Genomic DNA, 72,089 nt, shown 5'->3' with positions numbered 1-72,089 from the left:
AAACATATTAGAATGCTGTAGATACATTAGAATATGGCTTTAATTTCTAAAAGGTTGGGGTATTTGGTTTTTCTCCATTTATCTCATCATCACAATAATGGAAATAGCACTCTAATCTTAGTCAAAAGTTTGCATGACCAGTATTTCTTATGAGATCGAAACAAATCAGAAGACAAGTTTGCCCATTACTCATCCAAATACTTCAGCTGTTCTGAACCAAACTCCTGAGCTAAATCTGTAAACTTGTGAGATTTCCTTTTCTTCATCAATGCACAGTATGAAACAAGCATCTTTGAATATATTTGTTTGAAACTGACACCTAGAGAATATTAATATATCTACATCTAGATTAAAGGTATGATAATTCATCATCTGTAATCACTGTTTGGATCTTCACAGCTACAGAGCAAGGAAACATTAACCCCTAGAATTACTTTGGCAAAAAGATGGTCATTGCAAAATCTATGTGCACACCTGTGAGCCAAGGATTTGCATGTTTCTTTATTATCTAGCACGTGCAGCTTCCAGATTCTTTAATCAGCAACTCACCACAGAAGAGGAAAAGATATCACCTGAGTCACAAATACATTTCTGAAATGGATAGAACACTAATCTTCCTAAGTTGTCCTGCACCACACTTTTCTAGAACTATATTGCTGACACCATCATGAGATATTGGCATATTAAGTGAAGTCTGAGGACTTCAAAAGGCTTCCAAAGAAAGAAACCCCAGGACTTTCTACAAATGGATCTCTGCCTGGACACGATGTGTAATGAATCTGTAGTAATTTCATTTAGAGAGCAGCACAGAAAAAGGTCACTTCAAACATGGGAAATTAGGCAATGTGATTCTATGAGAAATTGTGTTGAAAGGATTCATTTCTTCAAAAAGTAAAATAAAAGAACAGCTAAAAATATTAATCTTGTTCCTCCAGTGTTTGATAAAACAGAGCACATGAAAGGAGCAGCCAGCCTGCAGCAGATACCCTGCCACATCCAGCCTGTAATTCAACCAGACAAAGAGAATGCATACACACAGGCTGCTTTTTTCTCCAGCTATTGCCTCCCTTCTAGAGGACATTTCAAGCTGGTAAATCCTGCAGCTCTCCAGTGCCTCGCTGAAGGCAACACCCTGGGCTTCCACTGCTGGAAATTGTATCAAAATAGATGAAGGTGCTGTGGCATTGCCTTGCCATGTTTTCCTGCAGAACAGAGTGAGGAAACAGCATACCAAAAGCTCCCACCACATCGCACATGCAAAGATTTGATTTTTGGAAATGTCTTTAGCCAGCAGGACGGCAGCTGAGGGTGTTTCTAAAATCCACATTTTACTAGATCATCCCCTTTAATCAATAGCAGTTTTAGCCTGATTTCAGGCTGCATGTCCTCAGTAGCTGGCCTCTCCTGTGATAAAACATCACATTTTCTATCTATTAGCTACACTCCACCCTAAAAGGTTGTCATCTGTGCACTGAACGTACTGGACATTTATCCACAGTAATAGCTATTGATATTTTTGTCTTAAAATATTAGCAAAGTAGAAAGCATATAATTGTTGTACTTGGTCTAAAAGCAGAAATAATATCCCATCTGAGTTGAATTGGACCCCAGGCAGTGACACAACCAAGAGGGTCTGTGTGCTTGACAGTGCACTTGATTTATTGCCTCAGACTGTACGCAGTAAAAGGCGGTGTCAGAACTTATTTTCAGGTGACAAAACACATAAAAAGGTTATTACAAGGACTCCAACAAGCTTCTACATGCCTGATAGGGAAGAAGATAGCACTGTGAGGTGTTACAGAGGAAAGAAGTAGAAACACAGGAGATGGAGAATCACTGCCCAACAAGGTGCTTCCTGGCATGCTGCCGAGGGCCATAATACCCAGAGCTGTACATACCCAAAACATAGATTCTCAAAGCTTCTATCTCATCCTGAGGCATTTCAGCATCTAAGAACAAAGTCTCCAAGGCATTCAATATTTTGCTTCTAGGCAAAAAAAGACTGTGATCTGGAATGAAGAGCTCAGCACCAAGCTGCCACCAAATTCCCATTTCCGACCCACCATGAGCCTGACAAGGTCATGCAGCCTGACAGCACATACCCTGAGAACAGCATCTTGCACACCAATCAAAACATTCACATATGCTGTCGCAGGGAACAAGCTCAGGGAAGGACCTCCAGCATCCCATTCTAGGATCCTCAGAGGAAAGCCACTGGCAATCAAAGTCAATGGCAAAATCTCAGGAGGGTCACAAGTTTCGCATTAGTCTCTTTTACTCTCTTAGTGGGCCACTAAAAAAACACAGTTTGTCAGTCAGGGTGGCTTTCACCTTGCCTAATTTCAGCTGCCTGAAGGTTAAGTGCCTGCTCAAGGGGATGCTGTCAACACAATGAGAGAGATGCTCACAGGGGACCATATATCCCTTGCAGGCAGGATCAGACAACTCACTGTCTCCTTCTCTAAGTGATGTCTGTACTGCAGTACATTTTCTTCTGCTGATCTGGGGTTTGTCTGTACTGCAGGACAGACCCCAAGAAAGCTGGGGCTCCTGGGGCTCTGTTCCAGCACAGATCCTTCTGTAGGAACAGCTAATGCATGCAAACAGACAGCAAAAATCCAATTTCACCCTGAGGGGAGATTCCGGCCAGATATTGGAAAAAAATTCTTCTCCATAAGAGCGGTGATGCATTGGCTGCCCAGGAAGGTGGTGTAGTCCCTTTCCCTGGAAGTGATCAAGAAACATGGAGATGCAGCACTGAGAGACGTGGTTAGTGGGTATGGTAGAGATGGGTTGGTGGTTGGACCAGGTGATCTTAGTGGTCTTTTCCAAGTTTAATGATCCTATGACTCCATGTTGTAATACAAATGTAGCCTGGATTAATAGCTTAGGTGATGGTCCTTTAAGCCAGATCAGTAGGGAAGAAAAGCTCAGAATGTAATGATACCCAATTTAATGATACTTTCAATGGCAGTTATGAAACAATACCTCCAAATATCACCAGGATAAACTTTGAGCACACTCTTTCCCTAACTTTCAATCTGAACTCATGGTAATAGAAAGCATGTATTAATGGACGATTACGTGGGTCGTTCTTTTTTTACTTAGTATATTTAATTAGCTTCTTCACAAATATAGAGCTTAAAATGACTTTGTTGCATAGAAAAGAAAAAAGAAAAAAGAAAAAAAAGAGAGGTATGGGAAAGAACGGAAATGCCACCACTACAGTGTAGTGGAAATGCAAAGTCGTGGCCTGAACCAGTGACTGAGCACCTGGTGGGAAAGCAGGGCCAACCCAGGGGAGCTCAGGTGCATGCAGCACATCTGAGAGACTGGAACAGGTGGAGCCAGGATCCATCCCTTCCTAGACCTCATTTAAGAGCTGTCAGTGGAAGCAAGAGCATTTGGCTGGAGTTCTCTGTGCACCTGAGATTTCTGAAGGGAAGCTGCTTTTTTCTTTTGTTTCTGTGTCCCTGGCTGTTGCATTTGAGTAAGTCTTCATTTACTGTAGCCTAGGACTTTGTTACTCCGCTGTCACTGCTGTGCTTTCCATTGCATTACAGTGTTACATACAGCGAACATTTTCTGAGTTCCAAGATGCTTCTCAGATTTCAGCATATTTCTTATTACAACTTATTTATCTATTTTAATTCATATTCATTACATAGGGAACTTAACATAGAGAATAAGAAAGTTGGTCATATATGTATTTTTTTCCCAACTAAAGTCACCAAAATCAGAGAAGAAAGGGAATTCATTTCTCATTTTGTTTCAATCTCTTCTAAAACTTCAATCTTAAGTGGCATTGCTTTTCAGAAATGCTGCATGGAACTATGTCAGAACTAGAAGCAAGCACCTGCTGCTTTCAAATACATAACATGAAAAAGGTAGCATTTAATATTACAGCACTGGGGTACTTTTATTAGTGTTTGCCAAGATTAAACCCTGAACGCTATTCTGCCCTACCACTTTTTAGGGATTCTACATAAAACAACTGGTATTTTGTGTATCTTTACTGTGTATGACAAAGTCTCACTGATTGCTCAGTCATCTCGAGTAATTTACATGGTTAGGCATGGAGCTATCTGCATGATATAGGGTTAGTGGGAGAGATGCACGGTCAAAAAGTATGTGTTCACTTGCAAACACTTGCTAAGGAGGATTCTTCAAAAGCAATAACTACTCTGTTGTAAAACTGAAATTTAACTAATGTGTTTTGTTTTATAAACGTATAAATTAAAAATAATGAATGTCTGACATACAACAATGAAATATGGGCTGAAAACCAACTATTCTAGGCAAATACAAAACATTCTCCTGGTGCTGTCTTCTGCCAGTTTAGCAAACCAATTCATCTTAGTAAGGAGAGTTGGAGTAATGGCCTTTTGCCTAATCTTTGCCTGATATAAAACTCACACAGGAATTAGCCAAGAGAATGAGTTACCTTTTCCTGTTTTTCCATTACTACCAAAGTTTGCCTTTTGAGGAAGGCTGGGAAGCAGCAGCAGACTTCCCCGTATTTCTACCCTTTCCTTCATTGTTTGGAGGCTGGATTAAAATCTTGATGAGCCTTTTCTCCAGGCCATACCCATTGTAGAGGTGTTGGTCTGGCAGCACTTTCTAACTGTGTGGTCTCCTCCTCTCCATTTGCTGCTCCCAGCAAATTGGACTGTTATTGCTCTTGGCAGAAAAAGAACAGTTTGAAAAAGTACTTTGCCAATTTAGTCATCATGGAAGTGTGGCTTTTCCAGAGTAAGTGCAAATTTCTTGTATATGGGTTGACTCTACAGTGCCTATATAGAGCTCAACAACATTTGGGTTTGTTCTTTATATCCTCCATCTTCACTACTTTGAACATTATGTGCAAGTGCTATACATACTTGGGTTACAGTATTACCATCCTCAGCACATCAACAGATGTAAAACCTCTCTCACAGACATAATCACTGTGTGTGTTACTTGGCATGTATTCATATATCTTTGCCTAGGAGAAAAGTAGAAGCATTACCCAGAGTCATAGAATCATTAAGTTTGGAAAGACCACTTGGATCATCTAGTCCAAACATCAGCCCCTCACCACACTACCAGTAAGCATATCATTCAGTGTGATATCTACCCTTTTTCTGGAGGCCTCCAGAGACAGTGACTCCTCCACCTCCCTAAGGCAGCCTGTTACAATACTTCACCATTCCCTGAGAAGTAACTTTTCCTAAACTCAAACCTGAAACTCCCCCAGTGCAACTTGAGGCCATGACCACTTGTGCTATGGAGCTGAGCCCTTAAGAAAATTTTGGCTATGAAATAGTTCCAATAGGAAGGTAGTTTGTTCTACCACTTAGGGAAATAAGCAAAATAGATGCATATGCTGCCTTTACAACTTGAAGAGCATGTTTCCCCATCTGGAGATGTAAACAGCAAGGAGTACTGCAGGCCTGCCCTGGACTGGACCTGCTGTCAGTTAATATCTTTGAACCTTTGTCTGGCAGATGCTGTATGAAAAAAATAGGGTTGTACCGTCTACCTACAGCATGTTCCATCATGGGTTCACTGGAGCGGGTCTGATTTACTGTGTCTGGTCAGTGAAGGGAGCACAGAGCAAGGCGAGCCCTTGCAGGCACGCAGGAAGCGGGACAGGCAGGAACCCAGTGAGGCAGATCGTTGTCAACAATAGGCTGTAATGCAGAATGAAGTGGCAGAAACAGTACATTATGGATATTATCATCATTATCTCTTGCTACCTCTAATAGGTTTTTATATCATTTTGCTCATTTTTATAGCTTGCTGGCTCAGAACAGACATTCTTCGTAATTCACTGGAAGAAATGCTTGGTTTCAGCTACTCTTGTTCTAACCATCCATTGAATGGATGAAATAGAGATGTGACTGCTGGGGTAGAACAACCTTTTCTTGCATGGTTCAAACTAAGCCATTTCTAAGGCATGATATTTTTTTTATATACACAAAGGGACAAAAGATGCTTCCTTTTATGTTTCTTTTGGAATACTTCCCCCCCACCCCCCCTTTCTTTATGTCAATGAAAAACTACAGGAAGACATAATCTGCCCAAAGCCTGATCCTCATGGAGCTGCAAGGACAGATTCAGCAGCAAAAAAAAATATCTCAAAAGACTATGTAAAATAGTTACGTGAGCCCCTGAATCAATATGTGTAGGATTTTCCCAGAAGAGAGCTGATAGTCTGCCTCTTGCAAACTGCCTCGGGAACTGAAACAGAATGATATCTCATTATGGAAATATTATAAATTGTTCTAGCATTTTTTTTATCATCTGAAAATGAAACCTCTTCTACGCAAAGGCTCACAACAGGTTAGCAATCTGCATTATGATATAAACCCTACTGCAAATAGAAAATAATTCAGTTGATATAAGCAGTGCCCTGGGTTCCTGTGTGCTCTGCAGGGACATACAACTGAGAAGAGTGCACAAGGTGAGGGGAAGGAAAGAGGGCTCCAGTTGAGGATGTAGAGGAAATGGGGAGGATGGAGGGCAGGTGGGTGGGCAGGGGATAGTGTCCTGGGCTGCATCAGAAGAGGTACAGCCAGCAGGGGAAGGAGGTGATTCCAGCCACCAATACACATTATTGGTCACCTGCAGCGTGGGACACTAATGGACACTGCTTGCTAAATAAAATGAAATTTAGCTATTGAGTGTCACAACAGAGAGAGGCAATTCCAGGTGTCACATCAGCTGCTGTTTCACACTGTTAAGTTCTTATTAACCTGCCCACACATTTGCCTTGCCTACCCCACTCATACCGCTATTTCTGTTTTCTGCTGTCCCTGTTCTTATTATATTCAATAAGCATTTTTCAAAATGGAGAGTGTTTTCTCTGCTGTGGGAAGGGAACAAGAATCACTGGGGAATGCAGGAGAGTTTTCCACCTCAGTTGCTCTGTATTCTTTTCTAGACTATCCATTATTCTCCTGATGTCTTTTCTTAGATTTTAAATTAAGTAAAGTCAATTCCTCACAATCTCTCTTCTTTAGAGATTTGTCAGTGCTGTCTATTGCTCACATTCCCTTTGCTCACCCCCTCCAGCCATGCTTCCTGCTGGGCTGAGCCACGCTTGCTCCAGCTGTTCCAGATGAGGTCCAAGCAGAAGCGCCCAGGGCGACATGACGGATGGCAGCCGCACACCATTTGCTCTCTCACTCCATCCCCTGAAGTGCTGTACACACAGACGTGTGCATGTGTGCAGTGTAGGAGTTTATACATCATCTCAAAATGTTATTATGCCACTTAGACAAGTAGAAAGACTTGTACTCAAGGAGAAGATAGTTGGCTCGGGATTATCCTCATTTCCTGTGGGTGTTCAGACTAATCTTAGACAGAATGTCAAGAAATCTCTGTTTCCAATACAGGCAAATGTAACCTTTATCTGTAGAAAGTTCTGTTATGCCAGAGACATAGAATCCTTGAGCTCAGCTGTTATCACAAAGCCTTAGCTACACCATATATATAAGCTGAATCCCAACTCTTGGATGTCTGCAGGTCCAAAACCCTGATTTTCATTTGAAGCTCAGAGGGTCGGTTTGGAGAAGAGAAAAGCTATAGGCCAAGTGGGTTTGTATTGCTGTGGCAATATGCTTGGTTTTAGTGCTTGCTGGAGCACCCAGAGTGCCAAGCCTTCCCACAGAGGCTTACAGGAAGGTTATTACCTGCATGAAAATGGATTCTCTGGGAATGGGTTGATGGTTTTCAGGCTCAGCTAGTGTCCTCAGGATAAAGGGAGGTGGTAGGAAGCATTACATACTACTTTGCTGCTCTGCAACAGCTTGTTTGAAGCATCTATTGTCTGCTGTTGGATGTGTCTGCTATCTGTTGTCTAACCACCTTCAGTGGCTGCAAATGTAAGTTAAACAAGGTAGGAAAGAGAACTGATCCTTCAGGGACTCCAGAAGAATGCAATGGGGAAAACTGTCAGGTCCCACATACTCCTCAGAGCTTATGCTGTTGAATACTGTTCACAATACAGGTTCACACTCTGTTGCTTTTTAAGGAGGACTGAAAAGCACGCAGTTTGTTATTCCTCTTTGTTGGTGTCACTGCAATGCACTCTGCTCACTTATCAGAGATAACATCCTGCTACATAGTGCTGCACTCATTCTGGAGTGACCATCAGCACCAAGGAAGTAACAGATACAACAGTCAAATACTGTTTTCTTCTCCAAGTTTTACAAAAACTTGTACTGGTAAACATACACTGAGATAATCATTACCTTGAAGTCTTTTATTTAATTTGAGAACTACGAGCATACGTGAGAATTTCTATGTCAAATTTGTGTTTGACTCTAGTATTACTTTTCCTGCATGCGTTCATGTTTTGCAAAATGATATCGTGAAGAACCTCAGCTTTTCTCTTCAGGTTTTCCCTACTGAAGTGGGTGTGATTAAATCAATCAGCTGTAATTTTCAGCCTCAATAGTGGTACAGTGTGATAGATACAAGACATTGCCAATCCAATTTCTTGATCACGGTTGACTGTCTCAGACAATGCTGTGAGTGGTAAGAAAACAAAGCATTTCTATTTCATAGTAATGCCATGGTACTTTAATGACAGTAAGAGTTGTTGCTGAGAATCCTGCATTTAAAGCTGACTTCATACAGTTCCATCCAAGGATACCTTTTTCACATTATAATTATCTAATCATGCATTCATTCAACATGAACTTTGCCTTCACATGAAAAGATAAAATATTATATGGTTTAAAATAAAGGGTGGAACTGCAACCGTGTATTTTAGTCTTGCTCACAATACTCGAATAAACGCAGTCATGCTAGCTCTTGAGAGGAAGCACAAATTAAAACCCGTGTGTTACGAAATGCATTTCATGTGAATAGATGTCAGAATGGCACAGTTTCACCCTCTGACTAAACCAAACTCATTTAAATGAAACTACATAGATTACAACGGAGAACATATTAGCAGAGTATCAAATTCAGATTATTACCTGCCGTCCTACAGAGACTGTCTAAAAATGAAGGCTTCCATTTTCTTGTTTTTCTATTTCAACCAACCATTCATTCTGTTCACTTTTAGGAATCGTGTAGTTTGAGAAAGCTGCATTGGGGTGGTGAGTATAGCTCACAGATGCCTATGGGTGAGCTAGCAATGCGGAGCTGTTAAATCAAGAGAGCAGATCTTAAGAGCAACACTGCGCATTACAACCTCTGCATTACACAGACTATGCTGTGACTGCAGGGAAACTGCAGGGTGAGAGCATACCAGAGGTACAGCCCTATTTACAAGCCCTTTGCAGTACTTTGCCACTATAAAATATGGTTAGATTGTAAGGAAGAAAAGAAAATATATATTACCCACTACCATATTAAGAAAATTTCCAACAGCAATGTGTTTTTCCAAGGGTTAGCATACTCGGAAATCTGCAGTGCTTTTTAAAGGTAAGAGGAGGCAGCTGAGGTTTTGCAACAGGTAGCTATTTTGGAGATCTGTTCCCCCTTTTCCTACCCTTATCTGGGAAAGCCAAACAGCAGTTCTCACAGTAGAAGTCCCACTTTATAAGCTTTTTCTCTGCCAAAAGGAAGCACATCACACTATCTACCTCTGTATGACCCTGAGTCCTGTTGTATCTGCTAGGTAAGAGAACAAAGGGTTAAACAGCAACACTTTCTGAAGCCTCAGGTGCTCAACTTGCTCAAGGGCGATATGGGAGAAACTATCTCGCCAATGGCCATTTATGCCTTCCTCCTCATCTACTTACTGAAATGTTTTTTCCCTGCTGCTAGAGGCAGTTAGGCATGATTTTCCATGCACCTGCTTTGGGGACTTGCACAACTCTACAGCCGGTCCAGCTGCACAGAGGAAAGCTGTAAGGAACTTGGGTTGCATTGTTTACATTTTTAAAGTGTTTATTGGGATAGGTGAGATCAGATCATAAGAGTGAGTGAGCCCAAATAATGGCTGATAAAAGCCAGGAGCATTTAGGAAGGAACTGACTTCCTTACAAGGAGGAAACGATGGAGACAGACACTGCTTTCTGCAGGGAAAAAATGTGCCACATATGCAAAACTGGAAGATGCCTAGGGGAAAAGACAAAGTTGATATCAGTGTGAGTGGCATCTTGGGGAAAACCCCAGCTGACAGAAGGAGGCTGCATAGAGGGACAAGTGCTGGGAACTACTAGACAACTGACTGGCACATATGTGGTTTCTGGTGATTAAAATAAGCCATTTAAAAACAGACCTGCTTGAAAAGCAAAAAAAGTAAATGACATTATAGCGGATGGAACAGCTACCAGATGGTCCAGTTAGCAGCAGCTACTAGATTTTGTTTTTGTTTTTTTTAAATACACACATGTACTCACACGAGCAAACGCTCATGGGCCAAACCGGACTGTAAAAGCCATCTGGCACTGCCTGCACACGTTTACTATCCTACAAAACCTCATTCTCTCTGACATTATGTGTGGTTAGAGGACTAATTCTAGTTTCAGCCAGGCAACTAGGCTGCAATCTGGAGTAGGAGAATCAGAGGGCAGGGAAACAAAGCAGAGAGCCGTGCTTTCAGGAGGAAAATGAACTTTACATTCTCTGTTTCTAACATGAGCGATAAGATGGTAAAAAGATAATTCCATTCATTCTCTGCTCTAAATCAAAATGATTAAAAGTCCCCACCAACATCTTTTACACAGAGCTTCAAAATCCTTTCCCAGCTATGATATTTTTTTTTCAGTTACCCATTACTTTCTTGTCTTCTCCAACATCTGCCCATCTTAGGACTTCCTAACACTTCATGACTTCCTACTTTCCAGTCCTCATCTACTCCCAGTTCCATTCCACTTGCACTTTAAGTGGGCTGAGAGCACCTAAAAAAAGAGACAGTATCTGTCATCCCGCAAAAATGGCATTTGACATGTCATCACAAAGCATTAATAAAATACACTCCAATTACAACATCTAACACATATCCTTTTCTTAAAGGGGGTGTTTAATGACATATACTTCTAAAGGAGATCATTCTGGGCATTGTTTTCATAAAACAGCCAAAGCAGTAAAAAAATGCTGAAAACCTACATGACCCTGTTCTAGAGAAAATACCCTTGCCCTGGGGTCTAATCTGGCAAGTGACTCCAAGCGACTTAATTCAGTTTCATTAGGTAGACTCCTTAGCTGCAGTGCAGAATTGGGTGTTTATGGTTTGGATGTGGTTTTTTGAAGTTTTTTGTTTGGTTGGTGGTTGTTGTTGTGTTTGTTGGTTGGTTTTTGTTGTTGTTGTTGTTGTTGTTGTGGTTGGGTTGTTGTTTTGTTTTTTTTTTTTAGTAAAGAATTTAAAAAAGAAGAACGAGCAAACTAGAAACTTCAGGCCAATCTGTAAAGAACTAATTTCAATCAAGCTCTATGTCTGCATGAAATGTTACGTGCCTATGCTCTCGCAGATGAGACTTCAAGATGAAAAAGCTGTGCTCCAGCACTGTTGCTCTACCAAAGCCCTAGCCCCAAATGGAGACATAACACAGTACAGAGCCTAAAGCAATGCTTAGCCCACTTTTACCTTGCACTCCCTGAAATTCACTGCCAAAGCTTTGAAGATGTGACACTGAGGTACGCAGTTTAGTGGGCATGGTGGCGATGGGTGAACAGTTGGACTAGATGATCTTAGAGGTCTTTTCCAATCTTAATGATTCTATGTCTCTATTTTAACTGCATGAGCATGAACTGGGTCTGATCTGCAGGGCACCTTGACAAAGCTCGGATCACTGCCATTAACGTCCAGGGTATAGCATTGTCATACAGACCACCTCCGAGGGCAGAGAGCCTCAAATTTCTGGAATTTATCTACAGAATTGTCCTTGTACTCCATCAATAAAACTCAAGTCGCTTAAATTGTGGCTGAGGGCATTTACACAGAGGTGGCATGTGGCTCAGTTTGTTTTCAATGTTATGAAATGGCAATGTTGAACTCTGAATTAGGAGGTTATGAAATCTCTGAGTCTTCAAGATAAGAATAAAAAAGCTCTTAAAGGAGATAGTGGAATCAGCAAGTTCTCCTTTAAAAAGCTGCTAACAATCTGTAACGTACTCAACCCAGAATGTTCCTGGGAGAGTACCACATCAGGTGAAGTGTTATAAAGGGCAAATTATCACCATATATACCATTGTAAAATTAATTCATATTACAAATAAAACCCAGAAATGCTCTGATCCCACTCAGGGAAAACACTCAGGAAAAGCAAACCAAATAAGCTAACGTGAAATCTAGGATGGCACACTGGGATTTTCATAATCCCTGCTCCTCTCCGTCCCATGTTAGACGTGCTTTTTTGTGCTTGAAAACATTTGGTGAGGAGGCTGATCCACAGAGCCTCAGCCCACATCCCTCCAGAGGTCAGGGACAATGGTTCAGCCCCACCTCTTGCTATATGTTTGACCATAGAAATAGTGGTATTTTGCATGATTGCTGCTTGAATGATTGTAATCAGGCTGATAGTTTCAGTTTGTAGCAACAGCAACACTAAGCTTCTAGCACAGTAATTCTGTGTGTTTTACAGACATGCATCCATACTCAAAGGCCTGGGTATTAAGCTACCAAATTTTAGAGTAGAGTTCTGAATTCTAGAGGACAATCCAAAACTCACAACCCCTTCACACTTACTTACAATGCCTTTGATGGAATTTCACTCATGGAAGACAGCTCTTCAAAACTTCTCATAATAGGATGAGAAGATGACAAATATATTTCTCTGCCCTAATTCCCAAGCAGCTGTACACAAACATGCTCATTAGTCAGGCTGGAATTTTCTAGCACTTTTTCAATCCCACTGTAATCAAAAAACAGGCTGGATATTTCACTTCTTGAAATTGTAACAACAGTTCTGCTTAAAAACAGTGCCTCTAAAAACACATTATGTATCAAATTTGATGTGTTTTAATGATCTCTGTTCATTGGGACTCACACACACAAAAAGACATTTGCTGACATTACTGTTTCAGGTAGCTGGTCATATGAATTAACAGCCTTCCTTTGGATTTGTAAGTTTTGAACAAAACTGACCATTGGGCTGTACTGTTAGTTGTAAATATTAGCAAGCCCAATGAAAAATACGAGATCTATGAGATTCATCCTAAGGATGATACAATCAGACACACCATAGCATTTCATGTGCTGTTCTTTCACTCCTGAATTTCAGGCTACCCCCTATGCCACCTCCCACTGGCCTCCAGATGCCCTCCCTAAAAAAAGACATACACATCCACAGCTACCCCAACACTTATGCAGGTACCTGTCTTGCCTTTTCTGCTTGCAGTGACAAGAGGCTCTTAAAGAGGGAGGAAGGGGTTAAAAGGAAAACAAACAGAATCTCCACACACACATTTGTCACCTTCCCCAAAGCTGGAGAGTATGAGCAGAATATGCCATTTGCCTCTGAGACAGGTTGATCCATTTATTATTCACCCATTTAACAAAAATACTGTGTCTCCATGCTAAGAACAAAGCAAAATCCCCAACAACACTGGTTCTCTTTAAATCATATTCATAATCTCAGACAATTTGTCTTCAAATTCAGGTTTATTTTTGAACTCCAAGTTAGAGGCAGGAAACCTATTTCTTTCAATTTTGCATTGTTGCCTCTAGCCACATCTGTGGAATGTTTTCTGGGTTTTGCAAAATTATTAGCATTTCATTACCTGCTTCTGCAACAGCCATGTATCTACATTGAAAAGGTCACCCAAAAGTTAATGTACCTGACACTTAGCCAAACTGCTCCTCTTCTGTGATACAGGAATATTCGCAAACCTCTGCAAGGCTCATCTTGCAACATTTCCTGAACGTGCTCCAAAAAAGAGAGTGCATAGTAGCCACTGAGCAAATCTGCTCTCTCTTCCCAGGTAACTGACTCTACTAAGCCTTCTGCAAAAACACCGATCTCCAGTTCCCAATGGCAGCATTTCTAAAGGAAACCTACCGCAGTGTTTTGAACCAGCCACAGAAGCACTGAGACTGCGTAGCACAGTACAGAAAAATTATATTCCCTTCTTGTCTCCAATTCTTCTCAAGAATTCCCTGCCTCCACTGAAAACACCTCTTATGGTGCACAACATATTATTTTACTCACAGATTCATCATCTTTAGAACAGACTCACGGTCCATTCGGACATTTTTCAACAATAAAAACCTTGGATACAGAAGAATTACACAATGTTGCAGTTTGGTCTGTGGGATTTCATCCCATTCCTCTTACTCCAGTCCTCATTTCCATATTATATCCTAGACTTTTTCTCTATGAAAGGAGCCACCACCCAACTCTGGTCAAACAGCATGTTCCACTGCGCTTCAGTGAAAGTATTAGTGGAGGTATGAAATAGGAAAATCCCTGTGAATACTATTTAATTCTCCCTCCCTCCCTCCTGAGACTGTTGCCACCTTCCAGATCCTTCAGTTACCCTCTGCTCTAGAACTTTCACTTTGGTGCCATGCCAAATGTTTGCTCTTATCAAGGAAGGACATCAGAGAAGTCCTGGAAAATCTACTCTTAGTGAGCCTGCTTTATTTTACCCCACTTTGCCATTCATAGGTCTGAGTATCAGAGAAAAAATCCACGGCCATTTATTGCACATTTAGTTGGAGCTCTCAATTTCCTGAAATGCCTTTGTGGAACCTGACACTGACTTGAATGTAAAATACTACAGTTAGATTTTAAGTCTGATCTACTACCTAGACAGAATAACTGGACAAATTGCTGGAAAAGGATGGTTAGAGGATTATTGTTATTTTTATTTATATTATATCTTTATTTTATTTTTTTAAAGGGAATGTTCTTGCACCAAACAGTACATTTAAAAGGAAAGGAAAAAAGCATATGAAAGACAACAGCAGCTGTTTGGGGGTTGCTCTGCTTTGTATTGTAGGAAAATTGCTCCAACTAAAAAAGGGATGATTTGTCTTTTTACTCCAATAGAAAGTGATTACAGTATTTGATGGCCGTAAGCAAACTAGAAACAGAGCAAGATACGCGAGTTTAAATGATGTTAATTCAACTGAATGCAAAATCTGCTAGACTCTGTGGTATCTGGATTTCATTTACTGATAACCGGAGTCACTAGTTCAAGTGAATGGTGATTTCCACCTACATCAACCACTCTGTTCAAAGAACATCATTCTTAAAAGAAAGAGACCATGTTGTCCAGTACTCTTAGCTCATGATTACATGCATCTTTCTAAGTAAGTCAGCTATTGGTTACTCCTGCAGTTGGGAGGAGAGTCTTTCTGTTTCCTGTGAAACGCCCTGGTATCACTGTAGTCCAGAACAGGAAAGGAATTCAAGATGGATGGGAAAGAAAGCCCCTTCTCCAGCTGCCTTACCAAATCCTAATCCCCATCTGTTTGCAGGATCACAGCTCTGGTGAAGGACCTCTGTGTTCAGACTAGGCCTCTCAGAGCCTTATTCACTTGGGTTTCAAAACTCTCAGAGGTTAGGGACTGCACAACATCTCTGTTGTCCAGGTGCTGACACAGAAGAGCAGGTTTTCTAGGCCTGGCCATCATGCTGTTTTAAGTCAGCAAGCATTTTAACCTGTCTCCTTAAAAGTCATCACCATCACATCCAAGGAATCTGGAACAAGCACCTAAGTGACCAGATGGAAATTACAAGGCAGCAATTGCAAAGCCTTAAGGACAATGCAGTGCCCAGTGCATCTGCAGGTGTCTAGAGTGTCCCTGGTTGACAGCACGCTGTTAATGCACAGTAAGCCCAGGCGATGTCCCTTGGGTATGAAGTTTTCATTATGCACATTCCGAGCAGCACCTGTCTCTGCATCACAATAACCACAGCAACTTCACAAAGCCGCTACTGGACTTCTCTACCTGAGCAAAAGTAATGTTCCATATTCTACTCTCAAACAACAGACATAATGAATCTGTGAAGGTTCATTTCTTTTGAGGGACTGCATGCCCTTAGCATAATTGTTTAACTTAGCTGTAACTTAACTTAATTTCCCAATAATCCTCATCAAATTTTCTTGAGTTGTCAGAATACAGACTGTATTTAAACAGCAGATTCAGGGCATTAATGTTCCAGCATAAACGGTAGTTAAATAATGAAAAACTTTTTTTTGCTTGCCACTGCCAACACACAAGCAAATACAAGGTATTTTAGCTTCTTTGTGTCCCACAGACTGCATGTCTGAAATCAAAATATCTTTTGGGAAAAGATGTACTTCTGTCTCTCAAGATTTCAAAGAGAAATTCAGATTTCCCACAGAGCTTAGGCACACATCAGTATTCATTCATTTTCATATGAAACCTTGCACTGCTGTACATTTTGGCATTCAAAAGAGGTCTCAGATTGGGGCAGGAAAAGGGGATGTTGACACTGAGATAACCTTATGCAGAGCTGCTGTGCAAGACTGGCACTTACACGGCAGACAGCTCAAGGACTTGCTGACCTTGGGTATGATATTGGCCAATTACTCCACCAGGAAGGGACACCACATGTTGGACTGCTTGGGCCTAAATAAGTGAGGCAAAGACTTAACAACAGGCATGCAAATATATTTGCTTTTTCTTGTTCGTATAATCTGTTTAAAATATTCATTTGAAATATTTTAACAAGTCACATTAAGTCTGAATGCTAGAGCATACAAGTTTATGAGGTCTGAGCACTCGCATATTTAGTAATGTCTGTGGATCACAGTAAAAACCTGCAATATACACAAATCATGTGCTTTGATTTTGAGTTGTGTGAGTTCCTGAACGAAAATGAGGGCTGGGGTTTGGAAAGGAGTCATGTCTTTTATAGAGATAGGCTTCCTGAGCTCCATTTAAAAATACTTTGATGACTAAGGAAGCACTTAAATGTTAGAAGAGATCTGGAAGGAGATCTTATCTTGCTCCCAGTCAGAATACCCGCTGCAAAGCAGGAATAGTCATCTGAACAGAGTTTGTGTTTGCTCACAGAACTTTTCCGAAGTTCAGACGAAAAGGAGATATTGCCACCTGCTGACAGAATGGAGAGTAGCAACTCGGGCTTGGAAATGCAGTGAAATCCAGGCTCTGTTGAAATCAAGGGGAATTTTGCCATTCGCTGCAGCAGAGTTTGGATCTTAATTAGCCTGGACAGCCAAACTAATTAGTGTGGAAAAAAAAATAGCTGACATAAGAAGCAACATATTCAGCCAGCAGGCCTCAAGTTCTGTCAGTTTAGGCTCATATTGATCAAGTGATGGGAAATGTCTGCTAAATCGCGCCCTACAGCATGAGGATCCTATTTGAGGTTACTAAGCACTGCCCACTTACTGTGCTGGGGGCACACAGCTCAGAGAGACTGCAAATGCACCCATCATGGCCATGGCTGCTGGTGAGTTCAAGGCCTGAGCTACACAACTATTTCCCAGAGCACAGAGGGTAAAAATGGAGAGAGGAGGCCCCCATTCAGCTCTCAGAGGATTGCAGCATGTTCCTCCTCACAAACTACCCTTAGATCCGCATTGAAGGGCGACCTTCAAAATGCCTCAGTCACTGAAGCAGTTTCAAGACAGAGTTCATATCTTCCTAAATATCGAAGCTCATCACTTCTGTGTCAATCTGTAGTAAACCAGATAAGCTTTCCAAGAAGACAATTCCCTAACCAGAGATATCAGGCAATCACTTGATAACCTTAATAGTCTTTCCAGCCTTAATGATTCCATGATTCCATGATCCTGACTTTTTCACAGCCCCGTAAGCTCTTGCATAGACTCATCCTAAGCCATTAGCACCTAACCCCTGCAGCCATCCATGCCACTGGAACTACAGCCAACTTCTACCCATGCTAAGGCATTCCTTCTGCTCTCCTGCCTCTCTGCCAAATGTTTCTTTCCCTGTGCCTGCAGCACAATGCAGTTTTTCCTCCTGTAGGTTCACAGTGTAAAGTGAATCAATGTATTGACCCAGGCTTCTTTTCCACAGAGAAAAGGGGAAGACTTCTTTAACCTGGCTCACTTCCGTGATTTGGCTTACACCTGACTATCAAAAGATGTGATTTCAGACTAAGTACTGGTTCAGATGGAGAAACAAGCAACCTGAATTGGAATGAACTCATGAAACTCCTTAGGTCAGCTTCAGTGCCAAAGCCAGCATATCATGAAACTATGGCAGCAAGTATTTGTGGCTGCTGTCTAACAGTATGAAGCAACGCTGTAAGATTTACTCTGCATTTCCTTTGGGTGCACAGAGAGGCAGAGGCTATTAATAAAGTATTTCAGCAAAAATGCTTTAAGATAACACACAAGGTAAATTGGATCAAGTTCATATCACTTATATTACAATATAAATCTCAAATCCAAAGGGAAGTGAATGAGGCATTGCAATGCCATGAGCTTCACACTTGTTAAGCAAAACTAGGAGTACCTAAATTATCAGAAAACAATTTATTCTTGTGCAAAAAAAAAACAAACAAAAACCACATTTCTGCAATAATGCTACAAATGAGAAGAACAGCTCTGTGCTCTAGGCACAAACACATGTACTGAACCTGCAGGCTTCCCACTGCCAACTTATGTTCCTGACTTTTAAGCAAATTATTTGTTTTGGAGAAGTATGTATTAGTCATTCATTCACCTGCCCTCTTGCTTCCTCCTGCCCTCTCAGCCAGGGGACTTATCACCCACTAAACAAGCTGTTGATGCCTGTCTCTGAATTGCCATTTTGCTGCAAGTGGCACACAAATCCCAAATTGGCCATTGCATGTGTTTTTTATGAGAGCCTAAAAACTCTGCCCACTAGAGAACACAGCCAAAATGTGCAAGTCACACATCGCTGCACAAACAGAACACTTTGCCGTGTCAGTGAGTTTGGGGCTGAGGAAGGTTGGATGAGCTCTGTGGATTATCGCCTGCTCCCTGTTGCAGGGAATATGGGAACACTTTCCTCAGCAACAAATTTAAGTTTTCAGGCTACAGCCATGAATATATTCCTTTATTTAGATACAGGAGAGCTTCTTCTGAAGACCTAAAAATAAGGTTAGAATACACTTAGCTATTGAGTTATACAACTATTCCCAAGGGAAGACTTCAAAACAGACTCTTGGAGAAGTCATAAGAAGCACAAGAGAACTGTCATCCTGGGGAAAAAAAAAATATAGTGACAATTGCTTCCAGACTTGAAGGAATGGAATTAAATGGTCCTTGTTTGAAGAACTAAGATATAAGACTGAAAAAATCATACACCAGATGTGAACATATACGATTCCATAATAAATAGGGTTATAATAAATAGAGATTAAAATGCTATCAGTATAGACGGTCACATAAATGAACTGCTTAAAGTTTGTTCCTATATGTCAAACTGAAGAACCTGTGAAAGGAAAGTGAGATGAGAAAGCACAAGGAAGTAAACAATTGAAAAGTTTTAATGAGTTTCGCAGTTCTTTAAAAAACATGAAAGACCACTGGAGATTTAAAAATGAACAAAGGCGAGATAGAAAAGGAAATCAGGTGCGTGCTAGAGGAGATAAGAGCAGCATGCAGACAAATAGCTCATACTTAACGAAAAAATTCATTTCATTATATTTAAACCTTGAAGACAAATTTTGCTCTTTTGCACTATCACCATATGAAGCCTAAAAGTAAAATTGTGCTTTGAGACTTTAAATAGATTGTGTCTCCCTAGCAATTTTAATTAGCATGCTTCTGTTTATACAAATGTGTCTGTGGGGAGCTGGTTTGAAGAATGGAAGAATAAGCCTAAACGAATATACAGAATAATTTCGGCAGCCATAATTTTAGTCTCCTTTGTCTGCCTATGAGGAAAATCATACAAAAAAAAGCATAAAATTTGAAATTATCCAAAATCCCTGATCATTTTATGTAGTATTTACATGCTCATAATTTGCTCGTTCACTAGCGCAAACAGCCATCTCAAGTAGCATGGCAGTTACACGGAGCAGTATTTCAATAAAATGTGAGAAGCGTGTTCCAAGTGCAGTTGAACTAAAGTTAAAGGTAGAAAGGGGAAAAAAAAGAGGAAAAGAAAGACAAACAGGAAGGAAGCAGGGTAGGAAGGAAGCAGAGCAGAAAGGCAGGAAGAAAGAAGGCAGGAAGGCAGGCAGGCAGGCAGGCAAAAAGGAAGGAAGGAAGGAAGGAAGGAAGGAAGGAAGGAAGGAAGGAAGGAAGGAAGGAAGGAAGGAAGGAAGGAAGGAAGGAAGGAAGGAAGGAAGGAAGGAAGGAAGGAAGGAAGGAAGGAAGGAAGGAAGGAAGGAAGGAAGGAAGGAAGGAAGGAAGGAAGGAAGGAAGGAAGGAAGGAAGGAAGGAAGGAAGGAAGGAAGGAAGGAAGGAAGGAAGGAAGGAAGGAAGGAAGGAAGGAAGGAAGGAAGGAAGGAAGGAAGGAAGGAAGGAAGGAAGGAAGGAAGGAAGGAAGGAAGGAAGGAAGGAAGGAAGGAAGGAAGGAAGGAAGGAAGGAAGGAAGGAAGGAAGGAAGGAAGGAAGGAAGGTGTTTTGAAACACTTTAAGACTCTCTTTCTGCTATTTTGTGTCAGGAAAAGAATTTGAGAATAGCTCTGTAGAGGAAACAGCTGTGGGAGCCCACTCCCTCCCCCCATTTACTCTGTTTTAATATCAGAGGAGTAATCTATAATATACATCCCAGGAGAATCTAGAAATACTTTTACCTACCCCCAAGGTTTGGATTGCTTGTGTAATAAGTTATTTTAATCTATCCCTCAGGCAGAGTGAGAAATGTGGCATATGGCAACTCTGTCCTTCTCTCTTCTGCTATACGTAAGGTGAAGTCCCACTCTGATTTACATGCTGTACCACCACAATTAATGGAACTGCGGCAAAAAAAGTCAAAGCACAATCCAGTGCTATGTATGTTTTTTAGATTTCACAAAGTTTTAATATTATCAGCTTTGATAGAGTTCTGAAAGATTTTGTATCTTTCTCCTCACTCCCTTCTTCTCCCAAGATGTTTATTGCAGGCTTTCTTTTGTAAAGATTTATGTTATATTGGAGAGAGTTCTAGTTTATGGGGAGTGTGTATATCTTATTTGTGATCATCTTCACTCTTCAGAGTCTTTTCAACAAGCAGAGAAGCGTGAAATGGTGTCTCAACACTATTCAGAATTTTGACTGAAACAAGCAAGAACAGAAGGATATTTTTATTAAACAACTACATAAACTTACATATGTAACGTGTATACATGCATATACAGATCTTTCCAGTGTGATTTTTGTGAGAGTTCTTAAACAAAATTGATCTTAATAGTCACTCAGTATTCAAAGCCGAAAATAACCCAAGCTCGTATCAGGAGTGGCGTACATCTGTTTGGAGGCAGAAGCCTTGTTGTACCAGTCCAAAGAAGCTTCGTGATGTCCTTTCTTTTTACTTGAGAAAGAAAGAAGAAGGAGACCAGAGTATTCTCATCCAAAATGAGTGATTATTCATTCTGTCTCAGCAGAGTGGGAAGCTAGTGATTTTTACATTAAGGACAGAAGTAGATACAATCAAAACTCTGGAAAATTTCAAACTACTTTTTCTCGCATGAGAAAACAAACAGTCCTGGGAAATGACTTAATACTTACAGAGAGTCAAAGAAAAAGAAAATCCATCCATACTTCATGTTGTGGCTGAGAAAACCATAACCATTTTGAATTATTTTCTTTGATGTTAACATCAAAGATGGAAGAAGATTGAAAGCGGATTCTTGTTCAAGAGTCCTTATAATAAGGGAGCAAGAAGAGCTCAAGCTGCAGAGGAGAGCAGACAATTACCGGCAAATGGTTCCTATTTAAATTCTCTAAACAATTGTTTTTCTAAAGCTGCTCTTCTTGCAGTTTAAATTCTAAGATACTTTGGTGGTGCCTTGAACAGGCATGTAGTTCTGCTCTGTGACAAGTTTCCACTGTCACATAACACCATACAGGTGAGAGGGGCATTGCCCAACATTTTCCCAGCACCCTCCTGATAAAGACTTGAAGAAAATGTCTTTTAAGTCAATGTATAATGAAGAAGGAATTAGAACTGTCTTTAAGTAAAATGTACGACACAAAAGATCCTGCAGTAAATGATGTTTCTAACTAGAAAAATAAATCAGCTGCATTGCAACACTGCTCTTCAGAATTGCTCTTACAAAACAACCTGTATGCTTGGTGTTAACACAGTCGGCCAGATGACTGTCAATTAACACGCAGCAACAAAGACCATGGGGTAAAATATAATAAAAAAATTAAAAAAGACCGGGTTGGTGCTACCTGAGGCAAATCCTGCAGAGGAGGTTGCAGGTGAAGCTGTCTTGTCATGTGCTTGACAGGGGCTGTGGACAAGCCAGCTGGGTGCAGCAGCCTGAGGCCAGTGGAGGGCTGTGCTTCAGCAGTCTGTCCTTCTTCTGGCCAGCATACTTAAAACAGGAGAAAAAGGCTTCTACAGAATTATTTTCTCATTTACAGCCTTGATAGCTCCTTTTTACTGAGCACAGAAACGGTTTTGCTCACTTCTGGAGCAACACTGCACTTCTCCACTCCAAAAAGGTTTCAAACATTCTTAGGAGCAAATGAATGCAAAAAAATACATTCTAGTGTATTACTCTTGTATACATTCACACGAATAAACTTAAAAAATTACTCACTTCCTACTCTAGGATCGAACATGGAACACTTGAATGTTTAGGACTAGTCTTCACAACGCTGGCAGTAATCTTTCCTGAGTTTCTGTTTTCTTCCAAGTTGAATGAAATAGAAAACCTTGCCTTTTCCTGTGCCCCAGCAATAAGAAATGGAGCACTAGCTGGGATTGTTTCCTCTTGTCTGCCTTCTACATCAGTTCCTATTCAGAAAGCAACTGGTCTCTGAATACTTTCAGAGCCAGTTATCTCCACATACAATATATCCTAGCAGACCCAAGCTTCTCTTCATTTATTTTCTTTCTTTCTTTTTTTCCCTGGATAACAAATCTTTGACAATTTATCTGCCTTTCTCCAGCCCCTGCCCCATAACTTTCTAAACTGCTGGCCAATTTAAATGGTCTGGCAGAAAAGTGCCAATCTTAAAGACATTAAATTCCAATCATCTTTGTGAAAATCAATAGGTGAGAAGGAAAGATTTGGAACAAGTGCCTCTGCTGAAGGAAAGGTACCAGCCTCAGCAACAGCAATCACCCAGTCAGGTTGCATGCCAACACACATCTTGCTCAAAGAAAAATCAAGCTCTGTGATGGGCACAAAGGAGTGCAGTGAAGCTGGGAGTACAGGAGTGACAAGAGGATGGAGCACAATTGTGTTTAGGATTTGATGTGAAATGAGCATTATCATTTCTGCTGTTTTCTTGAAGGTTTTTTTCTCTATATCCCACCTAATTCAGAATGAGTTCTGAGGGCTGCACTTAGCCTTGAAGTGTAATGCTTATGGGTCCCAGTCCTCTGTTCAGGCCCACCACAGGAACCAGCCTGATAGACAGTGCTCCCCTCCCCTCTCCCTGCTCAGTGGAGAACAAAGCCAGGATCTCAGGCTCAGGTACCCAGCAGGTCCACACCCAGACTGACAAGTGGTCTGGGAATAGGGACACACCACTGACAACATCTGACCCACAGCCCCAACTGATAGCCAGAGCCAGCAGGACATTGTGTCCCACCAGGTCCCATTTCCTACCACTTCTTTCTTTGCAGGCTCCCAACAATCTCAGCAGGAGATCTCAAAGTTGCCCAGCTGTATAGTGAACCATGTAGGTCAGCAGTGACAAAATAACTCGTCTTCTTCCCTCCATCCAGCCCCACCTCTCCTAAAGGAATGCTGTTGGGAGATGACTCACAGGCCCTCTTTTTTTCTGTACTTATGTCACCCCAACACAAAAGAGCAAGACAAAAGACCAAACTTCCATTTTCAATTTTTTTCTTTTTTCTTTTTTTAAATTCTGGTTCTAAACATTTTCAGTTTTCCACAGAAAACACTTTTTTTTTTGGTACTAAATAGGATAACTCTAATTTTCCCTTGAGGTTTACAACCAAGGTTGCAAAAAGATGGCATGAGCAATTTTGAGCACCCTATTATTTAGCAGCAAAGTCCTGCTTTGATCCATCTCCCTGCTGACTTCAATGGAACTGCACTAGGTATAAATTAAAGCAAAATTCAGTCCATCAGCTCTACTTTAGGCTTCATGCATTGCATTTAAGCAGTGCCTCCACCTTGATTTCACCTTGCTGCAGTCAGCAAAGAATGCTGATATAAAAGATATCGTGCTTTCGTGTATCCACTCACTATGCTTTCATGTTTAAGCTATAATATTTTACCTTACTGTTAAAATTACATTTAGGCAAAAGTGAAAGAGTGCATAATCTCTCGTGCTCTCTCTGGAGAGAAAGCCACTATTAACTTTTTCTTTGTCTCCCTATACACAAATAGAAGCATGTATTTTCCAGTCAAAAACAAACGGCAAAGTAAAACGTCTATTACAGGGAGTGCAGTCACTCCACTCAATCTAATGTTTTTCATGTGAATGATGAAATAAAGCAGTATTTCTTCAGCAGGCAGGAACCAAGATTTAAAAAAACAAAAACAAAAAAACAAAAGATATACTGAGATCATCAATCAAGTCAGCATGAGATTGCTGTCCAGTCTCTTAGATGCCAATAACAATCCCACCCGTATTGCATCAATTAGCCGCTGATTACTTCTGAAGAAGTAAGAAAGCCTTAGTGCTTGCCTACCTTTCCTCATTACCATGGACGAGTGCACCACAAAGAGACACATGGTAAATTACTACCATGGCCACGAGCACGTGTGTTCCCCTCATGGTCAGGTCAAGACTCCATCTGCCATTGAAGATTTCTTTCATGTAAGAGAAAAATATCAAATGACTGTGTGAGCTAAAGCTATTTATGACAGTAATCGTTTTTGCTCTCAAATGTCATCCGCTAAACATGCTCTACTCGGCTTTGTCACAAAATTTTGGGATGATGAAACTCTTTTTATTTTTGGCCTTAAGAGAGACATAAAATGAGAACAAATGGAAAAGAGGTTTAGCCATACCTGCAAAATAATGTACTTTGAAAGCATGATGTGCAAACTGGATGTCATACTGAAGGTCTGAAATTGGGGGAAAAAAACACCACTAACCTTTCAGATACAGTAACAGTCAGAAGTTGAAAGCACTTCTACATCTTAAAACTATATAAAAATGAGTTCATTTCTCTTTACATCAGAGAAAACCTGTTAGAAAATGTAGTTCATTGGAATGTGACTGACAGAATTTTTTTTTTCAAACTTTAACCAGTCAACTTTTAACCAGCAAATACAACAAAAAAAAGTGCTAGTTACTGAACATGAAAGCCGTAGTATTATTGTAGCACACTTCAGTTTATCTATTTGATTGGCTGCTTTGAGGAGCTACAACGTGCCCTCTCCCTTGAACTAAACCATCACTGACTTCAATCACTCCATTCAGTAATACACTTAAGCCAACAAGCTTCATCTTTTACACAGGCCTTACCAGTCAACACCACATGGGAGGAAAAAAAAAAGCGCTTATATGTGCTAGAACAAGTAAAAACATTAGTAACACTTGTGGAAAATATGGTTGTGAGGGCAGAAAAAGCATTTCAAGCATGCTTTAGTAAACAGCAAGCAATTTATCAAAATGCTTTTATGCAAAAAGGATGACAGAATCATATCCTCCAGATTTGGAAGCCCAGGAACACTTTGCACACCAAGACCACTGCCGCACCGAGGTATCTATCATGTAACATCACAGCTAAAGATACAGCGTGTGTGCTGGATACATTTTAGTCATACAACCTGAGCACTTCATGCTACAGCTCAGCTGAAGCCAGATTTACTTGGCGGATGAAGCACAAAACCTCAGCAATACCGAGGCACCATTTTTCTGCTGTTTCAAAACAGGTTGGACTAGACTGTGATTACTGCTGATGTAATAATTTTGACTTTTTGTATTAAGTCCCCCATCAGCAAACATAAGAAAATCTGACACTTTTTTTAACCAGAGATAATCATGAAATATACTGTTTATGCATCAGGGATGCACATTTTTACAACAAATCAGTTCAACACCAAAGGCTCAGTGTTTTATTGTTCCACAATAAACAACACATAAGCTACACAGCAAAAGAAAATAAGCTTCACAAAATGGAGCAACAATGATAACACAGATGGTACAAAGCACAGACGTTACCACATATGTAGAAGATGAACTGAGCAATTCAGTTGGGGTGAATTCCTAGCTGGTGTTAGGCAGCTTTAGAGATTTTACTATCTAAGAATCTGCTCGGGTATTCCAGTCATTCCTGATGAAACTTGAATTCTTCTGAACAGCTCCCTCTTCTGTGTATCCTTATTTGTGAAGAGATGATTACAGAGATTGTTTAATTATTGTTTTATTATCAAAAGGCTGTTAGTTTCTGTTCCAGCATCTTCCCAACTGAGAGTGTACAGTTGAACCCAGACAACAACAAAAAAAGCCATCTTCATCTAGCATTTAGGATTAAAGTTCTGCAGTGCTGGATTACTTAATCTGGTTAATAAAATATCTGGAAAGCCCGCAACAATGAGTAAATTGTGCATAACCTGGGATGGTAGGAAGCTCATAGCACAGAACAGTCACATTAAACTGCTGAATCAATTAGAGCATGGACTGCTTGTTACAATAGTTTCAGACCAGTGGGCATAACCAAACCCTGTTAACCCGAAAATTCCTAAATCTCATTCATGGATTCTTGCTTTCTACTATTTTCATGGCACATTCATTAACACAGCTTGAGAAAAAGACCACAGGTATTCCAGGCTGCGATGTCTTGTATGCGAGTGGTATGCTGTTCAGTGAAGCAAGTGCACCACTTGTGCTATTAAAAGGGTGTAGGATTTTCTTTTTTTTTCTATTTTCTGCATTATTCTTGAATTTTGGGAAAATAGAAATAGGTGTATGTATGTATTTAAATGTAAGTTGCATTGCTTTTTCCTAACAAAAAAAAAGAAAAGCAAACCCAAAACTTGAAATGTTGCTAACTTGCCAACGATCTCTGAATTTTTCATCCTCTATCACAATCACACACCATTTCTAAAATTAGCAATGCATTTACAAAAACAACACCCTTGACTTCTGCACTTTATTGCTTACTGCTGCATGACCTTTAGTCAGCAGTGACAATACTTTTCTTTATTGAGAAGAGACGTAACAGATCCAATAGACCTCATGCTGGCATATACCGTTAGGGGCTGTACCAGGTTCCAAGCTACAGACTTCATAATGCTCTTAAACTTTGGTGCTTTCGTCCTCCAAGAGATTGCAGCTCTTATCAGTTATTCCAGCATTCACAATACTCTTCAATACCTGTCAGATTTATATGGAGATCTAAATCATCTAGATAGAATCACAGAATCATTCAGGTTGGAAAAGATCATCTGGTCCATCCATCAACCCATCACCACCATGCCCACTAACCCTTATTGCCACATCTCCACATTTCGTGAACACTTCCAGGTTTGGTGACTCCACCACAACCTGTTCCAGTGCCTTGCTATTGTTCTGAGAAGAATGTTCTCCAAATAGATATAACTTACCTTACAGCAGGACAGCTAGAGATGAGCTATATTGAGTAAAGGTAGAAACCCTAGGATGATCCCTGTACAGGGGGCCCCCTGTACATGTACAATAACATATTACAAAGGAAGAAGCTCCTGGACTTCCAGTCCTCAAACCTTCATATAAGGAACTGTACCAATCACCACAAAGGAAAACTTATTCAGACTTGACTGTACACTGCGCATGTCCAAGGAGTGAAAAACAAGAAAACATTCAAGGTATTAGTTAGCATAGGACAACCCACTGTCTAGAGTGAGTTAGCAGTACCAGCTTTGCGGAATTATGAGTGTGCATGTTGTGTTGTATAAATACAACTGCTTGAGAGACACTAGTTGCACAATCAGGGTGGTGCATGCTCCCCAGTGTGCTGCTGTACACACCTTAAATAAAGCGTCTTACATTCTGACTCTTGTGAGTCTGAGTGCTGTTCTGCAGGTCATTATACTACTAACTTGCTTTCAAGTCCGCAGTAACAGTCCTGAGACTCAAGCCTTTATGATCAAGCAGATTTTTAATGATGATTAACATTTGTAGTTGAACAAGATCTCAATCGCATCATAAAACCCATGTAACAAGAACATTAATAGCGTGAAGTCTCTTTTATAACTCAGGAAGCAGGTCACTCTTCATACATATTTACACTTCTTTCCATGCTTTTACATCCCAGAGCTCAGCTACCTACAGGAGGAAGTGACAGGAGAGCGAGACCAGCACTGTCACTAATGAGATTACCTTCTGTATTTTCACATTCTTTATTTATTGGCTTTGGTGTCCTGATTTAGTCACAGTTAAGTCAGCACACAGATCACTAGGCTGCAGTTTATGCTAAGCTCAAAGCAACAGGAGGTACCCACTGACAACAGCCGTCCCCCACCGTCACTCCCACCGGCCCTCAGGCGGCACCGGAAGCAGCGGCCCACAGGCCCCGCCCCGCGCCTGAGGGAGGAAGCGCGCGGCGCTGCCCCCACCATGATGGCGGCCAGCGCAGGAAGGGGCGGGGCGCGGGGCGGAGCAGCGAGGGCGCCGGCGGGGAGCGCGCAGCAGCGCGGCGGTGGACGGCAGGAACGGCGGGATCCCTGAGGCCCCCGCGCTGCCCGCGGCGCCCGGCCGCGGCTCAGCCGCGGCCGGGCCCCGCGGGCAACGCGGGGGCCGCTGCCTCGACCCCTCTCTGGCCCGTTCCCCACCGCCGCCGCCGCCGGATCGGGGCCTCGCAGCGGCGGGCCGCCGGCAGCCCCGCCCCCTCCGTCCCCTTAAAGGGCCCGCGGGTGCCGCGCGCGGCTTTGCCAGTGCTCGCCTCGCGCCGATGGCGCCGCTCTCGGCTGCGGCGCTGCTTCCCTTCTGGTCGCCTCTCGCTTCCTCCCTCCGTTCCCTTTCGCTTCCGGGGTCACAGCCGCCGCGGCCGCCGCTCGGGAAACAGCCCCGTACCGGGGCTCGGCCGGGAGAGCCGGCTGCCGCGCTCCCCGCAGGCCGCGCCGCCCCGCCGTCCCCATGGCCAGCAACCCCCAGCCGCAGCCCCCGCCGCCGCCGCCCCCGCCGCCTCCTCCGCAGCAACAGCCGCCGCTGCCGGGGGCCGTGGCCGGCGCGGGGAGCGGCGCGGCGGAGCCGGAGCTGGTCTCCATGATCGTCAGTCACCTCAAGAGCCAGGGGCTCTTCGACCAGTTTCGCCGCGACTGCCTGGCCGACGTGGACACCAAGGTGCGGGCGGGCGGCGCTGAGCGAGGGCTGCGGGATCCTCTCCCCGGGCGCTGGGCCGGGTGGGTGAGGGAGGTGAGGGGCGGCCGTGCGGGCCGTTGGAGCTCGCGCCTCACCTCAGCTGTTAAGCGGGGCGAAGCTGAGGCCGCGTTCTCGGTGGGCGGCGGTGCGAGCGCGGCTGTTGGTGCTGAGCCGTTCCGGCAGCGCGCGTTAAACGCCTTACAGCCCTCGTTGGAAGCCGGGAACGGCTGCTACCTACGGCGGACCGCCGTGAGGCCGCGGGTTACTCCTGCCGCCGAAAGGATGGCCGCTCGTCCTCCAACCGCTCTGTCCTCTTGTGCTTTGTTTTTTTCCCTCAGCCTGCCTATCAGAATTTGAGACAGCGTGTTGATAACTTTGTTTGCAACCATTTGGCCACTCATACCTGGAGCCCTCATCTCAACAAGAACCAGCTGAGAAATAACATTAGGCAGCAGGTTCTCAAGTAAGTGGTAAAGTATACTTCTGGGCTTTCTTTTGGAATACACTTGTGCTCTGACAGCTAGCTGAGGCTGTAGGTCACTTGTAAGTTTTTCGTTGTTTTTGTTTTTTTATCAAGAGACTTATAGATAAGCTTTTTTCTTCTTCCTTTTTTTTTTTTTAATTGAAGCAAACAGTGGTATTATTTCAATTAGTACACTTGTCATCAGCATTAGTCAGAGTTGGGCTTCAAGTGTTATTTTGTCTGATTGGAGCTGATCCAGTGATGTAAGGGTTGTTTCTGACTTGGAGTGTGACATTCCAGCTCAGGATAACCTTTACTATTTCTTAGTGAGAAATAAACACAGTTGCACAGTTGCTATTACCTGATTTTGAACTAAGGGTAGTTAATAGAATTTGACATATAAGCCCTGTAGAGTGCAAAGCGCAAATCCCAAAACACAAAAATGGATGTAAATCCGTGTAGAGGGAGAAAAGCTTTTGTGGGACTGCTCTTACACCAAGATGATGTCAGTGTGCTTATCTAATGCTTGATTATTTCAGTAATGTTCTGTTAGTTTTACTTCTTAAAGCGTAGTCATAAGAAACATTGGGAAGTTTTTTGAAGTAGAGTGAGTTCTGTCGCTGAATTGGGTCCTACAAAGGATTTGTGAACAAATGTGTTCAGTTATGATTTAGTGACTTTTGGTAACTGGTACAGAGGATATGGGGGTTTCTTTAACTAAGCAGGTGTGTCAAAAGACAGTGTAGTCTTTTACAAATGTGCCTAGAGAAAACACTAAGATAACAAGTTCTCTACTGTTACTGATATTGTTACTGAAGTTTAAAGGTGTTTTATAAAGCTATACAAGCTCTGAGTTGTCACAGTGTATTGTGTGAAAAGTGAATTAGGACAATGATGGCTGATTAATCTGTTCCTCATGCTGTCCAAAATATGTTTTATGCCATGGGAGTTGATAAGATCAGACTCTTAATTTATTCCCCCCCCCCCCCCCCCCCCAAATTATACTCTTACAGTTAGTAAACTTTTGTAGACATAACCGGTAATAACGTGTTTCTGTGGCTATACGCTGTTCTGTTGTGCCATTTCCATGCAATTGGATCACTTCATTTCTTAGATGACTTCTTAATTCATAAGGTGTTAGAGCTGTGGAAATACAGACAGCTGACTAAATACATACCTGTTCAGAAAACATTAGTGCTAAACACTTAAAGTGTTTAGGAGTGTTTGCATGGTATCTAAATGAACATACGTCATTAAGACGTTCTCCAAAAGAAATTTTCTTATTGTGAATGTAACTTTGTTCCAGGTCTGGAATGCTGGAATCTGGAATTGACAGAATTATTTCTCAGGTTGTGGACCCAAAGATCAACCACACATTCAGACCTCAGGTGGAAAAAGCTGTCCATGAATTTTTAGCAACACTGAATCACAAAGAAGAGGCAGGCCCCAGTACAGCTCCAAGTGAGGAGAAAACGGACACGTCTGTTGTAGTGCAAGGTATTCTACCTCTTCCATTAGCAGTCTACTATCAGAAGTTTGTTTCCTTTAAGAAACGGAATACTGACTGGGTTTGTTGCTAGCACAGAATCATTGGTATCCAGATTGTCAAGCTGAACTCCAGGCAGCATGCAATTACACTTGTCTCTTGCTACAGTTATAAAGTTAGAAGGCAATAGAGATATCGCCGCTTATCACTTTGTCACTTCTACTTGAAGGGATCAATTTACTGTAGGGAAGAAAGTTGGTCTTAGGCTCTGGCCCTGTAAAGTATTGTGTGATCAAATGAAACATAGCTGTATGAGAAGAATGATTTAATTTTTATGTTTAAGTAGATCAAAAGACGTTATCTGAAGACATTTGTCTTAATTCTGTCGCTTTGTGCTAAGATTCTCTCAGGAGCTTAAGTTCTGCTGCAAATCAGCTAATCCTTTGTTTATAAAGACATCACTTTATTTGTTTTTTATTTATGTTGCCCCGTGTCAGCTTCTAAAGGCTTTGGCAGGTATTTGTCCATTCTTTCCCTTCCTAAGAGACTCCACAGCAGTTCATCTACTTGTAACCAGACCCTTTATTTAAATCCTAGCTCTTTTCCTGTGGGGCCCGCTTCCTTTAAAGTAAGTGGGTTAACAAGCCAGCTGCGGCTCCCAGTGCTAGTCCAGTTAACCCTTTCTCACTCATCTTCAAAATTCATTTTAAGAGAGTAGGAAAGTGATATGGTATTTTGATGGATCTATTATTCTCTAATCAGTACACAGAGTCCATTTCTGATGTCAGTTATGAAGGTACCAGTGGGAAGAGATGTAGAATTCTTGTGGCAGTATATTTCTGCCTAGCCTACTGATGGTAAGGTCAAGCATCCTTCTCATAGACCATCCTTGCTTTTTCTTGAAGGTTGTAACATCTTGTTCTTTTTTTTATTTTTTTTTTTATTTTTTTAATAACTGAAATCTCTGGATGAAAAATTAGTGAAATATTTTGGTTAATCTTATTTATCTTAAATGAAGTAGCAATTCTTTTTTCTTTTGATTTTCTTAATGTCATTGTCTTTCTAGCTAAAAGGCTACTTCCTTTCAAACATTACCATTGTGGAAAATGATATAAATTAGTTGAAACTGTTTTCTTTCTTCCTGTTCAAGGTGTATCTACTACAGCTCCTAGTGGCAATGTAGCTAGTGATGCAATGTCCATTTTGGAAACAATAACTTCTCTGAACCAAGAAGCAAGTGCTGCCAGGGCTTCAACAGAAAACTCAAGTTCCAAGAACAATGACAGAGCTGCAAAAAGACTGTTATCTCAGCAGAGTTTTGATGGTAGCACTGAGAAAAACATGGAAGACTTAACAGATAAAGAGAAAACAATTTCTGATCTTTCTGGAGAAGGAGTTGAAATGTTTGTAAAGTGTGAAGATTCAAATGAGCTTCCTTGCCAAAGTGAAGAAATGAAAAATTCAGCAAAGGATACCAGTAGTTCATCTGTTACAATTAAAGAAACAAGTAAAGAAATACAACAGGATAGTGAAGATCAGAAGAGTAAGTTAGTAGATAAATGTGAAAAGAAACCAGAAGGTGATAGAAGGAAAGAAAAGAAAGAAAAACTTGATAAGAAGAAAAGTGATGATACTGCTAAGTCAAAAGAAGAGAAACAAGTGAAAGAGTCAGAACCAGTGAAACAGTTGGTTCCAGAAAAAAATAGCAATAAACATAAAGCATCTGAAAGTACTAAAGAAGGTATGATGTGGGCAATGCTCTTTTTCTTAAAATATGGATGTGTTAAAGTGTATTCAGGAGCTGAACTGGAAATGTGTGTGGGAACATATGTTTTCCTGCTACTGACACAGTAGCCACAGTAGCTCATGGCTCACCTCCTTTCACTGAGGTACATGAATCAGGAAACGTAGATCTTTGATTCTTCAGGTGCGTGCCACCTTGGTCATCTATTATTGCAACAAGATCTCAGAGTTCCCACTCAACAGTTTAAGGTGTTGAAATCTTTTTTTCTTTTGCTATTTCTTAAGACTTTGTTTTCAGTATTAAAATGAATTAATTTCTTTATTTATTTTGTAAGAAAAGCTTCTCAAATACAATGTGCTGTATTACATCTTCTCTGCTTTTCTCCTTTGCAAGACCATACATCAATAGATTCAGATACGGACGTACTCAGTGACATCACTGTCAGCTCTGTCCATACTAGTGACCTTTCTTCCTTTGAAGAGGAAAGCGAAGAAGAACCTGTGATTTCTGACAGTACTGAAGAGGGGGAGATCACATCAGATGGTAAACCAATTAGATTGTTAATTGCGGTGGTAAAATTGCAAGAAATAATTTGCTACTCTTTTGTAATTCGAGTACATTTTCCAACAAATTTGATGTTTTCCAGTATTTTGTGTTGTACCTGGGAGATTTTAAATGTGGACTGGTAGTATTTGTGCAGTTGTGAAGGACAAATAGGCATATTTTGAGTTATTTTGGTTTTGGTTTTTTTTGGTAATAGTATTATATATGCTAGATGTTTTGAATCTTATTTGTACTACAATGTTAATAGAGAACAGAACTACTTAAGTGATGGATATGAGGCTTTGCAGTGAGATTTTTACCTTCCTTTTTTCCAGAAATGTAGTATAACACTGAATTGATTTGTTAGTGATCCTGCAGTACTGGTTGTACTTGACTTTACTGACTTTATGGATGGACAGTCGGCTGAATATGAGCCAGCAGTGTGCCCAGGCGGCCAAGAGGACCAATGGCATCCTGGCTTGTATCAGGAATGGTGTGGTGAGCAGGACTAGGGAAGTCATCCTGCCCCTGTACTCGGCATTGGTGAGGCCTCACCTTGAGTAATGTGTTCAGTTTTGGGCACCTCAGCACAAGAAAGACATGGAGGTACTGGAGCAGGTCTTGAGAAGGACAGTGAGGCTCATGAAGGGCTTGGAGAATCAGCCCTACAAGGAGAGGCTAAGGAAGCTGGGGCTGTTTAGTCTGGGGAAAAGAAGGCTGAGGAGAGACCTTATCGCCCTTTTCCAGTACCTGAAAGGTGCTTACAGTGAGAGTGGGGCAAGTTTCTTCTTACTGGTGACAAGTGACAGAATGAGGGGAAATGGCCTCCAGTTGTGCCAGGGCAAGTTTAGGTTGGACATTAGGAAGAACTTCTTTACAGAAAGGGTAGTTAAGTACTGGAATAGGCTCCCCAGGGAAGGTGGTTGAATTGCCATCCCTGGATGTGTTTAAGAGCTGTTTGGATGTGCTCAGGGGTATGATTTAGCAGAGGGTTTTTAGAGTTAGGGTACTATGGTTAGGCTTGATGATCTTCAAGGTCTTTTCCAATCTGGGTAATTCTATGATTTTATGATTCTATTATTTATTTTCAGAGCTTTAGATTTGCTTGTATTTCCATAATCTACATGTTTCTTCTGCGGTGGCCAAGGATTGATCTAGCTTTAAGAGTTGGGTAACATGTAACCCAGCCAGAGAACAGGTTTAATTTTTTAGTTTTCTTGAGCAGACCAGAGATTCTTAAGGATTCCTGAGGATATTACTCTGAGGTTATCTTTATGCTCTGTAGAAGCACTCAGTTTCTTGTATGTTCTCTGCCTTTGCTGTTTCTTGTAAACATGACAGATTGCATGAAGTGAAAACAAGCCTGAAGTATGTTTCATAGGTGTGAATGCTTTGTATGGTATGAAGCCTAAGTGCTTTTGCACCATCTCTGATAATGCTGATAAATAAAATTATTTGAGTAAAATAGAAGTAGATATTACGTTAGTGTAAACAAGCATGTTCTATTTATGTATTTTCAGAGAACCTATCTTGTTTTAATATTTTAAATGGTGTACAAATTTTTGGTGTAGGAATGAATCTTAGTTTAATACACAGCAGAATATTCTGACTCGCACAGTGCCAAAAGTAGCTAAATACTGTAGATATAAAGAAACACAATTTCAGATACAAGGATTAAGGTCTTTATCATAATTTATTTTCCTTTTAACATCTTGAAATTTTTTTTAGCTGAACAGTGTACATAAATTCAAATACATCCCAGGTTTCAGTAATTTAGTGGTATTTTGAACTTTGTTTTGGGGGAAAATAAGTTAAGTTTGGGGTGTCTCGTAATGTTGAAAGTACTGCCTTAATGTATTAATCTCTGTGTAAACTTAACTAACTTTTCAGATGAAGTGGAGAAAAACAATAAAAATAAGACAAAGCCTCATACTAATGAACTGAGTGATGGGAGAGCCAAGCCGGTTCGTCATGCTTATGTTCGTAAGCCTTTTTTGTACTCCAAATACTTCAGCGATTCTGATGATGAACGAACTGTAGAGCAACGTCGCCAGTCCATTGTGAGTTTGAGTTTTGTTACTGCTCTGTGTCTTAACTCCTTAAACTTTCCAACACCAGAATTTCACTACTTAATTGGCCTTGGTTTGCAAGGAGGATTTTAGTTTTGTTTTGTGTGTTACCTCTGTTCCTTCTTCAGGCTTTAACCAGTATTGTATGGTATAGAGCAGTGCACTCCAGGGAAACACTCTACTGGGTATAGTTAAAAAGTTTCTGGCGGAGGTAAAAACAAAACAAACAAACAAAGAAAAAAAAAAAAAAAACAAGCACCCACACGTGATGGCTTTGACATCTTTCCCCTGACTCAAATGAGCAGTGTTATGGTATTAGAGAGTTTACAAAGTACATACAAGCACACAGCTGTGTTTGATGTAATGATTCTTGCTTGAATCATTAAGTGTGAAGATAATTTAAGTGGAAGAAGTAGCTTTTATCTACCTATGGTCTGCCTTCAGTGTGGTATTGTGTAGTTTGGGCCAGGACTAATTACTTCAAGTTAATTCCCTATATAATTTCTTTACAAATGCATTTCTCACTGTCCCTGAAGTCCGTAGTTGTTACATTTCTGCAGGCAGTGAGGAGAGATGTTTAAGTGTGTTTCCTCTTGAAGAAAGGACACAAAACAGGAACCAGCAGTTCTTTTAGAGCTTTCTGCTATGTCTAAATGCACATTACTAGGAACATAGCGTTCTTTGACCCAAGCTAATGCTGGATACTTATGGGTGGTGAGTGAGATAAGGTCTTTATTTTGCTTATGCATTTGAGGTTCATAGAGCTGGAAAAAAAGGAAAATAGTAGTAAATCAGTCATGCCTACCTCTCTTTAATTATTTTATATCTGGGAAGAAAAAAAAAACTGCAAGGAAATACCTATAAACTATGGTTTCTTCTGCTTTTTTTCTTTTATGTTAATATTTATATAAATTAGGTGTCTTCGTTGAAAAAGTAGTTTTGGTCTCCATCTGCTGTATTGAGCAGCAATGCAACTCTTTGGGACTCAGCTAGTTTCACCTTACAGGAGTGCTAGAGGATTCCATTTACTTTCACATAAATCTTTCAAAGTACTATTAGTTTTTTTTCTTTGCCTCAAACCAAAGCATTCTGTTTTCTGTAGAATTTCTGTATATCTATAGAATATTCTTTGACCTAATGATAAATTGTCTTTTCTTCCTTGTGTATCTCCAGGCCAAAGAAAAAGAAGAGAGACTCTTAAGAAGACGAATGAATAGAGAGAGACTTGAAGAGAAACGTAAACAGAAAACTGCGGAAAAAACAAAGTCCCTGAAAAGTGGAAGTCAAAATGCTAAAGGTATGAATATTTTAACCTTTTTTTTTTTAGGTTTTTTTTTCTTTTTTTTTTTTTTTAGTTTTTTTTCTTTTTTTTTTTAGTTTTTTTTTCTTTTTTTTTTTTTCCTTTTTTTTCCCTTTTTTTTTTCTTTTTCTTTCTTTTTTTTTTTCTTTTTTTTTTCTTTTTTTTTTTTTTCCTGTTATGGTCAAAATCCCTTTTGCCAGTTTAAGTCAACTTTCCCAATTCTGTTCATTCTGAGCTCCCTAGGCCCTTTGCTGTGAATAGCCTTGACTCTGTACAACACTGTTTATCGGCTATTATAAATGTTAGTGTGTTATCAGTGTTGTTTTTCTCATAGGACCAAAACATAGCATCATACCAGGCACTCTGAAGAAAATAATTACATCCCAGCTGAAACTAAGATGATCTTATTTTAGGGAAAATGGCTTACAGGATAAAATGATTGACAATAGGTCTCCCTTCATTGCCCTTGAAAGTCCAATGTTTGAATAATCTGATTTCTGGTTTCAGTATATGCATAATTAAATTGCTTGATTATCCATGGCTATATTGCTTGTATACATTATAGAATCATAGAATTACCCAGGTTGGAAAAGACCTTGAAGATCATCAAGTCCAACCGCTGCCTAACCAGTACCCTAACTCTAAAAACCCCTCCACTAAATCATATCCCTGAGCACCACATGCAAACGGCTCTTAAACACATCCAGGGATGGCGATTCAACCATCTCCCTGGGGAGTCTATTCCAGTACTTAACTACCCTTTCTGTAAAGAAGTTCTTCCTGATATCCAACCTAAACTTGCCCTTGCACAACTTGAGGCCATTTCCTCTCGTCCTGTCATTTGTCACTAGTGAGAAGAGACCTGCCCCACTCTCACTGTAAGAACCTTATATGTTATATGTAATACGTTAGTATTCTTCACTATTCTTTAGTACTGTGTACTGATTTCAGTTATATTACTGCTTTAGCAATAAATGTAAGGTCATAATTATTTCACCATTTGTGTTTTTATTTCAGGAAAAAGTGGCTTGAACTTGGAAGAACCATCAACAAGAAGTCTCGAGTCAAAAGCTACTGGAACCAGCATTAAGGATGTGCTTAAAGAACAGAAATTCTTAGAAAAAAAAGTAGCCTTGAGCAGAAAAAGAAAAAGAGATTCAAGGTATCTGTGTATTTACTCAAAAGAACTGAAATCTTAGAAATTCATTTTTGTAGATTAAGTAAATTTTCAACTTTGCAGTTGGCCTTACTTATTTAAACAATTTCTTTCTAAGATATTTGGTTGACTTTGTTACAAACAAGTATAAAGTTATGGCTGCTTAATATACTGCAATTCAGCAGCCTTTTTGTGACTTTTTATGTACAGTATAGTAATGAAAAGACATGAGAATGAACAGCTGTTAGATGTTTGTGCATCTCGTAGGAAAGAATGTGTGATGCATCTCTATTAACTTTCAGTTTTGGATCTGTCAGAGTTTCTAGCACATATTTGACATTTTGTATTCTATCATGTTTGCTTTGTTGTTTTTGTTTTTACAAGCTTTCCATTACTACATTTTCATTCACTTACTTTGTTTTCTTGACTTCATTAAGGATGTAAGATTTTTTTAAAAAAATCAGATTGATAGTGTTGAAGCTAATTGAATGCTTGTGTGTGTATTTATAATTTCCACATACACACACATTAAAAAAAGAAAAAAAATTCTCTGCTTTAAAGCAGTGTTGCTCAAAGTACATCTATGAAGTGAGTACACATAGTTTGGACATGCTGTATAGTTGAAAGTTTTGTAACTCATGTTCTGCTTCGGTATTTCAATGTACATTTGTCTCATCTTCAGTTTTAGGAGCAAGCAGAGAGTTTACAAAGTCATGTTAGTTTTGAGTTGCTTTTTTTTTTTTTTTTTTCCTGATTGCTTGTCTAAATACCTGTTTCAGGCATGTTGAAGATAGTTGTAAAAAGAAATTCGAGCCATCTGAAGATGATTCTAAGGAAGTGCAAAAGACAAATGAGGTATGTGTCTCTTTAGGCTAATAAAATTAATTTCAGAAAGAACTGCTTTTAATTGCAATAATGTTTGTTCATACCAAACTACATACAATACTGCAGCATTTGTTCTTATGAATTGTTCTTTTCCTGCTTTTAGTGCTCTAACATTACTAGAATTCAGAAAACAAAATTATGGTAAATATTGGGGTTGCATTGTTTATGTATTTGGTACTGAATCATTTTGTACTGGAAGGGAGGGGATTTGAGCTGTAATGTATAAAGCATGTTGGACTTGATAAGGAGCAAAGGCAGTCTTACCTGTAAAGGCTTGGTAAGTTTGATCTTCTTGAACTTTTCCTTGGGAAGTTGTAACAATGTAGTCTGACTAGTAAAAGAAAGAAGATTTTTAAGTTGAGTTTTTAGTGACAACATTATTGCCAAGAAGGTGATAGGTAGAAGTTTAACTAGAAGTCTAGAACTACCTCTTATGAGTTTCTGGATTTTGTTTAAACATTGTAACAGATTTCTGAAGCAACTCATGGAATATTTGAAATCACAGAATCATAGAATCACAAGGTTGGAAAGGACCTATGAGATCATCTAGTCCAACCGTCCTCCCTTTACCATACCTACAGAAAACCCCTAAACCATACCTCCTAGCTCCCTGCCCAGACACTTCTTGAACACTGCCAGTGATGGTGACTCCATCACTTCCCTGGGCAAGGCTATTCCAGTGCCTGACCACTCTCTGAGAAAAAAAAGTTCCTTCGTATGTCCAGTCTAAATGGTTATTATCCATCTATTCAAAATTGTTTTTAAGAGGGAGAGGTCACTGTATGAAGAAGTCAAGCAGACTGTTAAATTCTGCTTCTTTTGGCTTTCCTACAATAGCAATTAGTTGAAATAAGATTAGTTTTTCTCATCAATTCTTATTACAATAAGTGGGTTCCCTATGATATTGTTTTTAAAGTTAATTTGCCTTCAGCAGTTGTCAGTAATGTTGCAGAGGAACTCTAACATCTGCCTACATATATTTAACTTTATTTTGCAGACTTCTGAAAAAAATTCTTCAAAAGAATTAAAGCATAACCTTGTCAAAACTGAAACCTCTAAACCACTGAGAAGGCTGTCAGAATCAGTACATTCAGCTGAGGAAAACAAAACTGATTCTAAAGCGGAAAAAGAACATAAAAGAAAAATCTCCACCTCTCTTTATACTGAAGGAATCCAACAGGACATTGAAACAAAGGACCCAAAAAGACAACTGGAAAGAGCGGAAGCCAATACGGATGAGCTACAGAAGCAGAAAACTGTATTTAAAAATGAAAAACATCCCAAAAAAGATAGTGACACAGAAATGCAACATATGAGAAATGCTGCCAGAAAAGAAGCCAAGTCTTACAGAGATAGAAATGAAAAGGAAATAACATCATTAGAAGATAAACTTTCTTTAAAGCACAAATGCAAAGGAGATAGTATTCATAAATCTGTTGAAGATGTTGAACTCCATTCTTCTGAGAAAAATTTGAAAGGAGAGGATGGTACTCAGAAACATAATCAACAAATGAAGATTTCGTCAGATGACAAATCTGAAAGAAAAAGTAAGCACCGAAGTGAACGGAAAATATCAGTAAGTGGAAAAGATGGAAAAGGTGTTTCTGATTCCACTTTAAAAGCTGAAGAGTTACTTCGTAAGGAAAATAAAAAAGACAGGCATCTCTCAACAGAAAAATCAAGAGCAGAATACAAGTCCAAAAGGTCTCTGAGTGATTCTAGGCCACAGAAGGATTCTATAAGTGCCTCAAAGCAACTTGCTTCTGCATCGCACAAGAGAAGTGAAAGTTCCTCGGAAGAAAAACATGAAATGAAATCAACTAACTCTGACAGTAACTTGAAACAAGAAGATGGTGTTCACAGAGACAGACGAAGATCTAAGAGCCTTGCAGAAGACAAAATTTTATTGAAGTCTAAGTCAAAGAGTCATAGTAAACAACTGAAAGCATCTGAAACAGAATTACAGGAGAATGTAATGAAACAAGATACTGGACAGAAATTGGACAAAGATAAGAACATGGAAGAGAATGATACAGATAAACAACACAATTCCAAAAATGAAGATAAAATATCTGAAGAGAGTGGTGCTGATTTTGAGCTTGAGAGTGGAATGCAGTCAACTCAGGTATCACAGAAAGACTCCAGTCACAGAGTTAAGTTACACTCTGCAGAAAGAGGATCAGTAAAAGAGAAATGTAGAGGTGATAAAGATTTAAGTAACTCCAAGCTAGAAAGAAAGTTCTCTGTTGATGGTCACAAAAGCAGAAGCATAAAGCACAGTAACAAGGAAATAAAGAAAAAGGAAGCATGTGCCAAAGTGGAGGATAAAGATATAAAGGAAATGGATGGTGGACATGAAAAAGTAACGGGTGTCACAGTGGCAGTGGATAAAAAAAGTAAAAAGGTATCCTGTGAAAACAGAAAAGGCAGTGTATCAAACCACAATTTGCCTGGAGTAGAAAAGCAATCAGTTGGTGCAACTATAAGCAGCTCTCTTCCAGTCCCTCAAAAATCAAATATGAATAGTGATGACTTGTGTTCTGGTCATGAGGGAGAGATGATGGAACTTGATTTGGATGAAACAAAAGTACAAGAAGAATCTATAATGGAAGGAAAAAGTATTCTAAATTCAGTCCAAGCCACAGATGCTAAACACATGGCAAAAGAAAAAATCTCTTCTGCAAGTAAGGAGTTAAAACGCAGCTTGGCAGATCTTGAAGCTTCTGAATCAAAGTTTGTGGCTGCAGTTGAAAAAGCTAATAAACAAGAAGATATCCCCAATAAGCAAGTTGGTGCCTTAGATGCTTTATCCAAACAAACGTCAGTTGATCAAGGACTCTGTAAAGAAGGAGCTTGTAAAATGAGTGTTGTATCTGGAAAAAGTCATAGAATCTTACTGAATGCTCCCAGTAAGGATCGAACTTCAGAAGACAGCAGAAAACCAAAGAATTTTAAAACTGTGATAAACTCTAATTCAGATAATGTTCCTTTAGCAATTAAGTCTCCCAGAGGAGATGCTGCTGATCAAAAGTCCATGGGTATGGATATCTCTAACTTTACACATTCTTTGGATAGTATGTCTAGTACATCTAAAGAGGAATGCCATAATTCAGATGGGACTTCTTTGTTTGAAGATGCTGCAGCTTCGAAGAATGATGCAACACAGGTTGTATACATGGAACAAGAAGACAGTGTAGTGTTGAGTTCTGTTATGGAAGGTGGTGATGACAACACTAAGACAAACAATACAGGAAAAGATAATGAGACACCCCATCCTGATGAGCAAGCAATGGAGAACAGTACAACTGGCTCACCTATTCAAGATTATGACAAAACATCAAAATTAGAAAGCAGTCCAAGAAGTGAGTTGAAAATAAAAGAGGAAAGCTTGAAGTCTGGTGTGACTGAAGACTGTGGACATGTACCAACAGAGGAACTTCTAAAAAAACTGAATAAGAAAGGAAAAGAGTGCTTGAATACAGATTCCACAAAGGGAGAAAGAAGCACAATGATGGATAATGTGAAACAGAATGAGACACGTGATACTTGTGCTGTGATACAATCTTCCTCTGTATTAGCATCTAAAGGAGATCCTGAAGAAACAGTCAAAGACTCTGTTCCAGCTACTGGACAGGAAGGGAATAGTAGCATAGAAGATAAAAATGAAAGCAGTGCTGTAGGTACCAGTGCAGGAAGCAGTAAATTTAGTTTGTTGTACAGCAGTGTGCAAACAGTTCCAGCCACTGTGATAGGAACTAGCACAGAAAAGATTGAGAGCACTGTAATGGCCTCTAGTTCAGGAGAAGAAAGAGCTGAAGGTGCATCACATTCTGAAAAGGGAAGTGATGCTACAACCACTTGCTCAGAAGAAGAAAGTGAGATGGCATTAATCTGCACGAGCATAGAAGCTGATGAAGGTTTCACATCAGGTGTATGGGTAAAAAGTGGTGAGGGGAATAGTTTCATTACAGGAACAGATGTTGATGAGTGTACAGTTACAGCAGCAGAAGAAGGTGGTGGCAGTGTTGTTACTGAAGGATTAGCAGAAAGTGAAAGCTTTCTAACAAGTACAAAAGAAGAAAATGATGACTGCACTATGGTTGATGCAGAAGAAAGTGGTAAGGATTCAGTCAATGAAAGTGGAGTAGAAAACGAAGGTAGTGTGAATAGTGCTGGAGCAGAAGAAAAAGATGATGCTGTAACTAGTGCGGGCTCTGAAGAGAAGCGAAAGACCTTGACTTGTGGAGGTGCAGGCAAATTAGAAAGTTCTGTGTCCTGCTTAGGTGAAGTGGAGAGTGATGGTGCTGTAACTAGTGCAGGTACAGAATCAGGTGAAGGATCAACAAGTGGTGACAGTTCAGGTGAATTTAGGGGCAATATGAGAGCTGGCCAAGTAAAAGAACATGAAAGTACTGTGACTTGCACAGGTGCAGAAGAAAGAAGTCATAACTTCATGTGTTCAGTTACGGGTACAGATGCCCAGGGAGAAGGTTCTATAAGTGGGGCGTGTGTTGCTGTGGTCACAAATGACAGTGCCACAACTGGAACTACTGGTGACAAATGTGAGGATACTATAAATGGTGAAAGTACAGTGACCAGCACAGGCATAACTCCAGAAGATGATGCTGAAATTTCAGTTGTCTGTACAGGACTAGAAGACAGCAATGAAGGTTTTGCAGTTTGTTTAGATACTGAAAAATGTGAAAGTGCAATGGACAGCACAGGGACAAAGGAGGAAGCTAGTATCACAATAGTCAGCATTGGTCCCTGTGATGATGAAGATTTCGTGACTAGCACAGGCTCAAAAGAAGAAGATGAAGAAGGTGAGGATATTGTGACCAGTACTGGAAGGGGAAATGAAGAAATTGAGCATGCTTCTACTTGTACAGGATCAGAAGGTGAAAATACACTAATTTGTATAGGTGCAGAAGAAGGTGAAAGTTCCATTATCTGCATAGTTGCTGAACAAATGGAAGCTGAATCAGGACCGCCTGGCACAAATATAAATAAGCTTGCCATTGACAGCATGACAGATGCAGAGAAAGAAGCTAATTGTGGCACAAACTGCAAGAGTGCTAAAGGGATAGCTGAAAGCAGTGTAACCAGTGCAAGTGCTGATGATGAGGATGCTGTGGCTGCATGCATAGAAAAACATGAAAGTACCTTAATTTCCTTAGATACTGAGGATTGTGAAGGCCCCATGACTAGCGCTATGACTCTGCAAGATAGAGGTCAGCCTGGTGCTGAAGAGCATGAGAATGCCATGACCTTTGGCAGCAGAGAACTTGATGGCTCTATAAGTAGTGCCATTCCAAAGGAAGATGAGAATTCTCTTATTTCTGCTGACAGTGAGGAAAAAATTAAAGGTGATGTCATCTCTACCAGTACAGTAGAAGGAAGTGATGCTCCCTTATATTCAGCTATAGATGCTGAAGAAGGTCCACTTACTGTTGCAAGAGCAAATGAAAGTGGGGAAAACTCTATGATCTCAGTCGATGCTGAAGGCACAGAGGTGCCCATGCCCAGCACAGCTACAGAATTTAAAGAACGCGTGCTATCTTTTAGCAGTAAACAGGACAAAGATGAATGCACCATGATTTCCACTAGTATTGCAGAAGAATTTGAAGCTCCTATGTCTAGTGCCGCTATTGAATACAATGGTCAGCTCCCCTCTGTGAAAACAAAAAAAATAAATGAAAGTCCTGTGGTTTCTATAGGGACAGAAATATATGATATTCCCATGCCCAGTGCATCCAGTGCAGGAGGAGATGATGAAAGTCACACAACTGCTAGCAATAGAGAAGAAAAAGATGAGTGTGCTATGATTTCCACTAGTGTTGTGGAAGAACAAGTAATCCTGATGTCAGGTGAAGTCACAGAGGAGATGTCAGGTGAAGTCACAGAGGAGACAGTCCAACATATCTCAGAAACAGAGTCTAAAAATGAAACCGTAATGATCTCTACAAGTACAGCAGAATGTTTTGAAACTCCTATGTCTAGTGTAGCTGTACAAGACGAAAATAAACTCACTGCTTCAGAAACAGAAGGGAGATATGAAGCTGCTGTGATCACCACAAGTATGACAGAAGAATGTGAAATAGTCCTGATAAGCACAGCACCACAAGCTGAGGGTCAGCTCCTTGTAGCAGAAGGAGATGAAGAGGATATCTCTCCAAATGCATCAGAAGAATGTAAGATTGTGGAGACCACTGCTTCTGTAGATGAACAGTTTGGACTAGCTGCTTTCAATACAGATGCAAGAGGCAAAGGTTCTGTGATTTTTGTGGGAGAATGTGGAGGTCCTGTTCTAAGGGTTGCCACCAACAGTGAAGATCAGGATGATGCTTCAAGTATAGGAGACAAAGAAGAAGGGGCAGTGATCGCTCTGAGCACAATGGAAGAATGTGATAGTCTCTTCACATTTACTGTCATAGAAGAAAGTCAACTTGATGCTGAGAGTTCAGAAGTAAAAGACAAAAATGAGGAAGTTTTTAATACTGCTAACCAAATTGAATGCGTCCTATCAACTGCGGGCCCAGAAAAAAGCAGTAGTTCTTTGCTTGTCGTTGATCAAGAGAGTGAGTCCCATGAAAGTGTTGTGAGGGAAGCATCAGAAGCATCTCAGATGACTGTAGACAGTGAAATCACAGACACAGATGAAAATTCAGTCAATATCATGAACGTAGATGAAGCCCTTTGTGTGGAGATTAGTACAGAGTCTGCTCTGAGCCCAAGTCCTTCCTCAGAGGTAAATGAGGATGATGACCAAGCTGAACGTGTGTTGCATGAGGATGTTACATCAGAACTCTCTTGCATCATTTCAGAAGCTTCAATAGAGAGTGAAACATTAAGGGGTATAAACTATAACTCAAATGTACTTTTAGAAAATGAGTTTTCTGAAATAAGGACTCCACTGCCTGCGGAACAGACTCCTTCCTTAGTTTCTGCAAGTGAATTAACTGTAAATAACCACAGTGAAGAGACCATAGAAGCAGAATTGGGGGAGGAAAGTGACTGTCCTGTATTGCATGTGGAAGAGCTATGTGGCAGTGATGGTAAAATGAACTCAGTCAAAACAGATGATACAGGGATTGAAGTTACTTTTCAGAAAAATAATAAAACCTTTAATTCAGGTAAGGATTTCTGTGGGGTTCTGTTCTCTCTTGAGTTTATAGATGTCCTTAATAAATACTTTTTACCATGACTAGAATTAGCAGTAACTTATGCTGTTCAGATATACCAGACTTTTTTGTAGTTTGCGAAGTACCTGCTAATTTAATTATGAATTGATAAAAATTGTTAAGCATGTAATTCTGTCAGTATCAGGGTGACTGAAGAAATCAGTATCTGAGGTTTCTTGGAAGAAATGTTATTATCATAGTATCATATCATAGTATCATAGTATTGTGCAAGTTGGAAGGGACCTTAGAGATCATCGAGTCCAACTCCCGGGATTCGAGCCCTCTGTGTAGCAGAGCGGCACTTCTACCCCCTGCTCCACAGGGGGGATTCGAACCCGGGCCCCCTGGTGTTGCAAACGGGAATTCTACCGCTGCGCCACCGGAGGCACACCCGCTGCGCCACCGGAGGCACACAATGTTATGTACACAATGTAGTAAATGTTATTAGACTGCAGAAAGGTTATTAAAATGTATCAACTTAAAATTATGAGCTAATATGTTGTTTGCAAGAGGTAATTGTCATGGAGTTATAAATAGGTTTTGTTACCAATGTTCAGAAATTCAAAAATTCTTTTACAGGAAGGAGGATGTTCAGCACTTTAAAAATGGCAACTTTGTAGTGATCTGTGGAGATCAAGAATGACCATCCTTAATTATAACTGCAGATTTTCTCAGATATTTAGATTCACTCTCTTTATAGAATCATAGAATTGCTTAGGTTGGAGGGAACCTTGAATATAGAATCATAGAATCATAGAATTACTCAGGTTGGAAAAGACCTTGAAGATCATCAAGTCCAACCGCAGCCTAACCAGTAGCCTATCTCTTAAAAAACAACCACAAAACAATACCACAACAACAAACCTCTGCTAAATCATATCCCTGAGTACCACATCCAAGCGGCTCTTAAACACATCCAGGGATGGCGATTCAACCACCTCCTTGGGGAGCCCATTCCAGTACCTAACCACCCTTTCTATAAAGAAGTTCTTTCTAATATCCAACCTAAACTTGCCCTGGCGCAACTTGAGGCCATTTCCCCTCGTCCTGTCACAAGTCAGTAGTGAGAATAGACCTGCCCCACTCTCACTGTAAGAACCTTTCAGGTACTGGAAGACAGCAATAAGGTCTCCCCTCAGCCTCCTCTTCCTCAGACTAAACAGCCCCAGCTTCCTTAGTCTCTCCTCATAGGGCTGATTCTCCAAGCCCTTAACAAGCCTCGTTGCCCTTCTCTGGACCTGCTCCAGTACCTCCATGTCCTTCTTGTGCTGAGGTGCCCAAAACTGGACACAGTACTCGAGGTGAGGCCTCACCAATGCTGAGTACAGGGGCAGGATGACTTCCTTAGTCCTGCTCACCACACCATTCCTGATACAAGCCAGGATGCCATTGGCCTTCTTGGCCACCTGGGCACACTGCTGGCTCATATTCAGCCGACTGTCCATCAGCACACCAAGGTCCCTTTCCGTCTGGGAGCTTTCCAGCCACACCTCCCCAAGCCTGTAGGATTGCCTGGGGTTGTTATGACCAAAATGCAGGACCCGACACTTGGCCCTGTTGAAACTCATTCCATTAACCTTGGCCCATCGATCAAGTCTATCCAGGTCTCTCTGTAGTGCCCTTCTCCCCTCAGGCAGATCAACACTCCCTCCCAGCTTAGTGTCGTCTGCGAACTTACTGAGGGTGCACTCAATCCCCTCATCCAAATCATCAATGAAGATGTTAAACAGAAGCGGCCCAAGCACCGAGCCCTGGGGGACGCCACTTGTGACCGGAATATCATCTGATATCATCTGATATCATCTAGTTCCAACTCACCCTGCTATAGGCTGGGTTGCCACCAACCACATCAGGTTGTCCAGTGCCCCATCTGACCTGGCCTTGAACACCTCCAGAGATGGAGAATCCACAGCCTCTCTGGTCATCCTGTTCCTGTGACTTACCACCCTCTGAGTTTAAAAAAACAAACTCTTCTTCCTAATATCTGACCTAAATCTCTGTATTACTTTAAAGCCGTTCCCCCTTGTCCTGTCATTATCAGACTGTGTAAAAAGTTGGTTCTCCTGCTTGTAAGCTCTCACTTCAAGTACCGGAAGGCCACAGTGAGATCTGCCTGGAGCCTTCCCTTCTCCAAGCTAAACAAGTCCAACTCCTTCAAGCTGTCTTCATAGGAGAGGTGTTCCAGCCCTTTCATCATCTTCATGGCCCTCCTCTGGACCCACTCCAACAACTCCACATCCTTCCTGTACTGGGGGCCCCAGACTTGGGCATGCTTACACTGAACTCTTAGACTGAATTTTCTAGATTCTTTTCTTGGTGATACACTAGTACACTTGAAATAGTCATCCATAATGTTAATAGAGGAATTGGGCAATGATCCTAAATAAACAAATATTTTAGGTCAGCAATGATTTTAGATCTCTATTATAGGTACAACACTTGTGGTAGCATGTGGCACTGAGAATGTGATGGCACTAGGAACATCATGTTTTATGTCTAGTTCCATTTTTCTCAGAAGTTTATTATTTCAATTGAATTTGCATGGTTGCAAGTTCCTTAAAATACTACATAATGCGCATTCTTCTGTTTTCAGCCTTTCTTATTCTCGAGATTGACTGCAATGCCATGTTTAGGAAATAATAAATTCTTTAAAGATCAAGTTCATTGTAAATTTTGGAGGAATTAAATGGTAGAAAAATCAGTCGAGAAATGGTCCAATTTTTGTACACCAATGGGAATGGACTGCTGTTCAAATATTTATTTTAAAATGCTTTTCCTTTTCATGCTTGACTTTGCTGTTGTTTCAAAAATGCACTAAAATTTTATGGTGTGAGTTTGGGTCTAGTTTCTCAAGGGTTGGTTTTAATCTCTAGTTGCCTTTGTTTATAAAATAGGTGCCCAAAATAGCTGTATAAATCATACAAAGTTTGTGTCTGCATGGCTTGTTTTTCAGATGTTAAAAATGTGCAGTTCCTGTATGGAATTAAATGCGTGGGGTTTTGAGGTTTTGTGAAACAGGCATCACTGATGGGAGGTACTGAGTCTATGAAAGTTGGATAATTTCAGTGGTTGTAGTTTTATAGCTTACGGGTTTAGTCCTAATCATCACTTAAAGAAAAAATATTATTCTTAGCATTAACTTGTACCTGTATTCATTAATACAGTGCTAATTTGCTATTAATAATTGGGTCAGAAAATCTGTTGATGTTTTCAGAGGAAAAGCAAGAAAAATAAAAGCAAAGTCAGAAGCAAGATGGTAAATCCTGACAGCCTATATTCATCAGTCTTCTTGTATTTAAGGAAAACAGAAGTGTGTTCTTGTAGATGCTGAGTTTTGTTTTGTTTTTGAACTGGTTTGCTGCAGACAAACTTGTTGTGGTTTCCACTGCCTACAAGATGAGGCTGTCCTTGCATGCTGTACTTGTGAGATGATGCTAAAGGATAGTGTCCTACTGTAGCTGAATACAGTACTGAGCTAAATACAGTGTAATGTAATCGAATAATTTCAACATGTTTGTATTTCATTAGGCAATAATGGAGCTTTACCAAAGTTGGCAGAAGAGCTAGAATTTGAAACTAACTTGAGAACTGAAGAGGTATTTATGATATTTTGAATTTCTTCACTGTTTCTTCTATGGTTTTAATTTCTAAGATGACTTAATTTCTGAGATTACTACTAAACCTTTTATTTCTGTTCAATAAGAACTGCATTCAAAACTTAGAGTTGTTTTTTTCAGAACTTTCAGCTGTATTCTTTTAAATAGTTGTTGTTAAAGTCATGTGATGTCCATGTTATTATGTGGTAGAACCATTTCCCTTCCTTAGTTGTGTTTCCTTCCATGACAGTGATATCCAAAATTGTTTTTTGTTAGAACTAGTTATACTGCACACTTGCTTGTTATATTACTTGTAAAATAGTTATGTATGCGTTAACACTTATGTTTGGCGGTCACTTGTTCAATGTTTTGAAGTGGTATACAACAAAATGAATAGAAGTGCATGTTTCATCTGATTCAGAGTATGGTTCAGGAACTCACAAGCATCTCTATTAGGGCTACCTGGGGCTTGCATAGGGCTGCTGTCTTCAGCTCCAGGGCAGACCACCTGAGTTTTTCTGAATCATCGTTTTAATGTCTGAAATGCATTTCAGAAAAACCTGAGTCATCTTTGATCTAGTAGGTTTATTGATTTGAGGTACCCCCTGCAAATGGCTTTTCTATTTGCTAGCATAAGGTAGTCCTACAGTCAGTATGGTCATATTCACATGGCACTGTGTCTGAGTTTACAGTGTCTAGACTTGACATAATGCTACATGGAGTTAAGTATACTTATCCATGCATTTTCAAGATATAGCTGATTTACAGCTTGAATTAAAAAGAGAAGTGGGGAAAAAAAAGGCACAAGTTGGGAAGGCTTCACTATACTTTGTTCTGCTTTGCAGTTGCATATTTTTCTCTATGTGAATGTTTCTGTAATACTTATCATGACTGGAACTCCTCTCAGAGTTTTGCACCTTGAATTCCTGTGGTTTCTCTTGAGATCAGTTTGTTAAACTAATCTTTTCTTTACTGTACCAGCTTTAACTCTGAAGTCAAGCTCATGGTATTACATTGTTCCACAGTAATATGACTAATTTTTGTCAGTCTGTTATTAATATTTGTATTACTATCTTAAGAATGCTTTTGAAGACTTGTACATCATAAAGCAATAGCCATTATTACATGAGGGAGGGTAATGAAATATATTTGAACTAGATGCCTGTCATATTTTTGTTTCCTTTCATCTTGTGTTTAGCCACCACGGCCTGAAAGTCCAAAAAGTGAAGAAGTATATGTGGATCTTCATATTAAAGAACTACAAAAAGGTAATTCTATAAATCTATTTCTAGATTTGATATATACTTTCTCTAGAGAGATTGAAGCAAAGCCTGCAGAAACCTTTGTGGAAAGGCTTCTAGGAGTTCACATTGCTTTGGGACTTGTGTGCCTTTGCATTTGGTTTGCAAGGAGGGAGGTGAATAAATCTTCTACTAGGAAGTATTAAAAGAAAGGTGAAAAGCATTTAGTATTTAAAAAAATTAAAGCAGTCTGCTAATGTTTTATTTGATATTAATAAACATTTGAGGGAGGAAAAAGGAGGTTTGCTCAGATGGAAATACAGTAACTTCCCAAAGAGTGACTTCTTTCTGAACTTAGCATGTCCTTGTTTCTGGCATTGTGAGAGGTGTTTGGGGGATGTGACAAAAGTAAGTGGTATATGATCAAGTCAGAATTAACAGGAAGATTTTTATTTATGTATTTACTTGTTGCTGTTGTTCTGTCTGGCTCTCCAGAAGATGAAAGTGTTTCTGGTCACCTACTGAAGTTTGAGGACTTCTTATAAGTAGGTAGTTTCCTAGCTAGAAGTCTCAGTCAACTCTAGGTCTCTACTCAGTAATTCCTTTTCAATGCATAATGTTATTCTTAAATGGGGGAAGAAAAGAAAAAGCCCTCCTTTCCAGAAATACATTATTTTAAAATGTGTTGCAGTTGTTTGGCTTTCTTATTAAAGCAGAAACAAACCCATGCTTTGTTCCCATCTTGATGGATTTTGTGCTCCAGATGCTTTACTGAGATGTTTACAACACTACCAGATGAGAGCTAATCTTCAGTTGGTGGAGTAACAAGCAGAACTAAAATGAATTCCAGGAGGTACCAGCAGTACTGCTGTATAGAGTCCAAAGAGTTGAAAGATGCATTTCTTCTTATAGAATGTTGTTGAAAGCATAAATTGAAAGGACACGCTGCAACTCTCACTTGTAAATTTTTACATGTGTACCAAAATAATTGTTTACCAAACAGGGAACAAACTGAGTAAGGTGATACGTGTGTTGTGTCGAGTTTTAGATATCTTTTTATTCTTGAGGTAGGTCAGGTTGTTAGCATATTGAGTTAGGTATAACTCAGTATATGAATATTGAGACGTGTTCTGCTCACAAGAAAGAAAATGTAAATCCTGAGAATGAATTTAGAAGATTGTGGACCTTCAGGACACCAGATCCAAAACTATAACCAGTTTTTTTCTACTCTGAGGTTTGTTCCAAGGGCCTGAAAAACTGTGTCACGTTATATCATGCAGTCATGCAGCAGACAATACTTATATTTTAAAATGTGCAGATTGAACTAGCTGTGATAATTTTGTTCCATGTAAAATGTTTAACAAAAATCCATTTGTTGTGTAAATCATCTTGGTTATGACACACACAGAGTAATGCTTCGTAGCTCTTCATAGAGTTTTTTACTTCTACCATACAATAATCTTTATACATATATATATATCACACACACACACATATATACGTGTATATATATATATGGCCCAACGTACGTAAAAGGAAGTTGTTTAAAAGACAAATGTGTGTCCTGTCATGAGTATGAACAGCAGACACAGTAGTTTAGTAGTCCAAGATTCCTTGGAATGTAAACAAATCATCGCTGTTTGAGTGGGTAGGATCTAGCTCTTCATTTGATGCTGCTTTAAAAATTGGAAGGTATTGTGCAACTATACTGTATAGCTGTGCATAAATTGTTCCTAAAACTTGGAAGATTTAAGAAATCAGCTACATGTTATATAATGTTGTATATATAAGTGATTCCATTGTATTGTAGGTTTGTGTTCATATTGCAACTGAAAGGAAAAGTGTTTGGACTATTTTAGCAGCTGTATAAAGTAAAAATGCGAACCAGATTTAAAGGATTTGCAGAGCCTTCTTAAAGAACAACCTTTTTATGTTTGTTTGTTTGTACTTACATGAAATAGCTTTAAAAGATGCAAAGGACTCATGAGTATCAATAATTTATAAATATTTTCCCGATCCATGTGGTATGTAAGGGTATGGCTCTGTTTTATTAGATGCAATTTTAGTCCAATAGAGCCTAGAAATCCAGCAACTTCTGTGTGCACTGTATCACTGAAGTCACTGCTACAGTTATGTAAGCATCAGTTCTCTCCCAAGCCCAGTCTTACATCTTAGTTTTCAGCATATTTTGCTTCATCCTATGATGTAGCATCTAGATTTGTGATGGACAAAACTCTGGATTAAACAAATGCCAGAACTAAATGTGAAATTTCAGAGTTGCAAGGTATTTTAAAGGTCACAGTGTCCTGATTGACTGTGTTTTAGCTTTGACGTGATTCTCAGCTATTCTGTGCTTTGGAAAACCATATTCTTTGTTTTTTAAGTTTGTCAGATGTGGTTAAGGAGGTGATTAATGTGCGTGGGTGAATCATATTTCCAGTAGCGAAAATAAATTGTGTAGTTTCAGGTACTTCAGAACCCTTTCAGAGAGGTGAAGTAGAAAATACTGTCATACTTTCCTATTGCTGAACATTTCTGATTATTTTTTTTTAATTATTTTTAATAGAATCACTGCAGAAGAATAGTGCTATAGAAGGAGAAACTATTCACGTAAGATATATTCAATTTACTGTTTATGCTGCTTTTATTTTGCTTGCATTTACTTCTATTTACACGAAATATTCTTTAAAAGAAAATACTGTTTCTTGTATAAGCAGAGCCTATATATATATATTGAGGCTGTGCAGCTGTGTACATTAATGCCCAATTACTCTTGAATTTAGTAAATAAATCTTGTCTTATTTAACAGTCTATGACAATCCCATGATTGTTAGCTGATAGAAAAGCTTAATTGACCTCCTTGAGAACAGAGGACAAAAAATGGGGATTATACTGGGACTTGAGTAAGAACTAGAAAGCTGTTCCTTTGATGCAGTCCACTGCAATCATACAAGAACATGGAGCCTGTAATGATAATAATGATGATTAGGAAAGTTAAAATATCAAGTTTTTCTTAGGGAGCAGAAACAAGATATTGAATACAGATGACAAGAAAAAAAAAAGTTTGATTTCTTTAACTTGATTGTAAGTTATTAACTATATGTATATTAAATTTGCCATATTCCAGTGCTGGTTGGTTCTGTTTTGGTTCTAGTAAGGCATCAGTTTTGATCCTGCATATAGGAGAGCGTAGTTATTTTAAATCTGAAAATACTTGATGTAAGTTGCTATGATAAATTGCTTTTACAGCACATGATTGGATGCCTAATTAAAACTAAGCCTTTTTTCATTAAAAAATCTGAAAATGTGACAAGTCAGAAATTCTTTCATGATAATTTTTTGAGCTCTGTGAATGAACTGCCTTTATAATACCACTGTCTTCCATTTTGGTACGTGTTTTATTTAAAAGTAGTTAGTAACAATACCTTTTTTTCCTTCTGTGTATATAAACTTAATGGTGGAAAGGGGGGGGAAGGTGAGGAGTTACATTTCTTTGTATTTTATTCAAAGGTGGAAAACCTGGACAGCCAAGTAACTGAAGATCATCAATCTAGAGTAATAGAACGTACAACTTCAGGAATGAAGGATGAAGAAAAATGTAAGTGATACAGAGCTACACAAATATGTGTAAAGCCTTGCTGCTGCAAAAGAAAGTCCTGCTGTGATCAGTCCGTAAAGCTCTCTTTTGGAGGAAAGTGTAGAGTGAGGAATTTCAAAATCCAAAGCAATTAATCTTTTTTTAAAACCAGCTCAGTATATTTGATATAATTTGTAATATTTCTGTCAGTTTATGGTGACAAATTCAGTAGTACACAAGGGTTTAATAGTAGCTTTTTTAATCATAGAAGCAACAATTTATTTTTAATCTATAAAATAATTGCTAATTTTATCATTAAAAGAAAAAAGGAGTATAGAGCTGAAGAAAGCTGATCATCAGTCATTCACCGAGCTTTGTGAGGCTGTTTTTTTCCTATTGCTAGACTGAGACGACTGACATCCTTGTGTAGAATCAGATGAGAAGGAAAATAGTCCTTTGAATGGCCTAAATATTTAAGTTAATTTATTCATTTAGATATTTTGCTAACATAATCGTTATGGATCTATGTGTTATCTATCCAAGCTCAGCTCTTAAATGCAGGAAAGACTTACTGCAAAAAACTTTACTATAAGGTTGTTTTTTTTCTGCATCAGAACAACAACAAAAATGCGTTGGGCTAAATAGTTTCTTTGGTAACTCTTTTTATTCTGCTCCTAAGAATGTTGATTTCTTCAAGTGTGTGATTAGAAACCCTGCAGTATTCATTATAGTGTACCTCATAGCACTACCTGCTTTTTCTGGTTGTAATGTAATTTTTTTATATTCCTTTATCAAGAGAGGGTAACCTAACTTTCTGTTCATAGTTTTGCAATTAAGATGTTGCTTTTTGATTAAAAATCTTTTCAGTGGTGCGCCGGTATAAAAGCCATTAAAAAAAAAATCTGACAAATGAAGTTGTTTGTTTTTACAGGCAGCCAGCTGATTGCTCAGGATGTAGGAAAGGATGATGATCCAAGTCAGTGTTCCAGAACAAAACTTAGTAATATCAAGGTATTTTTGAGAACATTTTTCTTTTTTAATGCTGTGTAATTGTAATGTGAATAAGACCTTCAGTGTTTATTTCTGTAGTAGTTTATTTTGTGAGGTATTTTCATTTTTAACTGTTAATTATTCTTATGTTGTGTTGAATGGAAAGTGACTACACAGTGCCAATCAGCTTTCAGAAAGTACTCAAAAAAAAAAAAAAAAAAAAGGTAGAATTGTTGTATTATACAGACATATCGTAGAGCATCTCTGATGTGTTGTGGGCCTGTTGGCACTGTAGTTAAGAGCTTAGGATCATGTGAAGTACCACAGGGTTCTTATTGTCCAGTTAGTTCACCATCTTGATGGTTGTACTGATCTGAGATCTGCAAAATGGTATCGGACTTGACCTGAGTTCTGTATTTGCACTGATCCCCTTTGGATCAGAACAGATACTTAATGAAAAATAATCTTCCTTTTAAGAGAACGTGAAGAATATATTTTGCTTTATCTCACCTATTGATTTTGATTAAGGTTCTCAGCATCAAACTTTTCAAGAGATGCTATAAAATCTTGAAGAAAAAAAAATAACTGCTCTTTTTTTCTGAATGCAAGTAACTGACTGTAATCTTTAACTTGTAGTAAAATACTATGTTTCAAAATAATGCAGGAAATTACTCCATATGATGCAGCAGAAGTCTCCAAGTCTCCACCTCCTGCAAGTGCTGTGGAAGAAAAAGGTAATGGAAATAGATTATCTGTGCAATTTACTGACCCCATACTGAATGCTCGTATTATTTGAATGTTTCTGAGAGCAATGAGAAAACCAAACCCAGACAAATAATTGCATAAATTCTCTAGTTGTGTTCTGTTGCTGCTGTCTAATAATGCATTATTCTTAGTTCCCTTAATTGTGAAAGTAAATGTGATGTTTCTGTTGTGAAGATAGACTGACCCAAATAAGGAGTTATGGGGGATATTATGCATCCTCTGTGGTGTGCCTTCTGGGAAGCCACTTGCAAGTAGACAATTGGAAAAGGATATAGCAAGTTCAGGACATGGACAAGAACTTCTAACTCAAACCAATAGTAAACTCTTACTACTGGGTCATTCTAAGAAAAAATCATGACAAATGTACCGTCAAAAACAATCATGTTTGTTTATGTAGAAAAACCAACCAGGAAAGAGTGTACGAGTTAAACTGTTGTAATTGACTTTGTAAAAGCACCTTTAAAATAGAGTCATAGCCACAGGGCTAATATTGACTCAGATGCAACTTCATGCTGTCTTTGTGTGAATACAGTGAGAGCTATTAACAGTTGTGCGCTCTGTTGAAAAATTTGAGACTGTTTAGCAATGAGCTTGTATCCTCAGGTTACCCTTTCAGGGAATGTGAGAGGAAATTAAATAGTAGTTTGCTGAACTTTGATTTAAATTAAAAGTCACTTCTGAATCATCTAGTGTCAAGGAGGCATTCTGGCAGTCAAGCATACTGTTGCTACAAGATGGATGTTTATAGGGAGGTTGAATTTGAGGCCATAGAGTGATGCAATGCTTCCAGTGCAGGGATTGTGGCTTGTACCTTTTACCTTGTCTAATAAAATAAAGATGCACAGTTTTTTGTGTTTTTTTTCTTTATGTGCATGTGAAGATGAATTTACCGTTGAGCAGGAAATGCTTGAAAAGACGAAACAGAGCCTAGAATCAAATGAAAATTCTGTAGAGGTGAGTGGTCTTATGTTAACTAATTGAGATCATGTCAGTTCAGACAGAAGACAAGTACTTTGTATTTTGCTGACAGCAATACTGAAATTCTGATTCAACCTGTGTGTAAATAGCTGTAGGAGTTTTGTTGAGTTTGATATTCTAAAGTACCAAAGGTTCTTGTATTTATTTGTCACAAAGCATAAACATGCACCATAAGACATCAGTGGTTATTATTAACATAGAAGTAATTTCCTTTCTGCGTTTAATGGTGCTTACAAACTCTACATACAGTAACTGGGTAGGACTGTATACAAATCATGCTTCCTGGAAACTTCATAATTGACATGTGGACAGTTGTATCACTTCATCAAATCCAAGCTCTTTTTTATTATCTTTTAACCATATACTTGTGATATTCTGCAGTGGTTGTTATAAAAGTAAGTCTGAACATATCTTGAGAGTAAATTGTTGTGTGATTCTAGAAGTGGACACAGTTAGAAAGACTTGTGTTTTGCCGCTGCATTGAAAATGGCTTTTAAAAGTTAAGGAATAAATGGCTACATTTGTAGGCTCAGGGCTTGAGTCACCAATGCAGGGATCAGGGCACCTCTAGATTTCTATAAACACTGAATGAGCCACTTAACTCTCTTTCATGTAAAGAGGAGCAATGGGTCTGTTATTGGAAATACTCAGACCATGTTTGTTACTCGTCGGTGTCCTTAATAACATAAGCTGCAACGTCTTCAAAGTAGGGAGCTTTTTTCCTTTTTTTCCCCTCCTTCAGACTTAAGGCCTGATGTTTGTAACAAGCTTCACCAATCTTTGGGGTAATTAGGATACTGACTATTAAGTAGCACTTCCTCAGCTGTTAGATGTAACCATACTATCTAGAAAAAGATATCAGACTGGGAGTTCTCTTAAGACTGAAAAAAACATGGTGAGATGTACAGGAGGTTATAGAAGCGTTTGTTAGATGAGGTGATAGAGTTGATTGGGGTGCAAAAGGCACTATGCCTGAGGACAGCCACTGAGAATTTTGCGTTATTAGGAGTTGTCTTATTTCTTTACGGCTCTGCCAATGAATTTTATGAGAAGCGATGTCCATTCTTACAAAACATGCCTCGCCTATGCTGTATTTCTAAACAAGCACTACTTCTGCTTGTATCACTTTATGTTGACAACAGTCTTTATATTATATTGTCCCAATACTGGATGTTAGTTGTAGTAACTGAAATACTTTACTTGTTATAGGATAATCAACCTGTGATAATAAAACGGAAAAGAGGAAGGCCTCGTAAACACCCTGTTGAAGCTGCACAGCCTGGTGGTGGTAAGTAATTCATAATGCTTGTGTGGAGAAAGAGTAAAAATAGTAACATTCAAGTTCTGAATTCATATTTCTTCCCTCAGGTGGGGAGTCAAAAGCTGATATGAGCACTGGCAATGTAAGTGCCTTTATTTTGTTTGGGTGCGTTTAAGCATGAGATCCATTATTCTGTTTTAACAGGTAACAATATTTCAGAAACATTCTGTAGCGAGCCTCATAACTGAGTTCACATTAAACATATAAAAATTATAAAAAGTAAATCCTGATATGACAGTTTACAAGCAAAATATACTTTTAAGTCTGAACATGGCAAATAGCAGGATCAGTCTTAGTACAGCATAGTTACACTGTCTGTCAGTATACTTGCAAGCAGGATGAAATTCTGATCACGTGCGCATGTCTTTTAGCTTGTGCTGTGAATAATTTTGGCCTAAAACGATCAAGGACGATTTAATGTAGAAAACTTAAGGCTCTTGTCTTTACTGAGCCTGTTGTAATAACAGCATATAGTAGCTCTAAACATCTTCAACATGAACTTGTACTATCTGTATTATGCTGTGTATGGTTAACTCAGAAAACAGAGACATGCTGGTAGTAAGTTAAGCACTCCTAAAACAACTCAGTCTTCTAAAGCTCAGTAATATCTTGATTTCTTATGCCATGAGCCATAAATCACTGCTATATAAGTAAGTATTCTGTTGAAAGCACTTCTGTAGTCCAGTTGGGTTACGGCACTGTGATCAAGCATGGATTCAGCAAAAAATTCTTGCATAAAAGGAAGTAATGATTAAAAACTAAACAAAAAAAGCTGTATTGAAACTTGTGTGTTCTGCATGCTTGCCTGGTAAGGTACCTGCTGGCATGGTTGTCAAAAGTCTTGGGAATTTACCTAGTCTATAAATAGCAGATATTCTTCTGCACCTGTTTATTCTGTCCATTCAGTATTTCAGGCAGCCTGTTCAGGCTCCTGTCCCTTTTATAGGTCTGGTACAGTTTTGTGTCTGAATTCAGTTTTCCTAATCAGTATCTTTCAGTATTACTACAGTGAAATGTAATTGTTTCAGCATCGTTTGTCTTGTTGTTCCAAATAAGAATTTAACTATCTTAAAATTCCCTCTGAAATATCTATATTTTTACACAGTGCTGAAACTGAATTGTCTTCTTCTAGCTAACCATTTTAAAGGTCGTATACTTCCTGCTGATGGTGGTAATTGTACCAGTCAGTTGCAGGAGGAGCAGTATTTACCCTCCACCTGAGAAAATGGTTCTGCAAGGCTGCATGCTGTCTTTGCAAGACAGTCTTCTCAGGTTGCTTTAAAAATGTGTTACTGCTTCAGAGGTGGCATAGACATCTTAGTGCAGGCGTTCAGTGGTTAAAGCAATTGGATTTTATTAACAGTTGTCAAAGGAGATCATGTAGTTGTACCTGGCTTTTTCTGTGTTCTGAATAAATGCAAAACTCTCATGGCTGTAATTTCTAAATCTGTATGTGTACTTACATATAAAGTGACTGCTGCACTAAGCTTTTTCTATTACTGAGAATTCAGTTTTCAAGAATGTATTTTACTGAAACTACTTTTAAGTTAGTGTCTATTATTATAATGGTTTCCATTGTCTATTACTCTGTCAGGTTACTGAAACTACAGTCATTTCATTTGTATGGAGGATAACTAGGTGCGAACATTCTGTTGATTAGAACGTTCATTTTTATTCTGAGTTTGCAGATATATTCTACTATGAATGGAGACGAGTTTCTGTGTTTATGTAATACAAATCTGGATTTTTCTGATATTTTTCTTTCTTTTTTTGTTTCTAGCTGCAATTTCCTACCTCTGCAAGTAGAGGGAAAAGTCCTCAAAGAGGTAAGCAAGCCATGAGAGAAGTACAAGGGGGTGTTCAAGAATATCAGATGAGTCCTTAAACATTATGTTTTAAAAGATAAATTGGAAAGAAATCTAATTATGTTCAGTTAATTACATTATCTGTGGGTATGAATTAGTAGGACTAGAGGGAATGGCTTCAAGCTGTGCTAGGGGAGATTTAGACTGAACATTAAGAAATTCTGCTTCTTTGAAAGGATGGTCAGGCAGTGGAATGGGCTGCCCAGGGAGGTGGTGGAGTCACCAACCCTGGAGGTGTTCAAGGAACTTTTTTTACATTGTGTTGAGGGACATGGTTTAGTGAGAACTATTGGTGATGGGTGGATGGTGGGACTGAATTATCTTGTAGGTCTTTTCCAACCTTGGTGATTCTGCAATTCTGTGAATTTGAGGAGGTCAATGGCAGCTTGAGGGGACATTTCTTTCCCCTATCACAACTACTATGAAGTCTTTGTAAGAAGATGGCTTAACTTCCATTAGAAAAACTTGTATTGCTACAAGCTGAAGTCAAACAAAAAGAGATTTTTGTATTTCTCTTTCTCATTCAAACACCTGTCATTTGTAAGAGGTAAAATTGTGATTAATTTAAAGCAGTGTAGTTAATTTCAACAAGTAAGTAATCTGTTCTGCAATAGTTGTTTAGCTGCTTTTAGTAAAAGCCATTCATAAATATGTTTTAAAATCCACTCAGGAAGCTGAAAGGAAGTTGAAAAATGGCTTATAAACAAATACAGACATTCATGCCCTTTTAACTTGAGGTTGTTCTGCACAAGTCTTTACTGTAGACACATTCATGTGCATAATGGGAAGCAGAGTTTTCAGTCAGTGTAACTCATACTGTTGGAAACAACTGGTTTCCAGAGGCAACATTCTACCTTAACAGTTCTCTTGTGTAATTACTCAGTTGTGGAAAAGGACTTATCTGTAGAACTCTTCCTGTGTAAGTAGAAACAACTGACAGTGAGCTTGAAACTAAAATTATTCTTGTCCTAATTGCTGATGAAAAGTTGGTAGGGCTTTTGTTATTGTTCTTGCTAATTGTTTTTATACTCACCTTGAGGCACTAGTACAACATTTTCACATATTAGGAGAATATTGGGTCTCTTACGAAGGATGTAGCTTGTAGTTGTCTTTTATCACAGGGCATTTTGCTATACACTTGCCAACATCTTCCAGAATTTTAAATACCTGTCTTCAGTACATCAAAGAATTAATAAGTCTTTTCAATGTATTAATTTGACTTGTTTTGTGTAAAGCTCTTAATATTGTTCTTCATTTTATTGTGCTTCTCCATCAAGCAGTTGCACACTTCTGCTTTGTTTAATTTGTTTCTTTGTAAAAGCTCGTTCCTGTAATTTTGACAGCATAACTTCAGAAATTGTGTGTATGTGCTTAAGAATACGTCTCTGCTTTGAGACCTCTTTTTTGGTACACCAAATTGACATGCTTCTGTATTTGCTCTGTTGGTCCAAGCAGAGATGAATTTAGAGCTTTTGGCCTTATTTTCACCTTTCAGAAACAAAAATAGACAGTAATTTTATGGCATAAAAAAGTGTTAAAAAAGAAAGATGGTATAAAAACTTGCTGTTGTTTAGGATGTTTCTCTGCTTCAATGACAGGGGATTTTAATCATTACAATATTGCAGATAACTCTCTTGGACAAACCTCAAACTTTATAAAATCATCTTTCTCACCGTAGAATTGGAGTAGAAATGGTAACAATCTATTGTAGAGAGAAGCCAGGTTGGGACAACATGCTTCTTAGAGTTCATGAATTTATTTCAGTGTGCACAAGCCAGTCTGTAGGAAGCACTGGATTGAAAAACCAGGCTTCTTCAGCAGAGGAAGTTCAGTAACTTGTATGTCAGATATTAGTTGGGTTTTGCTCCCTTGTTGAGCTGCAGCCATCTTGGTGCTTCACTGTAGATACAGTTAAGCATTGGAACAGATTACCCAGAGGAACTGGGAATTTTCTGGTTTTAGAGACTTTCAGAACTGCATTGAACAAGATCTCGAGCAGTAAGGTCATGTTTTGAGTTTAGCTGTACATTGAGCAAGATTGGTCTAGCTGGCCTTCAGGTTTGCCTTCCAAGCTAAATTCTTCTTGGTTCTGCTGTTGGTTGACAATAAATAAAATAGGGACGTAACTTTTGCTTTTCCACTTAAAAAATCAATGCGACAAATGCAGTAAATATAGCATCAAGCATATAAAAGCTTCACTGCTTTAAAAAAAGTAAATTATTGTTGTCAGACAGTATATAACAAAATGCAACAAAGGTGAATTCTAGTTTAGGAGCTATAGATGTTTTCTGACGTTCCGTGATGTTTATGCAAACTTCACAGCATTTGAAAGAATTCCCTTTAAAACTGATTAGTAAAAGATTTGAAGTTCAGGATTCAGTTCTCTTCTTTCTTTTCTAGGTGCAGACATATCTAATAAGAAGGAAACAGCAAATGTAAGTGCAGGCAATTTAGTTTGTAAGTCTATATGCAGTATGTAGTGAAAAAATGTTTGTCTTCTATTCAAACTGTCTTGTCTTGCTTGCTTCCATTTTATTTCTTCAGGAAGATGAAGCTGGGAAAGCAGAGATGACTGTGCGTAAAAGGGGAAGAAAACCCAGGCGTTCTCTGGTTCAGGCAGAGGAAACTGGTAAAAAGAAGAAACTGTGCTATTCCTAACAGAATGAAAAGATATTACTGTGCCTTTCTGTATACTGATAGCAATAAGATAAGCTTTATTCAGTTTTTCCTTTCTTGAGGAAAAATCATTGAGTTACAGCTAGTGTAAATATTATGTAAATATGTGTAAATTGCTGTAATCTCATGTCAAAATTGCTACATCCCAGATGCTTCCATAAAGCCTCATGAATTTTCTATGAATTCTGGCTATGAGCTGCATAAGTAAACTGTTGCAAATGTGTTAACAAGATTAAGTCAAACAAGTGTGAATTAAAAACTTGGGAAGCATAAAGGAAATGGAAAATAACTTGCTTAAAATGGGATTTGTGAATAGAATACCTTTTCTAAACTAAGTGTCCATATCCTTTTGGAGGGCTTTTGGAAAATTATAGCACATGTGTAAAATTTTACATGGACAGAAATGCTGGAGCCAGAAAGAAAACGTCGGAAATTAACGTCTGAAGAGGAGATAAGAGAGCAGGAGGAAGGCGAGGAAGAAGACAATGAGGAAGATGATGAGTCCACAGCTAGACCAGCCACAAGACTAGAGGCTCAAAGGTAACTCTTTGTAGAGGCACAGATGGCTTTTGCTATGCTATTCCCAGTTCTGGATTCAGGTTTTCATTGCAATTTGTTTTGATTGAAACTTGCCATGTAACGTTGGATCTAATTATAACATCAGAAGCTTTTCTTTCTTTAAGTAATGAAGAATGGAAAGTCTTTTTGGAACTGGAGTTTTAGTCTTTGTATGAGAGGAGGTAGCTATTATTCTAATTATGCAGAAGAGGCAATGTTTTCCTTCGATTCAACATTGGTAGGAGGTGAGAGACTGTTTAGGGTAACAAAAGAGAGACTTGAAATGTGAGAAGGTAAGAACTGATCCTGTTGGCAGTTTTGCATCTCAGTGATGTCTCAGAAAATGGGTCTGTGCACTTTTAACTAACAGGTTAAAAGGGATCTGACTGCAGTTCACCATTTAGCATTTGGAGTTGGAACAAGGCAAAAATGTAACTTTCAATGTCAGTTTCTTTTTCCAAATATTAGCCCAGCTAAATACATGAATATGCAGAACTGTAGGGGTTTTATTTATGTTTTAATGAACTGCAGGCTCAGGAAAAAAAATCAAATTGCAAAAGATTAGTGCAAAAGATACCAAGAAACCTGCTTGCAAGAGAATAAAGAATGGCTATTCTTTATCTGTAGTTGGTGTGCAGAAAGGCAGGCTAAGGAGTGTAGCAGAGGTCATCATCTTGACTAAACCTTTGAATGTTTACCACTTCGTGAACAGCAGTGCTGTTGTGGTAAATGAGAAAGTCTTTTTGTCTAACAGTTAACTCTAAAACTGTAGTAAAAGGTAAGACATTTGTGTTTTCATACCTATTGATTTTGGAAGCATCTGCTTTGTATTTACAGATGTTCTTGTTGGTCTTGCTTCTCAGATTTCCAGGGCTAATTTTCTGGCTGCAACAAAACAAAGCATCTCTACCTGAAAGGGCCACAATTATTCTGTGTTTTATGAGTAGCATTTGGGAATCGTTTAATGGAAGGAGATGCCTCTTTGTTTTCAACTTTTCTTATGTTATAAAACCCGATAGTTCAGCATTCTGGCTTGTGAAGCTGGTTGTCAGCAACCACTTTTTCATATTTTTGAACTGATGAATACTAAAGCCAAGTGTGAGTTCTTTATACTGGATAACCAAATTATTCCACAACTTGTTCTCCTTCCCTCTTTTGTTGTTATGTTTTGACTTTGTTTTTTAAACATGGGCGTTTATGTAGCAGAATTACTGCAGATTTTGAGCTAGGATTTCTTTGTCACTCCTCTAATAGTGTCAGTAAAGTAGCCAATTTTGATTTTACATTTCCTATGGAGTTGCACAGCTCTGCTTGTCTTTCTGTATTTAAAAGCATGCAAATGGTATTTTTCCACCATTTCTTTTGGCGACTTTGATTTATATGTTGCAAATACTGTTCTGTCTTAGTTTTCTGCACTTGGAATGCTAAAAGAAAGTGACTTGGAAAAGTATTTTGTTATATACACATTCATCATTCTTTTTTTATTACAGAATGCAGTCCAGCAAGCCAACCACTCGTGCAACTTCTAAAGGCAACAGTCCGAGTTCAGTTTCTCCCAGAAAACAACAGAAACTATCAGCAAAAAAGAGGTCACCAAGTGATACAAAGATTAACAAATCTTCTCCATCAACACAGTAAGTGTGAAAGTTAAAGGCACTTTTATTATTTGTTTTGGAAGCGACTACATTTATATGTTAAAACACTAGTTCAAAATCTGAACATCAGTCTTGCTTTCTTCTGTTCTTTTGTATTATATAAAAGCTTTCAAAGGATTTTCTCCTGTTTACGTTTTTTCTTCCTTTCTTTAACATTTGCAAGACTGGATGGTGTGTGTGTGTGTGTCCTTGGGAAGTTCTTAGTTTTCTGTTCTGAAAGTGCTGTTAAGCAGTGTTTTAACTGAAGCTGTGGTTCTCTCCTGAAAGTAGGGGATGGAAAGAGCACCTGTAGTTCAAGTTAAAGCAACATCATATGTAATGGTTCTGATGCTTGAAGATATTTCTAAGTTCAGGTGATAAGAAAGGAGAAACTTTGGAGTCCTTGCATCAGTTTACTTATATTTCCCTTCTACCCTGGTAAACTTAGTGATTTTTAAAGTTTGAGATCACTGTGTAAAATCTTAAGGGATCAACAAATGTAATGCTCAGTTGCTATTTGTAGCTAGTTTGTAGTCAAACAGGCCATGCATCAAATACATTGTTGTCTCCACTATGAAACACAACAGTGTTTTCAAACTGAATGTGGGGAACAGTGGCAGATGTGCATCATCCATTGATCAGCTGCCGCAGTTCACCTGATGTTAATTATTTAGCATGGCTATAAGTGGGCCAAGAGTTTAAGCTGTGCACCTGAAAGAGAGTGGGCTTATATATAGATGATTAATTGGAGGTAAGGGTGCATGATGTCTGCCCTTTATTCCCTCTTGTGTATGCAAGTCTTGTGCTGCTTTTGCTCTTTTTCTGTCTTTGTGTGAGGAGCTAGCAGGTAGAATATATTCAACTGCACTGTTGTGATCCAGAAGTCATTCTGGAAGAGAGGAGGAAGGAGTGCCCTAGCCCCATATTCTGCATGTCAAAGAGTACTCCAAATGTAGAACTAGTATGCAGTACCTCACTAAGACACAATGGGAGTGTTCAAGGCCTCCGTAGGGTCTGTGAAGATTTAACAGTAAGCTTTTAAATAATATATCCTTGTATGTAATTCATTAGAGGCTGAAGTCCATCATCTAAGCAGGATTGTGCCTGACCGCCCTTGTTTTCCAGCTGCTACCATTGTTAAAATAATGAATAACTGTGTTTATGTGTTTATTTTAGGCAAAAGGTGCAGTCTGCGAAGCGTAAAAGAGAAGGCAGCCCAACAGCAGTACGGAGAAAAGGCCAGCAAAAAACAGAGGAGACACCAGTGAAGAAAGCAAAGCGATAATCTCTACCAGCTGGTGCCGCTGGCGGAGGAGTCAAAAGGAGGAAAAAATATCTGTGCTTCTATTTTTTTTAAAGCAAAGGGATTTGCACGTGCTTCTTTCAGAGCTCTAAGTTAATCGACGCAGTACTTTTAAGTTACGTTTTAAACAGCTTTATAAACTATTGTTTATACAGAATATTATGTACATTTATTTCAGATGGAAAAATAAGTTTACTTTGTATCTGAATGAGAAACAAAGCAGTTATATATTTTATCACTGACTTGGAAAGTTGGGGATACCCAATGTGACGTGCTAATGCAGATGCTTCCAACTCCTGAGACACCCCTGGCCTACTAATACACTTTGTACATAAACTTGTAAAAATAGGTTGTATTTTACTCTGTGTATGAATCTAATCAACAACGGACATCTTATTTATTATATGGAAAGCATTGGTCTGTAAACTTTAGTATATACTGTAGGCTTTTTTAATTATATATTTTACATTCTATGCAGGCATCGATAGGAAACTTCACTCCCCCTGAGCTGTCTGAAATCTGAAGTTCTCTAAAATGCACTCGGTCCATTGAGAAAACATGTTTTTTTCGCATGCACTGCAATAGGTTGGCGTAGTGAAAGCAACTGGGCTCCTTTCTCTTCACACAAGAAGTATGAAACTTAAAGTCCGATCTTAATAGATTATATTTTTTCATCTGTGGTTTTACTACCAACGTCGAGAAATAAAACAGCTTTAGGTGAGGTTTATTTGCAGCCAGCCAACTCTACCCTGACATGGAGCAGCTTTGTTTTGCAACTAAACAGCCGTTCTTTCAGTATTTGTCTTTTTCAACAAAGAGGGACCCATTGAAATGAAGCATCACTTATCCGATCTATAGAGCTTCAGCATTTTGTGTTACGTTTTATACGCAGGTATTAAAAAATCGAACCTGGTATTATTGCCAGAATCTTTTTTTAATGTATATTAACTCTGGTAAGAGCAAATGTTCAAGTGAAGTTGTATATAAAGTTCAACTTTTCTTATGATCAAATGTGTCTCTTGTAATGATGTGATGAGTTGCCAAACAATCTGAGATTATTTTAAGTGTTCTGTTCATACTCTGGTTTATAATTACAAAGAGTTCTGGGGGATTGGAATTCTCCTTTTTATTTCCAACCCCCCCTCCCCCCTTCTCTCTTTTGTGGGATAATTTGGGGGGTTTTTGTTGTTTTTTGTTTGTTTTTGAACTTGTTGTAAGGCGGATGTTTCCATCAGATATTCTGCTTGGTTTCTTACTGAAACTTTTATATAAAAACTATAAAATGTTTGCCAAAACTCCGAGTTGCCATATTTTATTACCCTTTACCCATGTTCCTGCTTAACTTGTTTTGGAGCCATTGCTGTAATTAACGCTGATCCTGAGAGGTTTCTTTAGTGATTCTACAGGTGTTTATACATCAGGTCTATTAACAGTAGGGAAACTGCCTTAACAGTCTACCGAGCCTAGTGTGCTATGGAAGCAAATGCAAACAGAACTACAAGCTGAGCTTGTTGTGGTCTTTCTTTCTTCTGTCCTCCCCTACTGGGGCTTTCACAGCTTTTACTTGGAGTCCTCTGCATCTCTTTGAGTTTCCTTACATCTGAGCTCAGTGGTGAGATTGCTCAGGCAGTTCCTACCAAGCTGCCCACTGCACTGTATGTGACTGTAGTTTCTTGGTACTTCCTGCTGGTAATGCTTCTCCTGCCACAGTGCAGGCCGTATGTGCTTTTCTCACAGGCAGATCTAGGAAGGAGCTTTAAGCTCCTGCTTATGGTTCAGAAGTTGGGCTTGTAGTCTGATTTGAGCCTTGAATTATGTAGGAAAAAGCAACTTTTACAGCACCTACGGTTAGTGAAATCACAGGGGTTCCAATGGAGAAATAGTATCCATTGTGCTGAGGAGCTGAGCTGCCTTTGGAAGGAAGTATGGCTGAGGTGTTAGTTGCTAATGTGGTTATAGTCGGTTGTGGAAGACAAATTGGGTGCTGAGTGGAAAGTAGAGGTGGCAAATGCATTCCTACCCGGTGTGACCTCTTGGGAGTTTGGTGGGAGGGGGAGGAGCTGCTTTGTGCTGTGAGAGAACAGTGTCCCTAAAGCACCTCACAGCGTGGCTCCAACCTCCTTTGCCTACTTCAGCGTGAGAGCACAGCTGCCCTGAGACCCCAATACATTTATACAGTGCTTTGCTTTTAATGTTTTAGGGCCTCTATTTTTACTTCCAGCTCCTTCTCCTGGAACTGTTTCATTTTGCTGGATACTGTAACGCTGAATGGACCAGAGAGATCCTGGTGGAAGATGGAGTTCAGCCCCCACTGGGCTTTACAGAAGCAGAGCTTGGGTTCTGCTCACCAGCCCTCAGCTGTCTGTTAGCCAGAGCACTTGGCAAGCTGTCAGGATCTCTTCATATTTTCTGGCATGTTGTACTTAGAAGTGCTTCACTATCTTCAACCTAAAGCTCTACGGGTTTTACCCGCTGTATAGGTTTTAAATCACCTAAGTGGATTGAGGGGGGATTGTTTTCTTAACTAACTAAAGGATCATCAGTAAAAGTTGGTTTGCAGTTGTCACTTTTTGATGAGGTCTGGCAGGCTCGTGGCTCTTGCAACTGATGAAATTTCCATCCTAGAGCCTGATCCAAAGTCAGTAGGTGCACTCAGCAGCTGGGGCAAGGCTTTTGCTGATGCTGGCAGCGCTATGAATGCCTCAGTTTTCTATTCCAACAGCGTCTCTAATAGCACATCTCCTTCTTAGGTGCTTTTTAAAGCTGTGACATAGATCCCAAGTACACACATTCACTGTTTCTTGCCTAAGTCTGCTTGGTACAAGTCCAGGACAGGCTTGAGTGACAGTATTAAAAATAGCCAAATTCTGATTCCTGTATCAAGTGCTGTAATGGGAAAAGAATTTTCTACCCCAGGTTTCTGCCACTCCTTGCTTTTTGGAAGAGGTGGTGGGACCTCTGTGGTTCAGTCACTGCCCTGAAGCTGGGATGTGCTGAGTGACCTCTCTATTTCCTTCCAAAGCAGCGTTTGATTTCCTTGGAGCTGTACCTGTTTATATTGTAAAGAGTAAATCTAGCTGGTCCATTTTAGCTCTCTTCCCATTAAAGCCTTTCCATGTCAAATGTTTTTAGTTTTAAGGTGTAATGTAGACATCCTAATGAAGTAAGCTGACTGTGCGTTCCATGCTCTGTATGCCTACTCCAAGCTCTTGATCATGGAGATTCTTGATACGACATCCATCATTATCAATATTAGCACTCAGCCATTTCTCATACCAGTTCAGAAGGCTCTTATCTTCGTTACTTCAACAGCCCTCCAGCCCTTCCTCTTGCCTGTAGCTGCATTTCAAAGGAAACTGTCCATGTCAGCCTTCTGCAGGTTTTGGCAACCTCTTAAAGATGCTGTGCTTGCTTCTTCCAATAGACTCCTTGTCCCAGCTGTGGGTGTCACGCTCCATTACTTCCATCAGCTTCTCAAAAATTCTGGGCCTGCCTCAAGCAAAGCAGCGTGTTTTTCTACTAAAGCAGGAAAGTTTAAACACCGAGGAAATTCCAGCTGCATTCTAATCTTTATTTCGAGATTCTGGTGTTTCACCAGAGTTTCTCTAAAGGCTGTTTCTGACTTAAACCTCTTCCTCAAATCTCAGCTTTTTAGCTCTTACCTTTCCCAGCTTCACTGGGGGGAAATCTCCAAAGTAAAGCATAATGAAAGGGAACACGTTTGAGGGAGTTAGTAGATAACTATATTTAAAGCCAGGAGAAAAACACTTGCCAAATAACTCGGGAAGAAAAACTGTAGAAGGGCAGGAAGAGGTTTTTGGAACTGAGTATCTATTAATTAGCTGAGGGTGTGGCTTAATGGTCAGAGCATCCACTGCAAGGCACCTTTCACCTTTGCTCCTCTCCTGCCCTGTGACCGGTGCCAGCTCTGGATTGTACACTGACAGCCTGCTTGGTTGGGAAGCCTGAAATGCTCTGATTATTATCAGGTCATTGCACCAGCTGTTGACAAGGCTGTGTCATGTGGCCGAGATATGGAAATCAATCTCCTGTTGTATCATAAGTTGGAGTACGCTTCAGTTGGTCGTCCAGGTGCACTCTCACATGCACAGCTCTGTGTCAAATAATTACAGGTTCAGAGAATCACAGAATAGCTTAGGTCGGAGGGGGCCTTAAAGATCTCCTTGTTCTAATCCCCTGCTGTGGACTGATTGGCACCCACCAGCTCAGGCTGCTCAGAGCCCATCCAACCCATCCTTGATCATCTACAGGGATGTTGGTGTGTAAATGCACAATGAGCTTTGTTATGGGTTGTATTACCTCCTCAGGGTTAGGCATGCAGAGCTAGAAGGTGATCATAGAATCATAACATCATTAATGTTGAAAATGATCACTAAGATCATGAAGCTCAAACATCAACCCACCAACACTGCACCACTAAACCATGTCCCTCAGTGCCGCACCTCCATGTTTCTTGACCACCTCCAGGGAAGGGGATTCCACCACCTCCCAGCACAGCCATGTTGCGCCATGATGCCCTACAGCTGCTTTGGTTTCACCAAGGATGGACTTTTGTTGGTCTTCCTTCCACAAATGCGAAGTAGGAAAGATTCTTTTATGCTGCCATGAGAAGTGAGCCATTAAAAAGAAGAACAGATATTCCTTCCTGATAATATTCTATGGTGACATGTCATACACATGAGGCAACATTTTCTACCCTATTTCCCATCTATTTCTTAAGATGACTGCGAGGAATACGTGACAGCATGGAGGAATACAGGACAAACACGCTCAGTGATCCATGGTATCCCGGCACCAATTCCAGTATATAAACTTCAAGATGTTAAAATCAAACAGTTATTCCTGCTTCGGTGCCCAAAGCAAGCAGAGATCTGGCATGTGCTTTCCCCTTCCGACACCGATAGCTTCACTCTGCTTTCTGTATAAACAAGGGCTAAGAACTGCGCAGTAATACACTGCTTACTTAACTCCATTCAACCTAACTCTATTCAGGCTAAGTAAATAGGCAATACAAACCGCTTTAAGATAATAATAATTGTTGCCGTGTGCCGGAGCCGCCCGAACCGCCCCGCACACATCGCCAGGTGGCGCTGCGCTGCGGCACCGGGCGGCCGCGGGCGGAGGCGGGTACCGCTGTTATATACCGCTGTCACCGCTGTTATATACCGCTGTTCTATACCGCTGTTCTATACCGCTGTTATATACCGCTGTCACCGCTGTCACCGCACAGCGGGCCCCGAGGTGCCGACCCACGGCAGCAGTCGAAGCTCCCTTGGAGCTGCAGGGATGGCCGTTCTCCACTCGATGTTCACGAACACGCTCCACAGCGAGCCAGGTTCAAATGCTGTCAGTTTATGGTTGCAGTATCTGCGCAGTAAATGCCTGTACATTTATGTGTGTGTATGTATATGTGTTGTGGAGATACGGCACTGAGGGACATGGATAGTGGGCATGGTGGGGTTGGGACGGTGATTGGACCAGGTGATC

General features: G+C 39.7%; 1 protein-coding gene across 1 annotated transcript; it reads left to right on the top strand.

The window, feature by feature from the left end:
• The first annotated feature begins 28,882 nt into the window (after window positions 1–28,882).
• Window positions 28,883–67,872, top strand: BOD1L1 (biorientation of chromosomes in cell division 1 like 1). Its single transcript, XM_072334598.1, has 25 exons — window positions 28,883–29,232; window positions 29,589–29,713; window positions 31,020–31,210; window positions 32,350–32,940; window positions 33,337–33,486; window positions 35,377–35,546; window positions 36,729–36,852; window positions 37,873–38,017; window positions 38,791–38,866; window positions 39,894–46,029; window positions 49,606–49,673; window positions 50,872–50,941; window positions 53,481–53,524; window positions 54,425–54,512; window positions 55,423–55,502; window positions 56,146–56,215; window positions 57,127–57,200; window positions 58,434–58,512; window positions 58,593–58,627; window positions 60,326–60,371; window positions 62,811–62,845; window positions 62,955–63,039; window positions 63,488–63,626; window positions 65,135–65,278; window positions 66,455–67,872. The coding sequence occupies exons 1-25, from the start codon at window positions 29,026–29,028 to the stop codon at window positions 66,561–66,563; spliced, it is 9,081 nt and encodes a 3,026-aa protein (XP_072190699.1). The 5' UTR covers window positions 28,883–29,025; the 3' UTR covers window positions 66,564–67,872.
• Window positions 67,873–72,089: the final 4,217 nt, after the last annotated feature.

This window comes from Excalfactoria chinensis, chromosome 4 (genome assembly GCF_039878825.1).
Source record: "Excalfactoria chinensis isolate bCotChi1 chromosome 4, bCotChi1.hap2, whole genome shotgun sequence".
Classification (NCBI taxonomy): Eukaryota; Metazoa; Chordata; class Aves; order Galliformes; family Phasianidae; genus Excalfactoria; species Excalfactoria chinensis.
This window is presented reverse-complemented; position numbering and strand designations above follow the sequence as displayed.

Bases quoted from the DNA above. Each gene is read 5' to 3' on its own strand.
- BOD1L1 (XM_072334598.1), top strand. From the start codon at position 29,026: ATGGCCAGCAACCCCCAGCCGCAGCCCCCGCCGCCGCCGCCCCCGCCG. The intron at 46,030-49,605 runs GTAAGGATTTCT...GTATTTCATTAG, and splicing joins TAATAAAACCTTTAATTCAG to GCAATAATGGAGCTTTACCA. The intron at 58,513-58,592 runs GTAAGTAATTCA...TTCTTCCCTCAG, and splicing joins AGCTGCACAGCCTGGTGGTG to GTGGGGAGTCAAAAGCTGAT.